The following is a 72,089-nucleotide window of genomic DNA, read 5'->3' on the forward strand; positions in this document are numbered from 1 at the left end:
CCAAAATGAAGATGTAGTTGAAGTCAATGCAACCGAATTAGTGGCCATTAAGCAACTCGATTAAATATTCCTTTAGTGACTTATGATGTGCATAAGAAAAGGTTTAGGCTGGAGAGGAGTTATTCTTTTGACATCTCTTAGGTTAATCAAATCTTTGATCATCTATTGGTGGATAAAGGTGACTTATGATGTGCATAAGAAAAGGTTTGGGTTGGAGAGGAGTTATTCTTTTGACATATCTAAGGTTAATCAAATCTTTGATCATCTACTAGTAGATAAGGTGATTGAATTACCAAAGAACCATATTATATCTCTAGCTGAGGAGTTACGGAATAAACTATATTGTAAGTGGCATAATTAATAGACTCATTTAACTACTAATTATGAGATATTTTGCAATGCCATATAAGACTTGATTAAGAAAAAAACATTTGAGTTTTCTAAGAAAGGTAAGGAGATGATAGACGATGATCCATTCCTAATAGTTGGTGTGAATATGACCATGGTGGATATATCGAAATCTACCCAACCTTTGGTCAAGGTAGACTTAGGCCGAACATTAATTGGAAAAATGTTATAAATATAGGCCTAGGGAAATTAAATGAAGTTCATCGAAAAAGGTTAAGTCTCATTCTAAGCCTTTATGTGCAAGGTTCAAGCATGAGATCAATGTTGAGAAAAAAAAGTTCATCTTAAAGAGACAAAGAGGAAAAACTTAGTTATTTTGAAGTCTCCATTAGAAAATTATGGGCCACATAATCCAAGATCAGTATTTCAAAGGCTTTGTTGGTCCAAAAGTTGGAAATACATGGCCAATGAAGCAATATCAAAATAATAATGTCAATTCCAACATTTGAGTGATTGTTTCAGGAGATGGACAAATGAGGATAGTTTATCAAAATAATGAAAAACAAAGAAGTCCCAAGCCACTAGTAACTGAAGTGAGTGGATGTTATCAGATCAAGATAAGGCTTATCAGCCTCTTACATGAACACAAAAGAGAAGATTGCAAAGACAGATTGTTGAAACTAAGAGGTTGGCTGAGGAAAAGAAAGTAAGAGGAGGAAGGAAAGGAAATTTTAGCTTTCGTTCAAAATTAAATGAACAAAGATAATGAAATCCATGACAAACCAAAATTTGGAGCTATTGAGATAAAGAAACAAATAAAAGAATGATCAAGGATGAATCTTCCAATAAAAGGAAAGTGGAATGGTGTATTAAAGAAAAGAAAAGATAATTAAGAATAGTAAACCAAGTGGAAAAATGGTTCAAGTTGATAAACATATTGAAAGGGATGATAAGGATGAAGATAGTTTAATTGTCACCTCAACTGATAAAAAATTGACAATTAAATTTGGATATCTAGATCAAAATAATGTAATATAACACCATTTCTCCTATTCTTCTTTGAAGCATGTCTCAACCAACCAAATGTGATTGTGGGGAATGTAATTGAGATTGGGGGCTAGAATGTTGAGGTTATTGTTAAAGAAGAAATTGTATAGAGTTAAGAAGGGTGAGGACAATTAAAAAATATAATATTTGAAAAACCGATTGAGAAGATGGCTCAACATATTAAGCCATTTTATATCAATGCACACTTTTATGGTAAACTAGTGAGCAGAATGATGATCGATAATAGGACTATGGTGAACATCTTACCAACATCCATGCTTTCAAAGTTGAAAAAGGATTATCAAAACCTTATTCCTACTAAAGTGACTATGAGTAATTTTGTGGGTGGGATGACCAAGACTGCATGAGTTCTTCCTATTGAACTTACTATGGGTTGCAAGTACATTATGATTGCTTTCTTTGTGATTGACTTCAAATCTAATTACAATGCCTTGTTAGGTTAAGATTGGATTCATGGAAGTTTATGTGTGCCTTCTACTTTATAGCAAGCTTTGTGGTTTTGGAATGAAGAAGAAGTTGAGGTGATACAAGCTGATAATAAGCCTTTCTTAGTGATTGATATGCAAATGAGGCATGATATTATGAAAATGATACTGGCCTAATTTAGTTCTATAGAAATATTAAGTTCCATGTCCTATAAGGGTTGAAAGATACAAAAGACACTTCATATGTTTGTAGAAGAGACTTGTGAAAAGATGGCTCGTCCAACGGCTACACAAGTATATAAGCTAAGTATAAATGGCCCAAGACATTCAAATCTTATCAATAGTCATTTCTTGAAGAAGTTGAATCCTTCAAGTTGGGAATTTATTAGGCCGATGAATTAAAAGGAATATGATTAGTAAGTGAGGCTGAACCTCAATATGATTAAGCCTAATAATAGCATAAAAAAATAAAAATAAAGGAAAAAAAGACTTCTTTAAGCTTAGCTTTTAGGCCACTATTATATAATTATAAGGTGAGCGCTTTAAACAGTCGAATGGGAACTTTAATCAATCTTGAAGTGGCTATAGAAGATAAGTTAGATTTAAAAGCTAAAATTCAATTTTAAATTTCAACTTTAGTACTCAAGTTAAAGCTTTAAATTAGGGGGCAATGTTTATATCACTATTTTCACCCAAATGAAAGAAACAAGTAGTTTGGGTTTTAGGCTTAAAAAATGGATTCTAGGGACAATCATTATGGGAACAATGATTCTATGGACAACGACTTTTCTTGGGATAAGGATTTTTGTTGGGCCAAAGAATGTTTGGCTTAAACTTTTATATTGATTGCTAAAGTTTATTTGTATGGTCAAAATTCATGGATGGAGATATAGAAGAACAATTCTTGTTGGGATATGAGTTGTTTGACCCAATTAATATTTTTGGTCTTATGATGGTAGAAGGCTGAACCTAAATTTAATATTTTTGGCTCTTGAAATCAACAGATTAAGATCAACATTTTGAGATCAACACTTTGAGAACAACATTTTGAGGAGTGTTAAGCCTAAATGTTGGGCCTAGAACCTATTCTTCTCAAATGCGATAACAACATTTTTACCTTATAGGATGTTGAGTCTAAAAACTTATTTTTCTTGAGTTAGGAATAACTTTTTGGGACAAAATATTGATCCTAATTTTTAAAAATATTTTTTTGGCAGAGATGGAGGATGAATATATTAGAGATAAAGTGTTAGGCCAAAGGAATTATTTCTTACAAAAGTCCCAATTGAAATGAAAGTCTAATCAAATTGGGTCTTTAATGGAGAAATATTATTGGATTAGGATTTTTAGAGATAAAAATTCTAGTTTCATTGGGTTTACATGTGGAAAAGTTCTAGTTCCGTTAGCCGTTAGAATTAAAGATCATTAAAGACGTTATAAAGGAACCATATTTTAGATTTCAACTCTTTCTCTGCACACAGATACTCAGACAAACACACATTCTCTCAACAGAAATCATTATTCAAGGTTTTAGAATTTCTAGATTTTTCTAGATTTTTTTCAATTTATTCATCATTGTTTCATTTGAATTTTGCTTGTAAATTCGTTTTGATTGCTTGTCATAAGTTAGATTTATTTGCACAATATTATTTTTCTTTTGAATTTATTTGCACAATTTATTTTTCTTTTGAATTCACTACAATTCATCTTATGTAGTTAGGGACACTGATTGTTGACTAAATAATCAACACATGAATTAGATTTATTTGATTGAATAGGACTACTTTTGGACTCAATTGGTCTATTAAGTTTAGTCGAATACAGTCCATTTTAATTTAGTTCTGTATTTTGAAAGTAGACTTGAGAACAGTCGCATTAGCTAACTCTGAATATTTATGGCTTGGGGTTTTACAGGCCAATGTTGCAGAAGGCAGCAACTTCAACTTCCAGAAATTCCTTACCAGAGCTTATGACGATGATTTTGAGCAGGTGATGGGAATTAGGTAATTACCACTTCCTGAATTTTAATATAATTAATCAAACAAACTCATTAAGCAAGATGGATTAAAAGTAAATTTTCTCAGTTGCAATATAACGACTCTGTTGCTCATTACCTGCAGATTCTGGATCTGGATCTTCTCCGTTCTTTTCATATTCTTGAGCGCAGACGGTGAGATAGATATGGCATGCATCTATGTTTTTTAGTAACTAATTTGTAGGAAACTGAATTATTTTAGAAAGGTTAACACTTTTTCATTCTTGCTTTAAGCGCAGTGTTTTATAACTACTACTGGCTACCTTTCATTCCTCTAGTGGTATGACCATAACTCCTCCACATGTACAATTTCTTTTTTTTCTTTTTTTTTCTGTTTTTTTTTTCCTAGTCATGTTTACTTGAAGAACATAATTTAAGACCTTTGATTCGTCTAAGTGCCTTAATTTGTTTTGTATTGAAGATTGTTCTTGTTGTGGGCGCTAAGCTGGAAGTCATAATAAGCAAAATGTGTATAGAGAGTTTCAAGGACAATCCTGTTATCAGAGGAAGTTTTATAGTGAAGCCCAAAGATGATCTTTTCTGGTTTGGCCGGCCTAATTGGCTTCTTAATCTCCTCCAATTCGTCCTAATCCAGGTAGTTAAACTCATAAATTTGATTTTTTGGAAACTATATCTTAGTTTTTACTTAGAGATATGCTGATGTGGCTTCTTTAAGTACTTGACTACGTGTCACAAATAGCACTTGTTTGGTCAGCATATCTTCCAACGTAACGCAAGCTAGAAGATGGTTCCAGTATATCAGTTCCAGTTAATTCATCATGGATACTTTTGCATTTATCTAGATTTTCATGTTGTCAAAAATAAATCTAATAATTTGGGTATTTTGTTTGATTGCAGAACTCCTTTCAACTTGCATTCTTCACATGGACATGGGTAGGTATCTTAAGTTGGTAAGCTCAATAAATTTTTATAACATCTTATAAAAACTGATCCCCATTTGAAAACAGTTTGAGTATGGCCAAAGATCTTGCTTCCACCGTACAAAAGAGGACATTGCCATTACAATTACAATGGGAGTCGTTGTGCAGTTCCTCTGTGGTTATGTCACCTTACCGCTTTATGCACTTGTTACGCAGGTATTTAACCATATGTCCTCAATTGAAGAATTACAATTTCAAATGTAAGTAGTTAGGCTGAAGCTAGGCTTGGAATCAATAGTGCTGGCTTTCATTGGGTTGGTCTAAAGATTTAAATCAATCTAATTGGAGTCCTCAAGACCAATTCAACCCATAAAATTCTAACAAGTGGATTTATCCAAGTTCTTCGGATGCTTTTGAATCCATAAAATGCTTGTGCTGATGGGCAGATTTAGTGCGTAGGCAATTGGGGAAGTTGCTCGTACTAATTTTCATAATTTTCAAAATACCATTAAAAAAAATTAATGCTTCAAAAACACCGTATATTTTACCAATATATTTACCATATATATGTCAATATTTAATTAGATAATATTTTAATATAACTTTAAAATTTATAAGTAAATTCAAATTGATAAGTGAATCTTTGAAACATTAAATGTTATTAAATATAAACTAATTTAGCAAAGATTAAGAACGTAATTTGATTAAATTACTGTAATTTTTTCCTTCAGTTCTCGCCTACAATGAAGGAAAATAAAGGGTTGGATATTTTGTCCCCTCTTCTTTGTCTCCAACTCTATCCTACCACTAACCCCTCATTTAAAATTTTTTACTCTCTTTCTTAGTTAAGTCTTCTTCAGTTTCATTTTTGTTTCTATGTCTTTTCCCTCTATTTCTTTTGTTTTTCTTTTTGTTTATTTCTCCCGGTCTCAATCAACTACTCATGCTAAAGGGTGTATCGATGGAAATCTTATGTATGTTTAAGACTGAGAAACCTCCACACTAATAGACACATAGACGACACTAGAAATGGCAAAAAAAATTGGATCCCAAATAAGAGTTTCATTGGACAATTGAAAAGGAATTAAATACTGGGTTCTTGAAGGAATGAAAAGTTTGATAAGCCAAACGAGAAAAGATAGGCAAAATAGAATGAGAAGAAAGCAAACAAATGGAAGATGGAAATTGAACAGCTAAAAGGTTCCACTACAATACAAGTGCACTAACTAAATTTATTTTTCTTTTCTTATTTAACCCAAAAAAAAAAAAATTTAAGAAACACCAGATTTTAATTTTTCTTGTTTTCTTACTGTGTTTCTCTCTCTCTCTCTCTCTCTCTCTCTCTTTTCTCTTTTTTTCTCTCCTTTTATTTATTTTTTATTTTTTTATTTTTTGGTGGATATCTCTTGAAGAACTAATGCTAGGGCACCAAATAACAAAAATGTTTACACACGATATGGAGGAAGGAGAAGTAGAAGTAGAGAAGTAGAAACCGCAACAAGTAACACAACAGCATTTCTTTTTTTTTTTTTTTTTTTTTTAGTAGAAATTACAGTTTAACTTAACTACATAGAAAAATAAAATTTTATATGAGGTGTTATCAATTAAGTACTGGGGTAGAGTTGGGGACATGGAAGAAGGAATAGAACACCTAAGTTCGAAAATAAATACAATAATATTATAGGTATTAAAATATTCATATATTGTTGGTTGTAATATTCATAAAACTTAAATATGGATAAATAAATTTAAAAAAAAATTAATTAAATATTATCACGTTACTTATTATATTATTACTTATTATATTATTTGGTCAATAAGCTTAGTAAATATTTATGTAACTCTAAATTATTGAAATAAATATAATTAGCATTTGTTAAGTAATTATCTTTTCTTTCCAGTATCTACTAAGCAATTATCTTCTCTTAACCAAAGTCTTTCTCACCTTTTTAAAAAAAAAAAAAAAAAAAAAAAAAAAAACCATTTTCTTCCATTCCGTTATGTAAAAAATAAACTCTTCTTCTACAATATTTTTTTTTTGGCTTTTTTTGCAATATCCTTTAGTAATCTTCCAAAAATGAAGATAGATTATTCTTTGTCAAAAACCATAACAAAGAATTTACACCCATTTGTTATTTAAAAAAAAAAAAGTATCCTCCATTAAATTTTTGAAGTTATTTAGTTTAGCTAATTGTATCCCTTTTTTAATCTTAAATAATTTTTTATTTCATACTTAAATTGCATTATAACTCTTCCTATAAAAAAAAATTGTTATTATAATTTTGATTATATACGTGTATTTTGAAAATCAAAATGTTAGATATTGATAATAAAATACATATTGAACAAAAATAGATGCACTTCCTTTTTTCCTATTATTTCTTTGTTTAAACACCTTTTTCGAAAGAAGTTATTTGATTTTGTTAACTAAATTCATAAAAAATATTTTTCAGATCATTAAAACTTTGCATTATAAATTTACTTTTGCTGTCGTTATATTTCTTGGTAATTACTTTTTATTAATTGTATAGAAAAAATTGTTTATCTTTACATTTGGCTTCACTCTCTAGAATTTCTAGCTTTGCCCCTACTTATGCTAAGTATGAACCCTGTAGACCCGTTGATAAAATGAGCATCCGAGGAAGGCTATCAAATGCTTAAATGGTAAAAAGGGCATAAATGGTAAAAAGAAAAAAAAAAGTATAAAAGGTTGGAAGCAAAAAAAAAAAAAAAAAAGTAGGTATTAAATGGTTTTTACTTTTTAGCATAAAATAAAAAAACAAAGATATAATTGGTTTTTCAGACCCGGAGGAAAAAGAAAAACAAAAAGAAAAAAAAAAGAAAAAAGAAAAAGAAATGGCAAAAAAGTCAATTAAAGCTTTTGATAGCAATGCTTGTAAGTGGTAGAGATCATTCTCGTGAGCCCACCCCTTTAATTTCAAATAGACCCTTTCCGCTATGGAAATATATATATATATATATATATATATTTTTTTTTTTTGGAAATACGCTATGAAAATGTTAATTATATACTTCTTTTTGTAGAGTTGTGAGTGATGAAAAGATATCCTAGCATCCATGTCTATGTCTACAAGTTGTTCGAGACACCAAAATAAAAGAAGGTTTAGATAGTTCATAAAATTAAGTAATGTGACACCAAAAAAAAAAAAAAAAAAAAAAGAAGGATAAAATAGAATAAAAAACCAAGAACAAAAAACAAATAGGAGAGATTATAATATTTTTGAAACTAGACCAGTCCAGTGAATTTAAATGAGATTCTAAAGGAGCTAAATGACATCAACCCTCACTGTATCCTCAAACATTGATATGTAAAATAACCAGTAAACAACCATTACTTAGGTCGATATATAAGTTGAAAAATTAAATTATTGATCATATACATAATTCCAAATCAACCACTCTCAAATGTTTCTTTTTGAAATGATGAGGTCGGTCATGTTTTATCACAGATGGGTTCTGGCATGAAGCAAGCAGTATTTACAGAGACTGTAGTTAAAGGCCTAAACAACTGGCACAGGAATGCTAGACGAAGTCTATCAAGGAATAGATCTACTTCAACACGGCGCTCTTCTAATTCATCACTGTCTGACATCAGAGACTTTGCAATTGATTCAGACCAACAAACTAAAAACATTGTAGAGTACGAACACCTTCCTAAAACTCCAACAATTACTCGCACCAGTGATGACAGTACTAGTACCACTAGCCCTGAAATAGTAGAAGATCAGGAAGTCCCAAAAAATCCCATTAAAGATCAAAACCACCCAGATAGAGTCAGTTTATCAAATAATCAAGAAGTGAAAATGGTGGAAGGGAATCGCAAGATCGGAACTGTTGCCTATGATGGTGAGATCTCTTTCGGTAGCAGCTGGAAAAAGTTGGGAAATGGTAAGGAAATTGGAGAAGTTAATTCAATTATTGAAGAAGATGCATCGACTATATTGACCAACGTTGATTTGTAAGATATATATGTATATCTTGTAATTTCCTTCTCTCTTATAATGATAAATATGACTTTATTAATCAAATCAAACTGAAGGATATATTTGTGCATTTGAGTGGTATATACAGAGCATTTTCTTGAAAGTCACATGCACTAGATGGGGCGGTGTGGGTACAGCCTATAGCTTTACCAATATTTTCTCCTGTTGGACGGCCTAAGTGGCAATTTAATTAATTGATCAAAAGGTTTCTTTCTTTCATATTATATGCTAGTATAAAAACGTAAAGACATGATGAAATGCATACAATTATTCTTTGTCATCTCAGTAATGCATTCTATTAATATTCATAATCAAAAAGGACAACTACAAAATTCAAAATAACAATCACTATTCATTGTTAGATCCTGAATTTGACCTATATATATATATATGTCTTTTTTCAATTTGACATGTGTTAAAAAAAAAGAAGAAAAAAAAAAAAAGAAGAAGCTATCTAAGAGTTCGAAGAGTACAAATCTCCCAATTTCATGACTAGAAAGTAAAATAAAAATTAAAAATTAAAAGATGATGTAAACATTATTCATAAGCGGAAAAAAATAATCATAAATTTGAGGAAATTAAAAAATGAATAAGCCATTACCACTATTCCATAAAATAAAACATAAATAAATAAATTAAATTATTATTATTAGTAGTAGTAGTAGAAAACAGAGGGGGTGTTGGATCCATGGAATAAATCCGCACGAGATTATATATGAATTTTAATTAATTGAAGCGACTATTTCTTGTAACCGTACAGAAAACGATAGACCAACCACATAATATGCTAATCCATTTTGGTTGTTGATTGGTCCTCGATCCTTGGCATAACAAACAAGAAATTTGACCCCAGAGAGTTGGTACAGAACTACAAATTAATGAAGTAAATAAAAACCCCAAATAGAGCTTTCAACACTATAGGTTTGCACATGTATCTAGTAATATATGTAAGGCTATTAATTGGTTTAATAAATCGGAAGGGCTAAAAGATTAAATTGACTAGCGGCCCCACGTGGATGAACTAGGCCATACAAACACTTTGTTCCTATAACACAATGATGCATAAGTTTAAATATTATCTTCATCATTGCCATTATTTATATTGTACAAGCATATACATTTGAAAAGAGTATCCCCCAAGCCATGTTAATGCCAGCCTGCCAATTAGCTCGCAACAATAATGCCTTCTGTGGGACCCCCCACAAAAAAAAATAAATAATAATAATAATAATAATACCTTATTTTATCTAATAAGATTAAATTATATTTAAGGATAAAAAATTTGCTTGCTACAAATTGGACTAGAGAAATGGATTGAATGAGGGGTCCTACTAGTTCTCAGACCTATGTGAATAGTAATTTCAAGTACTAACTACTACAAACCTAAAAAGAATCGATAAATAAAAATATTATATATATATATATAGAAAACTAATCCCAATTAGTTGCATTTGATCGTTTTATTATTATAAATTTTTGAATTTGTTTGAGGAGTTAAATTTAAAATTATATTTGTATATGGTTTCATTAATATTATAAGGCTCACTTTGCCCTAACAAAAATTTAATATATTACCAATTCATATTTGAGTACTATTTGTTTTTTGAATCTCACCTACTAAAGTAATTCAAATGCTAATAAAAGCTTGATCTACTTTGATATTGATTCTTATATAAATTTGTGTATATACATATATAATGATTTCCCCATTGATGTTGTTGACGTTCCTCGGGCAAAGTTTCATTGAGATGGCAAAAATACTATACTTTATTGATGGCATTGCAAAAAGCATTTCCTACCTTGAACAGCTACTAATTAATATTTGAGTAAATTTATGTTTTGTTTTCTTTTTTTTGGGTAATAAATGCATTTCTATTTTAAAACATTCCGCTATAAGCTATACATATTCGTGTTCCAAAAATAGAAAATAAAAAATAAAAAATATTTATATGTTCATTTTTACATGAAACAAAATGAAAGGAGGCTAAAGTGAAACAAAATTAAAAATAAAATGGTGAAGTGAAACAAAAATGAAACATGTGGGGCTATAGTGAAATTTTTCAACAAAGAGTTGTATGGTTGAAGTTAACTCAAATCTTTTTCCAATTTTCTATTCGACTTAATGAAGTGCTCATGTTTTAACACGTAGAGCATCAACTTCTTACTCAAGACGTATAATAGCATCAACCTAGCTACAAACGGGTACATACATTTGGTAAGAAAATGTGAAGACGTGCAAAAAATCAAGCGGTTTAATATTATTTTCTCATTGACTAGAACCACCAATAATGTACTAGATAGACAGCAAAAATGTTAGTTGAGATGTTTGTTCAATTTAATATATATATATAATATCCAGTTTGGTTGCGTTGTCATTTTTTGCCCAACTATTTTCTCTTTTTGTACAGAATGTATAATTAAACAAATGCCAATAACAGGCTATATATACTTATATATTTCTATTAATAAATTTATAATATAAACCATGTTCGGCCTTCTTTACTTTAGTGGTACTCCAAAAAATAACAACAAATTGATTAATAAATTATATATTGAAGAAACTACCTACATATTGAACTTTTTGTTTTTAATGTAAATTTTTATAGGTATGTTGTATCGTATAATTCTTCTTCTTCTTCTTCTTCTTCTTATTATTATTATTATTTTGGTATATGGGTGTTTGTTTATTGTTTTATTATATAGGGCATCCAGCTCATTCCAACAAAGGGTTCACCCTCCACCTTATCCCATAAATCCCCAACACCCCCCATTCCACCACCTCAAGCTCCACTCCATCTTCTCCAATGGCTTCCAAACCTCTTTCTCTCCTTCTCCTAACTCTCACTCCCTGCCTCTTCTTCTTCCTCAATTCCAATGCCCAAACAGCACCTGCGCCTTCTCCCTCGGGCCCTCTCAATCTCACTGCCATTCTCGACAAAAATGGCCAATTCACCACCTTCATTCGATTTCTCACCGAGACCCAGGTGGCCAACCAGATCACAAACCAGCTAAAAGCTCCACAGAGGGCATGACTGTCTTTGCTCCGACCGACAATGCCTTCCAAATCCTCAAAGCCGGAACCCTCAACGGCCTCACTGAGCAAGAGAAGGTCCAACTTGTTCTCTACCATGTACTGCCCAAGTACTACAGCCTAGAGAATCTTCAAACCGTATCGAACCCCGTTCGAACACAGGCCACTGGACAAGACGGTGGTGCTTTCGGGCTCAACTTCACCGGAGAGGGAAACCAAGTCAATGTCTCCTCGGGGGTTGTTGTCACTCCCATCAACAATGCGTTGAGACAGCAGTTCCCATTGGCAGTCTACCAGGTTGACAAGGTTTTGTTGCCGGAGGAACTGTTTGGAGCTAAGCCTCCGGCGTCAGCTCCTGCACCGGAAAAGACCCCTGCTGGAACCCCGAAGACTAAGGACACAAAGGCCGCAGAGCCTTCGCCGGCGGATAACAGTACCGGCGGTTCGGGCAAAACGAGTGTGGGAATGGGGTTAGTCGTTGGGCTCGGGTTGATTTGCATGGTTACTCTGTCGTGAGCACAGAGTGAGCTCCCCTGATGATTTGGGTTTGTGCAATTTGTACTGGTTTGTGTCATAACTACTTCCATTAATTCTTGTTGTTGATAAATTTGTATTCATTCTTTCCTAATCTGTATTTTGGTCGTTTTACTTTTGTATGGAATTGTTATAAATTTTATTTTTCATGAGTTTTTATACATTATTTTGACCGACTCAACTATGGAACTGTTAAATTAATTGATGGTTAGCATTTGATGAACGAAAAGGAGATAACCAAAAGGAAAAATTAATCATCCCAAAATAGAGAAACAGGCTGAGCCAAATGTGATAATTTCTTATTTCCTTGCATCCTATAAATATCAAGAGAGGAAGAGGAAGTCTTCCTGTACTACCAAAAAAATCAGAGAGCGAGAAAGTCTGCATTACTTCTGCTCAGAATGTACATCTAACCTACTGTGGTTGTGAGTTAGACGTGAAATATATGTGCTATCATTTTAGCATGTTGTTTATCAACCATAATAAAAATTAAAATGGTATGCCCATTTAGTTTCCTAGCAGATAATTATTAGTATTATTAATTATTATTGTTATAACTATTATTATTATTATTTTCTTATGTCAAGACTATAATATGTTTCTAAACAAAAACGGAAGGCTCTTTCACCCAGACCTATTCTCAATGAGTTTTAGCACCTCATCAAGCCTAACCATGCTTCCTAGCAAAGAATTTAACAAAAAAATTCAGCACCTTATCATGCAACAGTTCTACCGACGTGGCAAAATAAATGATTTAATTTATTATTCAATTAAAAAACTGTAACATTAAGTAAAAAATCAGTTCTTTTTGTTAATGGTGCTTGAAGAACTTTGTATATTTCTGTATATTTGTAAAGAGGATGATCAAAGTTTGTGAGAGAAAAGTTAGAGGAGAGAAAAATGTGAGCTCAACTTGTATTTCTTATTTTTCAATGTAACACTATATATTCATTCTTACATCATAAAAGCCATGATTACAATTCTATTATAAAGCATAATTTTCAATTCCTCCCTCTCACACTGTCACGCACTCACACACACATTCTTCCAGCTGTTTCTATGATACCTGGCATGTAAGCTAACGTGGGATACAGAATGTCAACGGGACGGGACGGGGCCGATTTTTAAAATCTCATCCCTTTTCCCACGGGAAATTTTTCATTCCATTCTCGTAGTTTTCCCCACTTCTTTAGAAGTGGAATGAAGACCCCCCCAATCGGTGGCAGTACAGGGCAGTTTTTCCTTCTTCTTTTTTTTATATATATAATTGATATAATTTTTTTAATAAATTTATAATAAATTATTTTTTTATGAATACAATGTAAAGAAAGTGACCAAAAATATAATAAAAATACAATAAAATACACCCAAGTTCAAATTTACAATTATAATAAAATACATCCTAAAAAAATACAATATAATATAATTCAAATACATAAACATAAAATTTATAAAAATACACATGCACTCATAATAAAGTTTTACTTCTCATTTCCTTAAGTGTCCATGGAAGAATGTTCGGTAAGAGTTGATTGCTACAAAAATAAATAAAAATATTAAATAATATCAAAAAATTTTAAACAATTTAATATAAACATTTTTTGTAATAAATAAATTCAATTTACCTCCTCATCAATTTCTATGTCATTCATAGTAGAAGAACAAGCTCCAACATATGGTGAAGAAGATCAAGCTAACAAAAATGAAATTAATTAGATAACAATAAATACAAAAAATATTTAATATAAAATTTAATTTTTCATACCATTAATTTTAGCCCATAACCAATCTTGTGCACATATCAAAGCTTCCAAAGTTTTAGGATGAAGTCTACTTTGATATGGACTCACAAATTTTTCACTAGTACTGAATGCAGAGTCAGATACAACAGTCGATATTGGAATGACTAAAATATCTTTTGCAATATTATGCAAAGTAGGATACTTTATTGTATTTACTTTCCACCATGCCAATATGTCAAAGTTATTAGTTCTAGGCATAACCGGCTCCTCCAAGTAATGATCAAGTTCAGATTTTACATTATCAACATTAGTAGTGCTAGAAACAAATAAATCAAATTTTGCTAAACGATCTTTTTTTTCCAGATGGAAGCACATTGGAGTGGGAAGATGAAACATTTGGAACATTTGCACTCAAATTGCGCTTTGATTGATACTCCTTCACTAAATCATAGCAAATTTGACGTACAATAGCTATCTTATGCACACCTTCATCCCCATAAATCAAAGGAAAATAATACTCTATCACTTTCATTTTATACTTTGGATCTAAAAGAGTTGCTACAGCCATTATTCCATGTGTTTCACTCCAATATTTTTCAAATTTAGATATCATTTCCGAGACCATCAATCTAATTCCTTACAAGAAGATGCTAGCCAATCACAAATTGACATCCTAATTTCACAAATGTGTGGAAAAAAATAAGATTAGCTGTAGGAAACTTTGTTCCTGAAAATATTTCAGTCACTTTATAAAACAACTCTAGCCTTTCACAAATCTCTTTGGCTAAATCCCAATCTTGATCACTAGGCAAACATTTATATAGTGACTCTCGTTGTTTCAAATGAGGAAAAACAATCCTATATTTCAAAGAAATAGCAAGCATCAAATATGTAGAATTTTACCTAGTTTTATAATCAAGAACCAACTTCTTATCACAAGAAATTTTCAACTGACGAACACATTCTAAGAATTTTTCCTCTCTTTTTTGTGTTGATGTCCAAAAATAAACACTTTCACGAATTTTTTCAATACTTCCACAAATTATTTCCAAACCATCTTTCATAATCAAATTCAATATATGTGCATCACACTGCATATAAAAAAAATTGACCATTTAATAAAAACTAAAGAATTAGGAAGCTTATCTAAAAGAAGATTGACCAAAGCATCATTTGTGCTACAATTGTCTAAGGTCAAAGTAGAAAGCTTACCATCTATATTCCAATCCAATATGCAATCCATAAAAACATTACAAAGAACCTCAGAAGTATGTGGAGAAGGCACATATACAAAACTACAAAAAATAATAATAAAAAGTTATAATAAACTAAACTAATTTGACTTAAATACATAAAATAATCCAATAAATATGAAATTTAATATATAAACTTATAAAGTACCTTATAATTCGACTTTGAAGTGTCCAATTATTATCAATGAAATGTGCCGTAATAGCCATGAAGCCTTTATTTTGGTTAGATGTCCACATATCCATAGTAATCACAACTCTACCATAATTCTTCTCTAACAACTCCATTGTTTTAGATTTCTCGTAATCATATAATTTAAAGATATCATTTCTAATTATATTACGAGAAACCACTTTAAACAATGGTTGAACCGTATTCATAAACCTCCTAACCCATAATGCTCAACTATTGAAAGAGGGTATTTATGCAAAACAATCATGTTTGCAAGTTTCTTTCTAGCACTCTCTTGGTCAAACGTGTATGTACCAACTTTAATTTTCCCACAAGCATATTTAGTAGGATTCAAAATTGCTTGCTTAATATTCTTTTGTGTTCGAAGAGGACACCTTTTAAAATGATCATGCAAATGTCTTGTTCCATGTCTACTCCCTCCTCCTAGTTTCTTACTACAATAATTACATACGGCCTTAACAACCCCATCTATCTTTACCTTTTTAAAATGATTCCACACAACCAAAATCAATTTTTTTTTCCAATTATTTGACCACTATCCTTGTCACATACCTCTATCGAAATTTGGTTTATATCTTCTTGACTAGGTATTTCTTGAGGAGTACTAATTGGAGTTGAATTGTTGCTAAAAAGTGTTGATGATGCTTGATCCTTGTCATGTGGAGTGCTTCCAATTGAAGGTGGATTAACATTTGCCGAACCACTAGCTTCAGCCATAATTTACCTCAAAAAGAAATTGAAAGACAATTAGACATGATCATTACTCACAAATACAATTGTAATGAGGATGTAAAGGTTATAATTAGAAATTCAAGCCTAAAAATAGAATTAGAAATTCCTCCTGTCAAAACTATAATATTTTTTTTCCAATGTCTCATGTCAAGACATGTTGATATACTATCACTGAAAAAAAAAAAAAAAAACATGATATACCAATATCTTTGCTGCCCTAAATAATGTAAATTCTTTGTTCCCACATAAGTTGCCTGTTATGTTATCACGGCTGGCATGTAAGGCAAATACAAGAAGGTTGTTTTTATTTTTTATTATTATTATTCTTTCTTCTTCTTTTTTTTTTTTTGTTTTTTTTTTGTTTTTGGTTTACATACAAATACAATTTATCAATATATATATATATATATATAGAGAGAGAGAGAGAGAGAGAGAGTTCATTCATAGAAATATATATATATATATATAATAAGCTAATACCTCTAAATTAAAGTTATGATGTTATACATAAAAGATTTTGGATAGAAGTTTGGCCCGGAATGGTTTGGAAAAGAGGCAAATAATTACAGAAACGTGTATGACTGGGACGAAATTTAAAATTAGACATAACCAAAAAAAAAAAAAAAGGTTTCATAAGAAGTAACTTTGTAATCGTCGAAATAGCATCTAGAACTGAAAGGAAATAAAAATGAAAATGAGGATGTGCGTTAAAGACTTGTAAATTTAGCTAGCTTTTTCCTTCCTATTTGGTCGTTTCCAGCTCATATATCGCATCAATTAATATTTGAATTTGCAAAGAAATAGTCTTGTAAAGTTAAGAAATCTCAGGGCAAATATATGAGTCCAATAAAAGATCACAGTTGGTTTTTGACACATTGGTGGTCCAATTCATGATTCCATTCTATCCATCAGAATTTGTACATCTTTTATTACGAGCCTGAATTTAAACATGGAACATCATTCCAATACTAACCCAAATGGATGCAACTTTGCTCTATGAAATATAAAATCTTTGTCATAATGATTGATTCGGCAGTACAAGTACAACTACTTAACTAAGAAGAACAAAATCAGAAAGAGAACAAAAACAGAGAGATACTATAGTGATTTTAGGACCGACCAAGGCTGACCTGAGGGCTGACGCAGGGAGGTGATGCTTGGTGGTGGTGGCGGCGGCTGTGAAGAAGAATCAGCAACAACAAGGTTGAGTTGAGCTGAGGGAGCTGGTCTAATGGCTGCGACAGGCACTCCTGGTTGAGTTAAATGTTAAAGCAATAGAGCAAGGGAGCTGAGGGAGAATGGGAGAAGATGGTGGCGGTGGAGTGTTTTAACTTAGGGCCGGCTGGGCTTGTAAGTTAGCTTCAGTTGTGATTTTGAAAATATTAAAAAAAATTAAGTAAATATATACGAGCCGGGTTCGGGCCGGGGTTTTTAATCCCCCGGCCCACCCTGGCCCCGATTTAGGCCTAAAGAGTTAAGCCCGACCCCGCCTCGCAGCCCCATTTTTTGGGGGAAAAACCACCTCGTTAGGGGCGATGCACCGCTATTTTCGGGGTGGATGGGACAAATTGACATTCCTAGATACACCTATGTAGCTCTGCTTATCCATGTCAGCACCAGTCTCCACGTCAGCAACCTCTGTGATGAAACAACTTGAAGCTTTTCCCTCAAGTAATTAAATCTGTCCTTTGGCAAATGCTTAGTAAATATGTCTGCAATCTATTCTTTAGAAACACAGTATGTCAAGTCAATAATTCCATCTTGTAAAGCTTCTTTGATGAAGTGGTACCTTCTCTATCAATATGCTTAGTTTTCTTATAAAAAGCTGGATTCTTAGTGATGGCAATAGCTGAAGTATTATCACAATGCAGAGGAGTAGCTTCAACTTGCATTTCACCAAAATCCTCAAGTACAAACTGAAGCCAAATTGCTTGTGCAGTTGCTTTTGAGGCACTAATGTATTCTGCCTCAGCAGTAGAAAGTGCAACACAGTTTTGCTTTACTGAAGCCCATGAAAACACTCCACTTCCAAAACTAAAAGCATATCCAGATGTACTCCTCATTTCATCCATAGACCCACTCCAATCACTATCACAATATCCCACTAACACAGACTGTTTTCCCTTGACATATTCTAAGCCATAGTCTAAAGTACCTTTGATGTATCTTAGTACTCTCTTCGCTATGCCAAGATGTTTGTTTGTAGGACAATGCATAAATCTTGCTAAAAGACTTGCTGCATAAATGATATCTGGTCTTGTAGCTGTAAGATACAAGAGACTTCCAACAATTTTTCGATAAAACTCTTCATCTGCAGTTCCACTACCATCTTCTTTGCTAAACTTCTCATTTTCAATTAGTGGTGTAAGAATTGGATTGCAATTTGTCAAACCAAATTTATTTAATAATGTTTGTATTACTCAAATACCAAGGAAATGATGCAATAATCCCAAATCTATCATTTCGTACTTTTTTATCATATCTTCCTTAAACCAGTGAAGCATTTCTCCATCATTCCCTGTGTACACTATGTCATCAACATGTATAGCCACAATCAGTATTCCTTTTTCTCCCTTAATCTTTGTATAAAAAGTGGCTTCACTTTGACTTTTCTGAAAACTACTCTCACAGAAATAATAATTTCACTATACCAGACTTGAGGAGCCTGTTTCAATCCATACAATGCCATGTATAACTTGTACACTTTATCTTCATGCCCTTTAATTACAAATCCATCTGGTTGTTCTACATAAACCTCCTTTTACAGTACACCATTTAAGAATGCTGATTTAACATCAAGCTGGTACAATTTTCAGCTTTCATGAGCTGCTAGAGCAATTAATGTTCTAATGGTATCGAGTATCGCAATAGGAGCAAAGGTCTCATTGAAGTCCACTCCTGGTTTCTGTGCATGTCCTTTAGCCATTAACCTTGCTTTATTCTTTTGAACTGAACCATCAAGATTGAGTTCAATCTTATATACCCATTTAACATCAATTACAGGCTTATCTGTTGGCCTGTTCACCAACCTCTAGGTTTTGTTTTTCTCAATCATCTTCAACTCATCTATCATTACATTGATCCAGGACTGATCTTGTGCTGCCTCTTTCTAGTCTTCATGCTCAATGATGCAATTGTTGCATTTTGCCAAAATATCAGTAAGACTTCTCCATTTCACTGGTGTATCATCAAATTCAGCATGCATTCCACTAGTTTTAGAGTGAGCAAAATCCATATCTAGGCTTCTATGTATATTCGAAATGCCACTTCTACTGCTTGTAGCCTCTTTTGAATTAAAAACTCATTGTTCTGACTTCTCTGGTGTTTGATAAACATTTTCAAACATTGAATGTCCTCGTGTAAACTTACTATTATCTGTTGTTGCATAAATGAAATTTTCATTTCCATTACTTACACCTTTATTCTAATCCCATGAATTTGCTTCATCAAATACAATGTCCCTTGATAAAATTAGCCTTTTAGTTATAAGATCAAATACCTTATAACCCTTCTCACAAGTTCCATATCCAACAAGGACCTTTTTTTTTACTTTTAGGATCCAACTTCTGCCTTGTCTCTGTTGGAACATGAACATAACAAACAGATCTAAAAATTTTTAAGTGTGCAACACCAGGTTTTCTTCCATTATAAGCTTCAAAAGGAGTTACACCATCTAGAGCTTTAGTGGGGCACTGTTTAGCAAATACACAGCTATATGAACAACTTCTCCCCGCAAATAATAAGGCATTTGTTTATTATATAGTATGGCCTTAGCCATTTCAACAACCACTCCATTCTTTCTCTTAACTACCCCATTTTGTTGAGGAGTGTTGGCCACTGACATTTGCCTTTGAATTCCCTCAAGTTCACAGAATTTTACAAACTCAGCAGATAGAAACTCTCCTCCTTTATCATTCCTTAAGCATTTGATTTTAAATCCACTTTGTAGCTCAACCATTGCTTTGAATTTTTTAAAGCAGATAAAAGCTTCAGATTTATTTCGTAGAAAATACACCCAAACCATGCATGTACAATCATCCATAAATAGCATAAAATACCTGTTTCCAGTAACTGTTTCTGTCTGCATTGGGCCATATATATCAGTATGAACTAGGTGTAGTGGCTGATTTGCTGTCCATGCATTATTCTTTTGGAAAACCTCTCTATGCTCCTTTCCAAACTAATATCCTTCACAAACCTTCATAATTTCTCTAAGTTTTGGTAATCCCAAAACCATATATACTTCTTCAATTCCAGCAATGCATTCAAATGAAGATGTCCCATTCTTTTGTGCCAAGTTTCCACACTAATTTCAATTTAAACCCTTAGAGCAAGCTATTTACTCGATGTCATAGTTAATAGATAGCATCGATTTGTCTTTGCTTTAACCTTCACAACTAGGTATTCTAATGTAGATCCATCATAAACATGACACATTCCTCCACCAAACATTAGATAGTAACCATGCTCATCCATTTGACCAACACTCAACAAATTTTCTTTCAAACTAGGTAGATACATTACCTTTTTCATATGTCTTTTACCCTTGTAAGTATCAATCACTAGTGTGCCTTTCCCATCTATACTCTCTAGTGTGCCATTAGGCATTTGAACTCTTCCATAGTTATTTCTCTTAACATCAACTAATAGATTCATATTCCCTGTCATGTGATTACTACAACCAATGTCTATATACCACTCACTACTCTTACTTGAACTATCAGTTTCACTAGCAGCATAGAACATGTTACCTGTTAGTTCCATTTGATTTGTACAATTAGCTTTCTGCACATTCTTTCCATTTGAACACTTTCTTACCCAATGTCCAAATCTATCACAGATATAGCACTTCGGTTTACGTTTGAATTTACACTCTCCAAAATGGTATTTAGCACAAGTTCTACACTGTGGTTTTGAGTTTTCTTGATTACCTCTAGCTTGCCATCTGTTTCCACTGTGAACAGTGTTCACAGAATGAGTGTTCACAATTTGATTTCCATGAAATCTTTGTTGAAACCTCTGCTTTTCTCTCTTGGAGTCCAAGTCTTCTAGAATTTAGCTGCATTGGATTGTATTACTCCTTTGTTCTATGTTTTAGAGTTTTTAGATAAGGTAGAGAAGGCTTATTCTGTGGAATTAGTGAATTGCAAGTCAAGTCTTTACTCTTGACTCTTAAAAATTGCAACTATTTCTTGAAATTCCACTGATACTAAATCATTAGTATTCTCTATCACCAAACATATAGGCTCATATGCTTTAGTCAAACTGATTAAAACCTTTTGAACCAATCTCTCATTAGACAAACTCTCTCTAAATGTTTAGACAAACTCTCTCTAAATGTTTTCATCTGATTTATTAAATCATTCAGCCTAGTAAGATAACTAGACAATGTTTTATCATGCTTTACCTTAGTATATTCGAATTCTCTTCTTAAACTCTATAATTTCACAGATCTTTCCTGGTTTCCATCATGAAATTCTTTGTACAGGAGCTCCCAAGCTTCTTTTGAGGTCTCTGCATTTGCTATCCTTGGGAAAATCTTATATGAAATAGCACGTTGAATAATTCCCAAAACATTTGCATCCTTCATGTAGAACTCCATTGTTTGTTCATCATCTTCCATTGCTAAACTTCCTTCAGCTTCTCCACTCTTTCCCTTTTTCTTTTCATCAAATTTGGAATTCCTCTTTCCACGGGATTTGAAAATGGTCACCATCTTGATTCTCCAGAACTCATAATTCTCACCTGAGAATATTGGAGCTATTACTTCAGATCCATCCATTAATTATGCAGATCTGAATTTCTAACTTGTACTCTCCAGTCGAGCTCATATTTGCTTTATTTTTTTTAAACACAGTGTTTACTCCTAACTCAAATTCAACAAGCTTTGATATCATGTTAATGGTGCTTGAAAAACTTTGTATATTTCTGTATATTTGTAAAGAGGATGATGAAAGTTTGTGTGAGAAAAGTTAGAGGAGAGAAAAACGTGAGCTTAGCACCCACACACATTCTTCTAGTTGTTTCTATGACGCTTGGCATGTAAGCCAGTGTGGGATACATCTACATAGCTCCACTTATCCACGTCAGCACCAGTCTCCATGTCAGCACAGTAGGTTATACTTCAACACTTTTGGACACAACGTGAAAAATGAAGTTGAAACCTGTATATAAAATGTGTCTTCCAAAAGCAAATAACGATGCTATGATGGAGCATCCCTGTTACATAACAAATAAACCACGCTTTTAAAAATAAAGCATCACTCTAGGCGCACAAAGCATTGGATCCCACTTTTTAGTCAAAAGCATCCTTAGAAATCAACAAATAGATGACGCTTCAAGCGTAGTATGTTTTGCTATAAAGGAGCATCGTCCAATAATTGAAAAAAAAATAATTTTATGTTAATTTTTTTAAACCATTATTTAGTGTTGATTTCAATAATTGTTTTTAGACATAATTTTGTAAAACTAATATTAGTTATAAAATTTCATTCTATAAATAAATATTTGCATAAATAAATTAATTTTAAAATAATGAAAGATGAATTCTTTTAATGTTTTTATAATAAGTAAAATTATAATTTTGATCATATTAAAATATTATTAAATTAATCAAAAATTGGTTGGGCAACACTTTTTTTTATAAAGCTTTGTCTGATATTATTATAACAAATTTTATAATAAGAATAATATTTAAATTGAACAAATAAATATATAAAAAGAGTTTTTATTTTTGGTAAGTATTTGGTTGGACGATACTTTTTAACTATAAAAGCATGGTCCCAACCAAGGTTTAAAGTATAGAAAATATCCTCAAAATTTCTTTGATATATCCATTTTACGAAACTTAAGTTCCAAATGGAAACAGATAAAATTTTCATAATATCCAACGAAATTTCTGAAATTTCCTTATAATTTTCATGGAAATTTCCGTTAAAATATCCACATCAAATCTTTAACAATTTTGCAAAATCTATAATTTTCATAGAAATGTCCAAAATTTCCATGAAATTTCAATCGAAATGTCGAAAATATCTATGGAATTTTTTAAAGTTTTTTGAATTTAAATAAAAAATTCATAAATATTATTGATATTTAGTAAATTTTTTTTATCAAATTAACTTCATTGATAATTTTTTTAACTCTTTAATTGCCTTCTAAACATTTAGTGATATAAGTAAAATAGAATGAATTGAATTGAATAATATTAATAAGTTCTATTTATTGAATATTGATAAAGTAAAATATAAAGATTTTAGATTATATTTTTTTTAACTTGAAGAAGAAAATCATCAAGACTTGGCTCCAACAATAATATTTGAAATTATAATGAAAGATGATGATAAAGAGGTCAACCAAATATACCAATAGATTAGAGATGTTCATTTAGATGATCATGAAGGAAATCCTCATCCAAAGATTGTTCAAAAGCTGAAAAAGAGGAAATAAATGTTCAAAAAGTGATTGCTGAAAAAGTAAATTCTAGTAGTGGTTATTCATTTTGGAGGTTTATAAGAAAGCCAACTAGAACTATGAGTACTTCAGCTCCCTCAGGCGGTACACATTCACAAGTTGAGACTCTTAATAGTCATTTTAGCTCAAGTGGTGATGAAGATAACTTTAATAAATTATCTGAATTAGAAGTTAGAAGAGGTAATGGCTAAAGGGTAATCACCAAGTAGAGAAGTTGGATTAAACCCATTTACTGATGAAAAGTATTACACACATGCAACACAAGATGAAGATCATGGGAGTAGAGATGCCAGTCAAGGAATGGGTGCTATTGGAAAAGACTATATATGTAAAGAGAAATCTATAATGGAGATGTCACAACAAGAAGATGATTCAATTTCAATGAATTTTGGATCAATGAGGGTTGGAAGTCATTTTCATAACCCTTATTCAATGGATATGTATGAAATGTCATCAAGTAGCAATTAATGGGTACCATCTCAAACTCAATCATCAGAGAGTAGTAGTTACATATACATGTAATAAACTAATAATACAAGATTCATATGGTGCCAAATAAATAATTATATGCAAAACTATTAGGGAGATATATCTTTTCTTAACTACTTGTCAAATTTCACATGTCAAAATCAAAATAAGAAAGAAACCAATGATTTACAATTATCCAGAAGTTGTATGTGGAATTAAGATAACATTTATGTAATATAATATAATTGTAATAATCTTTTTATATATTTTAATTAATAAATAACTTTATCAAATATGTATTTTTGACATGTTTTTATTAATAATAATTTATCTATGGTCATTAATGCTTATTATAAATCAATTGATTTGGAAGAATATAATATTCATTTAATATTTTAACAAGCTTTATAATCAATTTGATAATTGATGGATTAAATAAGCTAATTCTAAAGTTTCAATAAAAATTTCTATTTTTTAAAATAAATTTCTATCATTTTTTATAATTTTTTTTTATCGATATTCGATATTTTCCGATATTTCCACGGAAATTTTCATATTTTGAATTTTTGATATTTCCGTTAATATTGATTTTTTGAACATTGGTCCCAACTATGTTATTAAAATATAAAACGAAATAAATGAGTTTGGCGACAATTACCAATCATATAGCATGATTCCATATTTTTATAAAAATATTTAAATTAAATTAATAAGTACATAAAAAGGGGTTTGGCGGCACTTTTCATCTATAAAAGCATCATTTGTAAAAACCGGCTTTTCCAAATTGAACCAACTATCACCAAAACAAGCAGAACCATACAAAAATTACAAGTTTAAATATAAATATTTACAAATTTAGTCCAAATGCATAAGTTACACTCCATTCGAACCTAACTTAATCTTCAACTCTACAGTCCCTAATGTCAAATTTAGCCTTTGAATATTTTGACAATTTAAGTGAAGCCTTTGTCGTAAGTTTGATTGCCAATATTGTTCACACATTTCTACCATTTATAAAGAGTAATTTATTTATAGCTTCCAAGAGGTCATCCATTCTAGAATGACTATCACCTGAGCACGCTTAACTTCAAAGTTTTTTGAATACTAAGATTAACCGCTCTGAAAAGGCATCGACATTATAAGAGTGACTATTAGTTCATTTGAACCATGCTCTAATCTACATCCATGAAATGTGGGACTGGACACCAGATAGTATGTCAATGCCTCGCACCCGCCCACGTTGGTCCTCATAAATTGCATATTATTCCAATTACAAACATAATAATAAAATAAGATAAATCATATTATATTGTTTTGGAAAAGAAGAAAATACGTTATCTTCTTCTTCTTCTTTTTTGTTCCTAATATGATATTTCTAAATTCAGATCTAAAATTCAAATATGAATATTAAAATTTCAATGCACACCTATTTCCATCCTTCTCTTTTGGCTTTCCTAAATTCTTCTATTTGTCTAGTTTGATTTTTATGATCTTATTTGTTTTATTCTTTTCTGGGTTTGATTTTGTTTTGTTGCTCTTTGTGGATTTTTGTTCCTTTTCTCAGACTCTGATAAATTTATTTAAAATCCTTCACAAGCTATGTGGCTATGAAGATTGATTTAAGAAAATGCAAAAAAAAAAAAAAAAAAAAGGATTAGGATTACATTGCAATTGGAGTATCCTGGCAATTTTAAAAAGGATTATTGTTTACAATAAGTTTATGAGAAATGGGTTGTCGAAGAAAGGCAAATTTGGATTGACTTTAAAGGTTTTGTTTTTCATATTTCAAACTTAAGTCTTTTTTTTTTGCAATAATTTTTTTTTTGTCATTTCTTATTTTCTCTCTTTTTCTAAGCTCTTTCAAGTTGAGTCAAAAATCAATTAGAATTGTTGGGTTAGCTTGTTTGTGCTCTAGTGGAGGGTTAGTTAGGTGGGGCTAGGTTTGATGTGTTTGAGAAAGAACCAGAGGTTCCTGAAAAAAGTTGGGTTTCACTTTGGTCTTTTGTTTATTATTAGGATACTGACACTGGCACCCTAAACTATATGAGAACTTGCACATTGCACCCGAAATAATTTTTCTAGTATTTTGCACCTTAGAATTATTAAAACCTTCACTATTGGTCTTTTTTGTATTTTCTATCAAGATACTTAACAGATTTAACACATGCCTGGTGTCATAGTCCTACATTTTATGCAACGGAAATAGACCGTGCAACGCTAAGACTCTCCAGTCAAAGCTAGCTTTTCACTATCTGAGTTCATATATAGACCTATCTAATACCAATTACATGCCCTTGAGGGTCATCGACGAGAACGACTATCACGAGTCTCACACATAGGCAACTATGATTGCTTCTCGGCATCAAAGCTATGCTAAGACACTTATCCCATCTATAGTTTCTCATAGTCATCAAGGCTCATGCTCCTCGACAAGCTACGCTGATGGCCTCATGCCCACTCGGTAGCTTGAAGCTCAACCTTATGCCAAGATCTAACCAGCAACTCAGCTCTCCATTCGGGCCTTGATCCATGCATATCCCGAATAGAACATGACCTTGAGACATGCATGCTAGTATAGAGCCAACATACCTCCCAAGGTAGCAACACAAGATCCGAAACCCACATATGAATGCCACATGATGGCACGGTGTCGCTCCATCTGTACCCACTTGCTTTTAACCTTCTTCAGCAAAGAAGAACCCGAAACCTTGCTCTATGGCACCTTTGCCACAACCTTATAACAAAGGCCATGTGCATTTTACAGATAACCAATAGGAAACGGCATAGCGGATGCTACATTGAACCTCTAGCATAGGAGTGACGTACAATACCAACTCACAACACCTAACGGTATTGTCATCGGGGACTCTCTGTCCATCAGAGATATAAGACCACCTTCATGGCACTTTATGCCCATCCCATAGCTTGCCATTGCTCGTGGGAAGCTCACTTAGCCCTTGCTTAAAGCCGAGGCCGGGGGCCATGGAGAGCTAGATATGGACCACCCTTTAAAAAGCTTATTTAACCATTTCCTTTCAGGCAGTTGTAAATATCACTTTGTACAAGGAATTATATTAGGATTTTCTCTAGCAAACCTTCATATCTTAGCCCACCATAAAATTTCACCGAAATTTCCATCAAAATATTCACATTAAATCCTTAACAATTTGGTTTAAAAAATCCATAATTTCCATCAAAATTTTCAAAATTTCCGTGGAAATTTTAAAAATATCTATGAAATTTGTTTTTTTTTTTTTGGTCAAAAAATTCATAAATTATTGATGTTTAGTAATTTTTTTTTGCCAAATTAACTTTAACGATAGGTTTTTTTACCTCTTAATTGCTTTTCAAATATTTTATGATATAAGTAAAACATAGTGAATTGAATTGAACAACCTTGATACGTTCCATTCATTTATAAAGTATATATACACTTTGCTACACATTTTGTATGGAGAGGATTCATTAGAATGCCATTATTACAAGTTAATTTTATAAGAATGAAAAATAACAACATAAAATAATATAATGTAAAAAACAATATTATGAAGAATTAGTATTGATAATATTTAAATTAATAACAGTACGCAAATAAAAATAAAAAGATGATGGAATATATTATACTAAACATCAAGAGCAACTGCATTTAATATAAGATCCATACAATTAGCATATTAATAATTATATGGAAAATTATCAAGGAGATACATATTTTAATAATTATTTCTTACATTTCACATGCCAAAATGAAAATAAAAAAGGGACCAACAATTTCAAACCATACAAGATTTATATGTGGTATTGAAATTATATTTATGAAATATAATATAATTGTAATAATTGTTTCATATATATTAAGTTATAAATAATTTTATCAAATATGTATTTTTTTGCATATTTTTATTAATAATGGTTTATTTATAACCATTACCGCTTACTATAAATCGAGTGATAAAGAGAAAAATAATTTCAAATTTGATAATTGATTTATTAAGTAAACTAATATTAAAGTTTCAATAAAAAATTTCACTTTTTAAAAATAAATTTCATCAACTTCCATCATTTTTATGAGTTTTTATCGATATTCGTTATTTTTCAATAGTTTTGTAGAAATTTTCATATTTTAAACCCTCGATACTAGTTATAAAAGTTATTTTAGGATATTGGTATGCACTAATATCTTTGATTTAAATTTGGAAGCTTGAGAAATATTGTATTATTATTTTAGGCACAAAAATTGATACTAGAGGTGACTCAACAGAGAAGCTGATTTTAGCTATAATTTGTAAGTGAACTTTTATTTTTGAAATAGTTTTGGGAATTATATGCTGATTATATAGATCTTATTATTATTATTGTTATAATTTTGGAATTATTCAAGTTACATGTTTTATTGCTTACTATGATTATTTGACTTATCATTTTTTGATATATTAAAAGGAATGGTTTGACATAAATAAGTTTTGGTATATGCCTATGTATAAATTATTTATGGTTGTACTTATGAAAATATTTTGATATGATAATTATGGATATTATTTGATAAATTATATAAATATATTGGGTATGATACTGATTTATGCATTATTGTCTACCAAATTGTACCATGATTATAAATTTGTTGCATTATGATTACGCATGCTTATTTAACCATCCTCTACTTGCTCGCATAATTTTTTAGGTTGGATGGAAAATCACAGCCTACAATGCCTTTAGGACAATAAAGGGTCACATTATACATTTTTTCTTCCCTAATAGTTGATGACACACTAGAACGCTAGTTATGTGACAAGTTATAGTAATAATTATGCTACACAAAAATATTATTGAGTGCACTAAGGATACAATATATATATACATTTTTATGATTATTGATATTTAAGGATTATGGTTCATAAAAGTGTCTATTTATTTATGAAGTGATGGATAGTATCTGATTTTAAGTTCTTTACCCTATGAATTATGAAATTGTTATGTTTTAAGGATAATTATGAGGTTTATGGAAATTGTATTTTAAAATAGAAGAACATTCAAAGAGTTGAAGTGAGATTTTGAGATAAAGTATTTTTAATAATAAAATTGATTTTTATAATATTTGACATGTTCACTCACTAAGCATTGTTTTGTATTTTCAAATTGTTCCACTATGCCTCAGCTAACAGTTGGTGTATACAACATATGGGTACCATTCAACATCACCTTCTTATGTTTCTTCATTCTTGCACCTTCATCTTCATTATATTTTCGCTGCAGATATACTTTCCCTTTTCTGCACATTTATAAGACTAATTTTTATGTTACTTTATTTTTTATTCTAATGGATTAATCTAATATTTATACATTATTTCTATTTTTCTTTCTCTTGGGTTTTAGGTTAGAACCTTGATAGGTATTGACTATGTTTTACAAAAATTATACTAAGATTGTTTATGTTTATCTATTTTTACTATAGGGTTATATACGATTTGTGGGGAGGTCCCACTAAAGTTTCGATATTGTTTCAATGAGATTCCATTAGGCGAGATCCTCACCTGTGTCCAGAAAGGGCCCCCCGAAGCAATCTTGTCAGTTATGCTAGCTTTATCAACCATCCTCTGTTTAATAACATGATTCTTAAGCATGGATAGGACGTCCTAGCCTGTGACACCTCTAGGTCACCAATGGTCATATTGATAGTTTCCCCTTCACTCAGTTGCCTATGACACACTAGATGTGGTTGTATGATAGGTTATGGTAATGGTTATGGTACAAAATAATGTTATGTGGTATGCTAGAATACAGTACAATATATATAGGTTTTGAGACTTTATGAACTATTAATTATAAAACTGTTCTTTACATATGAAATTATGGACCTTTTTATTATTATTTTATTTTAATTTTCATAATATTTTACTTGTTTAGTCACTGAGTTTAATAGTTTTATGTCTTTAAACTATTCTTATGTTCCTCAGCTAACAGATGGTGCATATTACATCTGATGACTTTTCATCGTCAATTTCATGTATTCATTGTTCTCGTTTCTTCATCTTCATTGTATTTCTGCTACTAGCATGCCTTCTCATTTTTGCATAATTATTTATCTTGATTGCTCTAGAGGATTAACCTAATATATATGCTCTTATTTTGTTTGTCTTTCTCTTGGATCTTGGGTTTAGAACACTTAACATTTATGATAATGAATTTATGAAAATTCTAATGTACCATTTATGATATTTTATTTATATTATTATGTTAGATCCAATTTACAGGAAGGATCCTATTGATTTTCGGTACTAATGGAATGAGCATCCTATAGGTGAGACCATCTCAGGCATTGTGGAAGAACCTAGGGAACAATCCTATTAGTATCATGTATTGCTCATCATAATGAATAGTTTTATGGAAATTGTTTTCGAAGTTGATTTTGAAAAATATGCATTGGCTTTTGGTTTGAAAATAAGCCTTTAAATGGTTTTGAAAATATGGTGTTTGACTTGGAAAATTATGGATATGTATATGGATGGGCTAGGAGTTTACTTGGCTAGTATGATTGCTTATGATTTGGTTATTTATGATTAATAGTGGATTGAGTATGATCTTTAAACTTAATTTGACCTGCATAAGCACTATATCTTGTGGACCGAAATTGATTAGCTAGGGAGACAAGCAAGGTTGTTCTGTGGCCTTGGAATTGATCACTGATTAAAAATAGACAATGCTAATATCATAATTTAGTTTGGTCACTAAAGGTTGAAATCGGGATTATGATAATAAATATGGATATGGTTACAGTTGTTTAGACGCCTGTGTACTTTGACATGTTCTTTGTATGCATAGAGACATAAGATTTTCTTTAATATATCTTCCTTGGCATCTGTTAGTTATGTGATTGACAGATGACTAGCATACACTTATTTATTTTTTTAAGTGTTACCTACATTTTAGTTTAGGATTTCGATGGTTTTGTGGAACCTTGACCCCATAACATCTACATTGCATCTCATATCGTGTACATGCAATTTTATACTATTTTGATTTATTGAGATTATGATCATTTTGGTGTGAGTTTTTAAAACCAACCCATTGAAATTATGATTATTTGATTGTGAGGCCAAATAATAACCTTCCAAGTAGTAGTATAGTTACTGTGTTTGCCTGAGGTGAGGGTGGATTTTCAAATCAAGGATTTGAGGTTAACTTAGATTTTTACGGAATGAAATCAATTTTTAGACTTTTTTTTTTTTGAAATATACGTAATATTTTTGTATGTATACTTCTAATTTAAAGGTGCTCTAAATGTTTGAAGATGATATTGTATTATTTGGTTGAATATGAATTTAAGGGATATGACATATTATATTATCCATATTTGTTCTCATACATATTAGATATGTTATATATCTATATAAATTAAATAATTTTATATATAAAATGATAAATATTATTTATATCATTTTATATGTTTATTTCCAAAATTTTTCAAATTAATATAAAACATGTTTTTTTTTATATTTTCTAAATTCATCGATATTTCAGAGAATGCTTTCAATTTTTATTAAATTTTAAATTTCCAAATAAAGGTATGGAGTATATTTTTTGTCACTTTTCAATTTATAAAATAAAAAAATTGTTTTGTAAACCAATACACAACCAGCCCTTAACTTTTAAGGGTATTCTGAAATATTTAAAACTTTTGAGTATAATCTAGGGAGGGGTAAAACTGATAGGGTGTCTGTCTAATGATATCAATAAAAAATAATTTGATTTAATTTTATTATTTTTTGGATATTTTTAATAATACTTGGATAAAAAAACCACGATAATAATAAAATAAATAAATAAATAAATCCCACCAAACGGTGCGGAGCGTGGTATTAGGTTACAAATCTCATTAGGTTCGACACGCAGACTTGACGCCGAACCACTATTCTTTCTTTCGACTCTCAGCAGCTTAGCTCTTCTTTGATCATCATCTTTATTTATTTGTTCAATCTTCCACAGTCGCTGCGAGGTTCTTGAAGCGGAGGCCTTCAATCTTGAAGTGGTCAGGTTTTTCGCTTTTTCTGGTATCAAGTTTCCCTCATGTTCCCATTCGTTTCGTCTTTCAAGCTTTTGTATTTGCTACATCATTTATTCTGTTGAATGGTTGAAATGAGAAATGGGTCTGATTTTCCGAATTGTGATTCAACTAAATAGACTCAATAGATTTGACATTTTTGTTTGTATATTCTTAGGAATTGACAAAATGAACTTGAAAAACGTCAAAGTCCCCAAGGTTCCAGGCGGTGCATCTTCTGCATTGCTGAAGTTGGGAATTATTGGTGGTATCGGTTTGTATGCGGCTGCTAACAGTCTTTACAATGTCGAGGGAGGGCATCGAGCCATCATGTTCAACCGCTTAGTTGGTATCAAAGATAAGGTTTGTTGTTTTGCCATGAATTTTTCTACTTTAAATGTAAATAATTTCTAAGTAGATTACTTAATTGCAGTTATTATAGAACTATTTATTTTACTTTTGATACGTTGGACTTCAGTTTTATTCTATTTAAGGGTCTTGATATTGTTATTCTTTTATTATTTTGTAATCTAGGTTGGTTCTCATTGTGTGTTTCAATAACTCTTACCATTTCACGAACATGATGTTCCATCTTGCCCTTTTGAAGATTTTCTTTCCTTTGTCTTCTTTTTTATAAATATTCTGCCGTACAAACTTCGATTGATTTTTCTAGAGAACTTTTGTATGGTTTTCTTAAGGACTGGTCAACATGTCTCTGTAATTTTTATACGAACTTAATATACTTTTGAGTTTATACACTTGTATGTGCACGCTTGGGTTGGCTCGCAACTTGTGTATCTCCCTTATTGTGTGTAATCGGCGGTTCCTTTTTTTCCTCACAAATTTTTCCTTTTCTTATTCTTATTGGGTTGTCTTGGATATTTTTCAATTTTTTTTTTTTCTATTTTAAGTTGAATGCCACTGTAGTATGAACTTTGTTTATTTCCAGGTGATATGCCTTTTATGTATCAGTGCCAAATGATAAGAATCAATCAACATTAAGTGGTTAACTTTATTGTTGTTGCATTTTATAGATGATCATGTTAGCATTTCTCATCAATATTTTAAAGAGAAATGGTGGTGGAAGGAATGATATGGAGTAATTTCCCTTCTTACCAATTGTTAATCACCTATTGCATTCTTGCTTAAATGAAGAGAATTGCGATCTCATAAATAACAGACTTCTAGTTAACTAGTTTAACATTCTCATCTAATCCAAATTTCCACTGACACTGATGGACAAATTTATGCTAGCTGTGGTATTTACATCAATTGAATCCTTGAGATTCTTTGTCATAGGCTTCCAGACAAGTAATTGTCAATGTACATGAATTGGTCTTCTAATTTTTTTCCCCACTTATATGCGTCGTTTTCCCAAGTTGTAACCAACTGTAAGCTACATGTAGTTTGTAACAGCATGGCATGAAGGCACCTTCCGTTTCTAAATTTGTAGACCTTTCATCAGTATATACCAATATTTTGTTCCTCATTTTTTGTTTTTTTTGTTTTTTTTGGTTTAATCTTTCTTGTGGTACTTTCTGTTCTAACAATTTGGTTTAACTCTATTGAGTATGCAGGTATATCCAGAAGGAACACACCTTATGATTCCATGGTTTGAGAGGCCAGTCATTTATGATGTGCGAGCACGACCTCATTTGGTGGAAAGTACTTCAGGGAGCCGCGATCTCCAGATGGTTAGTCAATTTTTATGTTTCTTTTACTGACTGCTGCTGAGATTTGGTTATCGGTGAGATATGTTCATGTAGTTTGCTGATACTAATACAGTGAATTATTGTAAAATGTTGGCATGTATGACTAATTGTCATGTCATATGCAGCCACAAGCCTAATGATCAGTAAATAACGGACACTGAAGTTTCTTGTACTTCAATTCATGGCAGCAATGTTTAATACCATTTTGAAACACTCATTGTAAAATTTTTGAAATGCTTAGAATTTTTTCGGGGGGTTACTTGTAATTAACTGTACCACATGAGGCAAATTTGTTTAGCAGAAAGTGTCTTCAACGTTGGGATTCGACACTTGCATTAATGAATAAGTTGACTTTTTTCTAGTTTGAGTTTTCCAAGTTAAATTTGATACATGATTTTATTTGTTCTATGAAATTGTCCTCTATTCCATTGCATAATTGAGAGGGTGACCCATTTTGCTGAATTTTAAAGAAACCCTGTGCATCATGTCATCATCATCTGGATTTGAAGTAGTCAAGTGTTTAGGGGGGAGTTTCAGTGATGTAGCACCTAGTTTCAAATATTTCTTTGCTGCTAATGTGTTATCTTTTACAACTCTTGGTAAGCATTGCCACTGCCAAATTTCATTTCTCAAAAGCTCCAAAAATTCAAGTATAACCTCCTGTGATGTTTCATATTGGGTGCTATTTATGTTCACATTGTAGTTATGTTGTGAGTTTCAGTTTGTGAGTGTTCCCATCTAAATCTTCTCTACTTGTAATTTTTCTTCATTTTTTAAATACAATTTTTACTTTTATTCTAAGGTTTATGGTTATTGTAGATGTTTAACATTACCTCACATATTCTAAACTTGACCTAGTAACTGCCAAGAACTTTACATCTCTTTTGTAATATAAAAGCTGAGGCTTCGCTCTTTTTTCTTAATTTGCAATGCTGGTTTAACACTTTTTTCATTTTTTGAATAATTTCTATTAGGGGGTTGTGTTTTCCTTTGCAGGTTAAAATTGGACTTCGAGTTCTTACTCGCCCTGTTGCGGATCAGTTACCAACAGTTTATCGAACACTCGGAGAAAATTTTAATGAGAGAGTCCTTCCTTCAATCATTCATGAAACGTTGAAAGCTGTTGTTGCACAGTACAATGCTAGCCAGCTAATTACTCAGAGAGAGGTAGTAAAATGCTTACATAGAAAGCAAATCTGTTTTGAGTACTAAAAATTATTAAGCGATGCTTATGAGCTTATTAGTTGGAAACTGATAGCAGTTCCAGCATTTGGGTTATTAGTAGTAAAACTTATATACTTATGGAGATAAAGGTTGATGTTCAAGTGTAATGGTACTGATTTGACCTTGTTCATTATAGAATGTTAGTAGAGAAATACGGAAGGTTTTGACTGAAAGGGCAGCCTATTTCAACATTGCACTGGATGATGTGTCTATTACCAGCCTAACCTTTGGGAGGGAGTTCACTGCAGCAATTGAAGCCAAACAGATAGCTGCACAAGAAGCTGAAAGGGCTAAATTTGTTGTTGAAAAAGCTGAGCAAGACAAAAAAAGTGCTATTATCAGGGCAGAAGTGAGTTCAAAAAATCCTTCATCTTTTACCGATATCAATATATGTTTCTAGAATGTTGTTAGTTTTTACCCATTTTATAGGAACTATTTTGGATTATGAACAATGCCATTACTGATTTCTTCATGTTCAAAGTGCTAAGCTAACCTATTGGTGTAGTTCCATTTTGTACAACCCGTTATAACCAGGGCATGCTTCTTAAAGTGAACTACCACTGCCTATATTTCATTCATTATTGAAATTTTTGTTGGTTATAGATGTTGCATGGAGGGTGGTATTTCGCAAAGTCAAATTTAACATATTCTATATAAAAGTGGATTAAAACAATTTTTTACATAATAATTTGGAATAAATGACTTCGTTGATAATTTTATGCTCTTGAGAATACTTAATGCAATTAGGACTTTACTCTTCAAGGAATTCGCTTTGTTAAATATTTATCCTCTCTAAAGCATTGTGTGTCTTAACCTTTTTGCTCCTCAATTTTCCAGGGTGAGGCCACAAGTGCCAAGCTGATCGGTCAAGCTATTGCCCAAAATCCAGCTTTTACGGCGCTAAGGAAGATTGAGGCTGCGAGAGAGATTGCACAGACCATCTCAAACTCATCTAACAAAGTTTACTTGAATTCCGATGATCTGTTGTTGAATCTCCAGGACATGAATTTGGAGGTCAGTGGGAAGAAATAGAGATACCTGATTGAACCTATAATATTTTGATTTTCAGGTTCTTCATGGTAAATTTCAGCTAAATTTGGAGCAGTGTACATTTCATTTTGACCTCTAATGGACCATTGTGAAACAAGGGGATTTAGTTTTCATGGCACTGTACTCTAGGTGGAGAAGCATTTAAATCCTGGAACCTCATCAAATTGTTCTATTAGGATGTAGTTTTTGTTGTGGTTATGTTGCAGAAATTTTGAATATGACATCATATATCTCTTCATAGATTGCTACAGTTCAATCTGAGTTTCAGGTTGGGGCTCTGAATTTTAATGTTTAATTTAATAAAAATGGAGCTAATTGATAGTTTCGTTAAACCGTCTGGTATATAATAAAGGTAGTGTGATATGTGAAAAGGGCTATGTTATTCAATTTGGATGCAGTTTTTGTTGTGGTTATGTTTCAGAAATTTTGAATATGACATCGTATCGCTCTTGATAGATTGCTACGGTTCATCATGAGATTCAGATTGGGCCCTGAATTAGTGTCTACTTAATAAAAAAGGAGCTAACTGATAATTTCGTGAACCCGTGTGGAAAATGTGAGTCATTAATGGGATATATATATATATATATATATATATATTAACAATTTAATAAATTATTTAGGTCACTTTCATCTTTGGCTGGTTATTTAGAGTTAGGATTGTTAAATTATAAATTGCAATATTAATTTAAATTATGTTTTATATTTATATTTTTAATATTAAAAACCTAGAACGGAAAGGAAAGTGAGCGGAAAGTAATATTTTATTTACATCTTTTTAAGTTTCGTATAAATATAAAACACCCCTTAAGTATTTAATAATATCATTACACCTATTAAAGGAGTTTAAATTACCATTATACCTTTATTTAAATTAAATTATTTTCAAAATTATTTTTATTTCTTTTTTTTTTTGGCAATAATTAATTTGAAAATTTGAAACTTTTGTTGACATATATTTTAATTAATTTTAAACTGTGTTACATTTTCATTTTGGAAAAAAAAAATTGTATGTGGTGATTTTAATAAGATAAGTTTTTTAACCAACTGATGATTTATCATATATATTTTACTAAATGTATTGTAATCATTATTAAGTATTTTACTAAATGTATTATAATTTATCAAATAATCAACTATATAGTTAAATATATTTATCAAATATATAACTTTATCAGACAGTTTTTATTTATATAAAGCATGGAAGAATTATCAAATAATTTAAATTAAAACTAATTAAAAATATAAAAGAAAACTTTGAAAATTTCAAATTAACTATTCCAAAGAAAAAAAAAAAACGTATTTTGAAAGTAATTCAACTTAAGTAAGGCTATAAAAATAATTTAGATTCTTTTAGAAGATATAGATGATATTATTATAAAATGAGATATGTTTTTGTATTTATCCCAAATTTTAAGGGGTTCAAATGAAATATGATATATTGTATATATAGTCATGTTCAAATCGCACAATCTAATTCTTTTAACATTAAATATTTCTCTTTTAACTTTTGAATTACATTAAAAATTAAGATTAAAAATTTTAAAGATTATCAAATATGAGTTTAGTAACGTATATACAATGTTTTATGGAACAGATATCCCCAAGTTAACGGATGTCAATATTAGGTAATATGATATAAGGTAATATGCATCCTTGTGGATATTTGTACCATATAAAGTGTATATATATACAACATAGTAGGTCACCTAACTCAGTTAATTGTTAGCTATGTAGAGTACAATTGGCAAATTATAAATGACTATATTAATTTATAGTATTTTTTTATTTTTATTTTGATGGGAGATAATTATATTATCATAGGATGTGTAAATCACATTTAATTTTTTTATTTAGAAAAATATAACAATCATGGATTTGATTTTTTGCCACTACGTAGTATTGTGCCAGTAAATCAAAATTGACATGCAGCTGTGGTCTATAGTAGGCTACTTGACCAACATTATATTTGGCTATGCAAGATTATATTGGAAAAACATAGATGACCATATTAATTTACAACATTTGTTTATTTCTATTCTTTAATACTAAAAGCTTAGTAAGAAAAGGTAAAAAACTTTTTAATGACGGTCATTTAAATCATAAAGCTTATAGATCATACTGAATTTTTCTTATTATGTATGTATGGATTTTCTTTTTGTCATTATTTATTATTGTACCACATCACTATCATGTACCAAAATAAAAGAGATAGTTCATTGGATTAAAATTGTATATATAAGACATATTGTCCATCTTCAAGTGAGGATATTTTCAAGTTTAAAATTTGCGGATATGTAGGTTTGATCATTTAAAATTGTTGGATTTATGAGATTACATGTAATATTATATATCACATCAAATACTTGCAATCCAACAATTATAAATGATTGCATGTCCTTACAAGGAACTAACTATATCAAAAATACATAAAGATATATATATATATATATATATACGAAAATGCTATTGTGGGAAAAATCATTCACCACTTAATGGACAATAATCATTCACAATCATCAAATTGCGTAGATCATATAGATCTAATCGCTATGGATGGCTATCGCACACCATGTAATGCCCAACTTTGCCTACAATAGCAGCTCAGTATGTATATATATATATATATATATATATATATGTGTGTGTGTGTGTGTGTGTATAGAATTGCTCTCCTGGGAAATATTTCTCATTTTATCATAGAAGATATGATGATGTGGACAACAAAACTAGGACCCATATTGATCAATCCATTTTGTTTTATATGTTAATTTTATTTTTAAAAAATATTTTTTAACATTAAAAATCTAAAATGGGAAAATGAACCTTTGAAGGTAAGCATTTAAATTTTTTATAAGATCATGGAGGTCCCATTTTTAGTCTCCATATGAGCAGGTCTTGCAGGAAATGCTTGATATAGTTCTCAGGAGAATATTTTTGTACATATGTATATATGATCAGACTAAATCAAATCTTTAATATCAAGGCTAATGTTAGAGCATCATTTTTTTCAACTCTTAGATTGTATCAAAGGTTTAGATTTAAAATTATATTTATTAATCATCTAGACCCAATAGAGTTAATTTTCACTAAATGATATTTAATTATGTTACTAAATCTATATTTAACTATTTTTATATTTTAAATCTTAGCCTTTGATATGACCCAAGGGCTTGTAAAAAAATATCTGATATTAAAACTATCAAGTCGTTATGATATGAACCTTACTATATATATACAACCAATTTCAAATAAGAACACTTTAATTTATTAAACTAAGGTCCACCTTTGATAACTATTGGATTACATCAAGAGCTATATTGAAATGATTAGGGCAAGGTTAAACTAAACAGAACAAGGTTTTATGGTTGGAAAATTGATTTTGGAGTTTAGGTGTTCTCGGCTTGCTTTGGTTAAGCTATTGGAAAATTTTCAATTTTGGCCGGTTTGTGTTTCTCTTGGTTTCAAAATGGAAACTAAGGTATTTTCTCCAAAATTCAACTCTATTATTCATTTAGATGTAATACATACTTATAGTATACAAAATAGGTGTGCAAGCACACCATTGCTAGTTCTAAACACCAATACAAAACAAGTCCTTCATGCTGAAGCAAAACACATGTGTAAAGTAACTTTGCCACATGCATCATTGTTTGTTGACAAGTGTTGCTGCCTCATTAAGTACTTCATGTTGAAGTAGTCCTCATGCATGATCACACATGTCCTTCCATGCATTGGATGAGAAAGAGGCCAAATGGTTTGTTTCCATGTCACCAAGTAGCTTCCATGTCACCATCTTGATCACCAAGGTGCTTTCCATGTCATCAAGGTGCTTCATTTCCCTAAGCTTTCTAATTCTCTAATTTAGCTAATACATCTTAACAAGCTTAGAAAACATCACAAAAGGACTTACTTAACTACAAAATGGAAATACAAACCACACTAGGAAGTTGCTTCTCGGCCAAGGTATTAGGCTTGGTCTCAGGTTTGGTTTGTTTATGGCTAGCAATTGCCATGATTCTCTAACATATGTAACACTTAGTCTTAGTAAATACCCAAAATTTTGAAATTTTGTTTGAATTTTACCAACTACACTATTAATGGGTCTCAAATTTGAGTTTTTGAGTGGTCGAGATTTGATTTGACCAATACACCATAGTTTAGAGCTTCTTGATACAAGTTCATAGACTGGTGAAATACCCAATTTGAAGTTATGATAAGAAAGTTATGATTCTGAAAAGTTTTTACACATCAATATCATATAAGTGTTCGTACCCAAAATTTTTATCTCTTAGTGATCCAAGGGATTATATATATATATAGAATCGTGTCTTCATTAAACAAGTCAGAAAATACAAAAAATATCCCCAAAATCCTAAGAAATTCAAGAAGACTCTCTGATTGAACTAGATCGACTTGTTTCCAACACCCTTTCGATTGAATCTTCACTTATTGATGTGATTTCCATCCATGAAACATTACACATGCCATACATGCTTGTTATGAAAAGTCTAGCGACCGAAACACCCGATTTTCCAACTAATCCTTCGCCAGATGCATTGGGATCGACAGTTCAAAGATGATGGTGGTGATTGGTCAAGTTTCTAGTGGGTTGTCCATTTTTCTGGCATTTTAGCTTGACCTATACCTCTTTTCCCCCTACTTTAGTCCCTTTGAATCCATTGGCACCCTTTGTTTGTTGAAATTCTTCAAGGTTTGAGAGATCCATCAATATTAAATTTGCCTAAATTTTTTGATGTATTTTCCAATCTATAGTAACATTTTTGAATCAAGGTGAGCTTAAATTCTTACTACGACTTTTGAATGTCGTTTCATAATTTTTTTCATTTTTGGGTTAATTAGCTTAATTCTAGATAAAATTAGAATGTATTTTGACAAAGTTGGACAAATTTGACAAAATTAAAATTAGATTAATGTAATTAGGTATTAATAGGATGCAATAGAAGGTTTAATTTCATTAAATTGGCCTTCAGGTAAAAATCACAATTTTAGGTATCGAGTCCTAAAGGGTCACATTATAATTAGACCCTTCAATGTCGAACTTATATTATCCGAGAGTTGTATAAAGTAATTTATGGCAACTTGGTATGGATCAATGCCTTGGGTTTGATTCTTGAAGCCTAAGAAACATATAGGACTGTATACTTTACTTATATATGTTATTATTTCATGTGACTTTTAACAAGTTCTTAAATTTTAGTGAGTTCATAATGAACTTATGAATCTGGATATTTAAACATCATAGTATTTGAGTTGATGTTTTAATATTTTTGGTACATAATTGGTTTTAAGAATGAAAATTGGAAATTGTATATTTTGAAGTATATTTAAGTATTTTGTTTTTCAAGATGTTTGAAATGATTTATAGTGTTATAAATTTGACTGTTGTATTTTTATTTTAGGATAAAATGATAGTTTGAAATATTTAAATAATTGTCAGATTTGAACATTAAATTCTAGATTATGGCATTGTATTTGTTTGGAAAAAATAGAAGGTATGATTTTGAAAAGGTTGTTATGAGTGTTCTTAACGGGTGTACCATATAGTACTAATAGTTCTATTATATGTTATTAACTGCATGTAGGCTTAGTCATTTTATATGTAGGCACAATTTGAGAGAATGATGATAAATTATGTGCGATTCTTTCAGATTAACGATAAGTTGTGTACCACTTCATTGTGATCATATGATGATAAGCTGTCATGATATGAGAGAATGATAATTGAGTTGTGTATTATTCTCTCGGAGTTATGATGAGTTGTTTGCTACTCTTCATGACTTTAGTTTCTTTGTATCTCTTTATTGTCCAATGATATTTGGGGACTCCTTACACCAACTAACAATCCTAGGCATATCATATGATATATTACATGATTTTCTATAAGATATACATATATTGGTAGTTTTACTATGTTTTCATTATCGCTTCTTGAATATGATTATATTTTACTATGTTTTCATTATCGCTTCTGTGAATATGATTATATTGTTTATTATTCGACATTAAAATTATGTTTTTGTTAGTTATTAATATTTAATTTTTTTTAATTATGTAATGCTTAATTTATAATTTTGATTTGGAGTGTAAGTTGGGTTTTGTAAAGTGGTTTTATAAAGAGAAAATTTTCCAAAGTGTGTAGGTGAGATCTTAAGTGAAAGGTTTCGAAATTAAATGACTATTTTCATATTATTATTTTTTTCCACTTATTGAACTCGTCTCATAGTTTTTTATTTTAAACTGTTTTTAGCCTCAACTGATAGTTGGTTCATACTATGTTTGGGCATTGTATATCATCACTTTCATACATTTCATTATTCTCATATGATCTTCCTTACATTTATGCTGCTGATCTACTCTTTCTTTTTCATCCTCTTATAAGACTATTGTTATGTTGTTTTATTTATTTCGGACTCATACTTCCTATAGTATAATCAGGTGGATTAACTTAAAATGTATGTTTTACTTTTATATTTTTATGTCTCTTAAGTTTGAACCTTCGGTTGTTATGATTATGAATTACAGAAATTCCATTAAAATTATTTATTGTTCTCTATTTACTATTAAGTTATATCCTATCTACAAGGAAGTCCCATTGAACTTTTAGTATCGACTCAGTGGGGTTTCCCTAAGTGATACCCATCTCGAGCTTCTAGATAGGACTCCAAACACAATCTTGTTAATTTGGTATTAGAGCATTAGATTTATTGATATTGTTTCCTTGCACTTATATGTGCATCCTTTGTTTTGTTTTTCTCGATATTCTGCCAGTCTTCTAGACTTTGCTTTCTTACCTTATTGCATCGATTGCATATCGTATTGAGTTGAACTTTTCTTTAATATCTAGATTTGAAGATGCATTCCAAACGTAGTAGACCTAGATGTCAGCAGAAGCCAGTAAATGATGTGGGTAAGGCCTTTCTTGGTGTTAAGCATATAGAGTGGTTGGCTAAGGTTGTAGCGAGGGGTATGTGTATCAACCCTTCAAGCCCCACAGTTAAGTAGGTTAAGGAGTTAGGTACCATGACATTTTAGAGTACCACTGACTCTATAACAACCTTGTCTTGGTTGACCGACATTGAGAAGTTCATCGAGGAAAGCATGCAGTATCCTAATGAGGATAAGGTTAGGATTGCTTGTTTTCTCTTTGAAGGTGGTGCTTGCACTTGGTAGGTTAGCGACCAAGAGTATGGGAGCACATTTTGGATCAATTTATAGAGGCTTTTGATGCAAAATATTGTCCTCTAACTTATAAGGAGCCTAAAAGAGTGGAGTTTGAGAAGTTGACCCAAAAACCCATGTCTATTATTGAATATGAGAAGTTCAGGGAGCTATTATAGTTTGGTATTTTTATAATTCTAGATGACAAAGCGAAGAAGTAGAGGTTCTTGAATGGATTGAGTGAGCATATCACTACAAATATTTTAGGAGCTCATCATCCTATTTATTAGGCTCTACGGGAGGTAGCCTTATAGCTTGAGTCTCAGATGGAGATGCATAGGCTAGATGACAACCTTTGGAAGGTACATCTTTAGGCACTCATAGTTAAGGTTCATCCAGGAAAGATAGTTACAGTTTAGGAAAATCAATTAATAGAGAATTCAGAGGATGTAGCTATAGTTCCAGAGCTAGTATATTTTAGAGAGGTGGTCACAGTTAGGGCTCCAGACAGCAAATAGTGGGCAATGGAAGTGATCATTATCAAAGAAGCAGTCACACTTAGAGCTTTGGACAATAGATAATGGATAGTGACAGTGGCCATTTCTAGAGACCTTTGGACCAAGATAGTTTTTGTACCGATCGCAGACTTTGTGATCGATATCATGTTGGGCATTGTCAGTGGGTGAGGAGTATGTTTTCCCTATGCACAACTAGGACACTTTGTGAAGGGTTGTCTCTATCTAGGACAGCGTGAGGTAGGAGCCTCTGGATTTGGTACTTAGCCTTAATAGGTTGACGGTTGTAGGGGTAGAGTGCACAGGAAGGCTAAACTATCGCATAGCTAGGCTAGACTATAGGAGAATACACTTGCATTGGATAGTAGTCCACAACTATAGCTAGGGGTAGCGGTCATAGGGGACGTCCAACAAGCAGAGGTAAAGCGTTCACTAGAATCCAACAAGAGGCTTGAGCCACCCCTAACATTGTGGTAGGAATGTACGAATTTTGAGGATGACATTTCTTTAAAAGGGTAGATTGTAACACTTCATCTAGTAAATATTGAAATTATGAAATTTTGATCGGATTTGACCAATTAAACTATTAGTAGGTCACAAGTTTGAACTTTAGAATGGTCAAGAATTTTGGTTTGACCAATACACCATAGTGCAGAGCTCTTTAATACGAGATTATAGACTGGTGACAATTTGAGTTATAATTAGGAAGTTATGATTTTAAGAAATTTTTAAATATTAGCATTATATCAGTGTCCAAACCAGTTTTGAATTTTTTGTCTTTTAGTGACCAAGGATCTATAAATACATGGGAAACCATGCATTCATTAAAAAATCTAGAAAATACCAAAAACATCCTCAAAACCCTAGGAAATTCAAGTAAACTCGCCAACCGAATTGGGTTGACCCATATCCTACACTCCCTTTGGTTAAATCTTCATCAATTGATATGATTTCTGGCTATGAAACATTACACGCACCATACCTCCTATGACTCAAAGTCCAACATCCAAAACTCCTAATTTTCCAGCTAATTTACCATTAGACGTACCGAGACGTTCCAGCCTGTTGGTTGCTTTTCGACCTTTTAACTCTACCCATACCTTTTTCCCTTTTATTGTGGACCCTCTGAATCCACTGGCACCCTCCATTTGTCGAAATTCTTCGCAGTTTGAGAGATTCATCAACATCAAGTTTGTTCAAATTTTTTGATGTGTTTTCCAACCACAAATGAAGTTCTTGAACCAAGTTAAGTTTAGATTGTTGTTACCCATTCCCAAAATTTCCATTGATGCCGTTTGATAATTTTTTTTTTATTTTATTTTTGGGTTAATTAGTTTGATACAAGGTAAAATTAGACTATGTTTAGAAAAAGTTGGTAAAATTGGACAAAATTGAAGTTGGATTAGTGTAATTAGGTGTTAATAGGATCTAATAAAAGAATTAATTCCATTAACTTGTTCTTCGGGTTAAAAGCCCCAATTTTTGATATCGGATCTTAAAAGGTTACATTATAATTGGACACTTCAATGTCTAATTTATATGATCTGAGAGTTGTATAAAGTATTTTATGACATTTGGTATGCATTAATGCCTTAGGCTTGATTTCTAGAGCCTGAGAAATATTTATATTATATTATAGGCACTCGTATTGAAACTGGAGGCAATCCTCTGGAGAAGTAGGAGTAAACATGAGCGATATTTGTGAGTGAATAAGTTTTTAAATGATTTTGGATATATTATGGTTTGAATATTTCATATTTATGGTTTGATATAAATACTTTTTGTCTACATATAGGAATATATGCTTTTACATATATATATATATATATATATATGTTATCATTTCATGTAACTTTTGACAAATTTTTGAATGATTTTAAATTCTAATGAGTTCATAGTGAACTTGGAAATCTTGATATTTAAATATCATAGTATTTGAATTGATGTTTTAATATTTTTGGGAAATAATTGGTTTTAAGAAAGAAAATTGGAAATGGTTTATTTTGAAGTATATATTGTTAGAAAATCATGGTATTGTTAGCCATGAACAAGACAAACTCGAGACCAAGCAAGGTGCCTTGGCTGAGGGTCACTTTCATACTTTGTTTTGTATTTTGTTTTGTACTTTGTTAAAGCCATTTTGTGTAATCTAGGCTTGTTAAGTTGGTGCACAAAGACACTAAGATGTGTTAATTAAAGTGTATTAGCCAAATTAGGGTTTTAGGAAGTTTAAGAAATTTAAGCATCTTGATGACATGGAAAGTACCTTGGTGACAAGGATGGTGACATGGAGCTCAACCATTCAGCCTCTCATCCAATGCATTTGAGGACATGTGTTATCATGCATGAGGACTACTTTAACATGAAGCACTCAATGAGGCAGTAACACTTGTCAACAAACTAAGGACCATGTGATGAAATGACTTTACACATGTGTTTTGCTTCACCATGAAGTACTTGTAAAACATTGGTCTATATGAATGACCATGGTGTGCTTTCACACCATTTTTGTATGCTTTAAATAGGTACAATATTTCAATGAAATAGTGTGTTGATTTTGGAAGAAAATACCTTAGATTCCTTATTGAAACCAAGAGAAAAACCAAACCGGCTTTGCTGGAAAATTTTCCAGCAGCTTAATCAAAAGAAGCCAAGTACAACATCACCCAAAATCAATTTCCAGCAACTTATAAACTTTGTTCTCTTTAGTTGAACCTTGCCTTAACCTCACATATATAAGTGTTTTGTATTTTAAGGTGTTTGAAGTGGTTTTATGGTGCTATACATGTTGTTGTTAGTATTTATGCTTTGGCATAAAATGATTATTTTGAATATTTTAATGATAAATGGATTCGAATATTAAATTTGGAATAATGGTACTATATTAGTTTGGGAAAAATAGATAAAATATGATTTTCAGAGGGTTGTTAAGAGTACTATACTGTTGTTTTTAAAAGGTGTAATGTATAGTACCAATAGTTCTGTTATATGTTGTTAGCTATCGCAGGCTTAGTCATCCTATATGTAATCATGATATTGGAGAATTATGATGAGTTGTATATCATTCTTTCAAAATGATGATGAGTTGTGTAATATTCTCTCATGACCATTGGATAACAGACTGTCATGGTATGACAGAATATTGATTGAGTTATGTGCCGATCCTTTATAATGTTAATTTCTTTGTACCGCTTTATTTTCTTATGGTGTTTTGAGATGCCTTACACCAACTGGCAATGCTAGATCTATCGTATGACATATTATATGATTTTCTATTAGACATACATATATTTGTGGTTTTATTACATTTTCCTTATCGCTTAAATAAATATAATTATATTGTTTATTGTCCAGTATTAAAGTTGTGTTTTAATTTGTTATTAATATTTTAAATTCTTCAATTATGTAATGCTTATTTTATGATATTGATTTGGGATGGAAGTTGGTTTTGTGAAATGGTTTTAAAAAGGGAAACTTTTTTAAAAGTGTGAAGCTGAGGTCTTAAGTGAAAGGTTTTGAGATTAAATGACAATTTTCATATTATTATTTTATTCCACTTATTGAACTTGTCTTATTGTTTTGTATTTTAAATTGTTCCCTTTAGACCTTAGTTAATAGTTGATGCATACTACATTTAGGCACTGTTTATCATTTACCATCGTACATTTTGCTGTTCTTGAATCTTCATCTTCCCTACATTTCTGCTATTGATATACTATTTCTTTTCTGCACTCTTATATTACTAGCATTATGTTGTTTTATTTTATTTTTGGACTCGTATACTTTCTTTAGTATGCTCTAGTGGATTAACCTAAAATGTATTTTTTGTTTTTATATTTTTCATTAAGTTGGGACCATTGATGGATAATTATAAATTACAGAAATTCGATTAAAATTGTTTATTTTGCTTTACTCAATCATTGGGTTATATCCTGTTTAAGAGGAGGTCCCATTGAACTTTTAGTACCAGTTCAATGGAGTTTCCTTAAGCGAAACACATCTTGGGCATCTAGAAAGGGCTCTAGGAGTGGTTTTGTTAGGTTAAGATTTAAAATTTAAAAAGTGATCAAATATAAATTTAATAACATATTAAAACCCTATTTAAGGAAAGTGTACTCTATGAGGACCCAATAATCAATAAATGTAATTTTAAATCTTAGCCTTTAACGGAATTTAATGGCTAAAAAATAAATTCATATTAATTTTCATATTAATGACCTTATTTGAACGTGACTATACATATATATTCATATTCTGTTAGGTTGTCTTGTAAGCAATTAAAAATTATAGTAATTATGTGTTTTGTATAATAATTGTAAACAGCAGTAAACATATGTAAGGAATTATTTTTTTTAAAAGTTTTTTAGTTATTATTATTTGCAAAAATTACAAAATATTCAACTTTTACCTACATTTCAATTTTGCCCTCTAAACAATTTCTACCGCTAAACTATTGTATAAGGTCAATTCTCATTTCTAAAAAATTTATTAATAATTTAATGAAATTAACTCTATATGAGCCACATTAATTACTTAAGTGTCTAAATGTTAACCTTTTGTTTTTAACAAACTTGGGGAAAAAAAATATGTCAACCGAATTAATTTTTATCTATGCTAGTTCAATTTTCATCAATTGTGATTCAATAGTTTGTATAAATAGTTAATTTTTCATTTCTTTTCTTTCGGTAAAATACAAGTACGTAATTTGAATATTAGATAATCAATTTTATCAATACTCTAATAAAAAAAAAGTTTAGAGATCGAGCAATTTGACATGAGGAATAATTAAGGAAAGGAAATCAGCTTCTAAAATATGAGTAAGGGGTAAATTTTATAAATTGATTAAAAAAATTGAAGTAGATATTTTGTAATTGGTTTTATAATTTTTGTTTTCGTTTTCTTGTTTTTGTTTTTCTTTGGTAGACTCCGTACTCTGTTCATCTTGAATGGTTGTTTTCCTTATGGCCATGTGAATCATTTTTCAATCAAGTGGACATTAAAATAGATAAATATATAAGAAAAACTGGACTACGAAAAATTCATGCATTTCTCTCGATGAGACTTACACAATTAAAATCCTTCATCCTCATTCATTCCAGACCAAAAAATTGAAGGAAGCATAAGAGGATCAATTTGAGTGACAAAATAAAAACTCCTTGCCAAAATGTAAACAAGATTCATCCTTTCAGTTGGCTTGTATGTTAGTACTACCATAATATAAACAATTTAACACGTATAAACTACACCACTATAATCCCAAGATCTTCATACATATTACAAAAAAAGTGTATTTAATTAAATTACCAACCTTTAAATGCAACCATTGATTTATCAGATTTACCTGTAAAACAGAGCATATGAGTAACAGAAGTAGTGCTTAATGGACACACTACTTTCCAATCTTTCTCTCTCGGGGTTTCATCAAATAGGTATCGTAGACACCTTAAAACTGTAATAACTCAAAATGTGTTTTGTATATGTAACTAGTGACTCATTCCTAATTTATTTATATATATACAAAATAATTAATAAATAATAATAGTAATAATATAATATAATATAATAATAATAAAACATGGAATAAGTCAATTGGGATTCTAGAAAGAATATATTTTTCAGTCCCATGGGTCAACTGAAGTATTATAGAGAGTGTATAGCCAACGACTTTACTGTATAAACAAGCCCTATAAGTGAGTTACATGATTATGGCTAATCCACACAAAATATCTACAATCTTTCACTTGGACTGCATAATCATCACAAACAAAAACAAACTCACTTACTACAGAATCTTCCAAATCAAAAATACCATTTCATCTAAGTATATAGTATGCTGGTAGGGCACAAAAATATATCAGACTAGATAGTAGAGATTTTTCAGTAAATCTTAAAAAAAAAAAAAAAAAAACTAGATATCACTTCAACTGACATGAGCACTTTGCATGCCATAAACTCAGTCTATGTTATAGAGATTTACCTGACCACATGCAATCCTCCAACACATGATACCATTTTATTCAAGTATATTGCATACCAACATGGTACAACAACATACTCAAGCTAGGTAGTAGGGACTCACCATGGTATCTGTAGTTCAACATACATATATACACAGAAACTAAAATCTCAAACAAGTGTGCTAGCATAACGAGCTATGATATGTATAACAAACATCACATTATAATGATCTACATACATACATGTATTACTCACAAGGCAATACTTAATTATATATTACATACAATATGGACATTACTGTAGATTACAAAACTCCCACTAAGTTATAGCAGTGTCAACTGCTACACACCTATACAAAGACATATGCTCCTTAAACAAGTTTATAGGCTAGACTTTGTTAGTGGGTTTTCCACTATATTGTAATAGGCATGTACACAATAAAATGATACCTCAACCAAAATGATACAGCTGCGGAATTATCACAACAATATTATTGGCTATATTATAAAAGTGCACCCAAAAGCATGTATCATGGTTTCAAAATACGCCATATACCATATCTCAACAATCAATGAAGTTATAAGTAGCTGTCCAACACTAATTTATAAAATAGCTTCCACTGTCATGATAAATAACATTCCTTGTGTTAAACGTTTAAACATCTGTATATATAGCCATTATAATCAGCTCAAAATACCCACTGCATCAAAGTAGTGGTGTGCTAATCTTAAAAACAAAAATGGCCATTTCATAGTACCAATAATCGGGACTACTTAAGCATTAACAAGAACACACCCATAATATAAACAATATTCAATGATGCAATGATGTGCAATATTAAGTGAACAACAAACTAATAAGTGCAAAAGAATATTGAACTATTATAATTTGTCCATTTTATCACTTTCTCATTCTTGGAATACAGATCCCTAGAAAGTTTATCATCAATACCAACGATACTATATTAGGAGAATATCGTGCATATTATAACTTAACACAACCTTATTGACGTAGGCTTTAACCAAGACAATTACAATACACAATTAGCCTTACCTCAAATAATCTTTATTTCTAATACCAATGAAACCACTTAAAAACCCTTCATATTAAAAGGGCTACATAACAACAAATTTATCTTAGTTAATAGGTCAGTGTTATTGAAACTAACAGTATGTAAGAAAGTGAAATTCAGATCCTTTGGGTGTGGACATGTGATCCTAAATGAGAAGCAACCAATTGTTGTCACCAGAAGGATAAAATGAAATTTTGAGCCAAAGTGGGAAGGACCTCATATTGTTACTCTTTCAAAAGGAGACATATGAGCTTTCCAATGCCAAGGAAAATGTATTGTCAATGGGAAGTTCATCAAGAAATTTTATGCCCGAATAGTTTATATATGTACATCTCATAAAAAAGTTGTACCAAAAAAGGGCTTCAAAAAAGAATTATAGAAGCTTTTAAAAATGGATGTTGAACTATGAATGACTTTATCAATTTTTGAAAAATGGTATATAGGCAACCTAGTCTTTTCTAGGTGCAACTCAAATTTACAAAAAAAAAAAAAAAAAAAAACAAGAAGGAGAAAAATCAATATGCCACATTATGAATGGCTTAGTCCTGTGAAGGGTACGTAGACAGTCTAAGATCATCTGGATGCAGCCATAAAAAAAATAATAATAATAATTTCCTCTTATTTGATGAAGAATCCATTATATAAAGAGAAATGCAAAGGAAAATAAATTTCTAATATGAGTTTTGAAATGTGAAAGGAACAAAAACAAAAAATAATAGCGAGAGCCTATAAATATTCATCAGTGTAGGAATGCAATCAATAATCCCATAAGCTTTTGGGATTCCTTGGTTCAAAGGTGTTCAGCTTCTTGATCTTGAACTACGGATAGCTCAACGCTGCAAAGCTTACATAGGTAGTCTAGAGATCATTCTGATGCAGCCATAAAAACATATAATAATTTTCTCTTATTTGATGAAGAATCCATTTCGTAGAGGAAAATGCAGAGGAAAGTAGATTTACTAGATTTTACAAAAAGTTTTAAAATGGACATGGAACTAAAACAATAAATAAGAGTGAAAGCTTATTAATATTCATCAATGCAGTATAGAAGTCAATAATCCTAGAAGTTTTTGGGATTCTTGGTTCCAAAAGGAGTTCATCTTCTTCATCTCTTCAATCTCTTTAGACTTCTCTTCATTAACTTCAATCTTAATTGTTAAAGTTTTTTTTTTTATCAAGGTTGTGATGATCTTGCCATCTATTTTATGGGATATTGATCTATTTCTCAAAGGATTTCTTTTAGTCCTCAAAATGTTGTTGAATCTACTAAGCTTTTAACTCTATCTCAATTACTCTTGCTTCAATTAATTTGTGGGTATCTAATTCCATCTTGGTTTCTTTTATTTTGTATGATAAGGAACTTTTGTTAGATTAGCGCTCTTCATGCTTATGGATTAGACTTCTGATATGATCTGTATCAAAATCTATCGCAGAATCAGTAATAAACTTTTTAGTCAACTAAAAAATCTAATTGACTCCGTTGGCAGACTAATTAATCTCAAATTTCCCAAAATTTATGGCACCACTCAGAATTTCCACTAAATTCAGCAAAGGTGAAATTTCAATCTTAAGGCTAAGAATATCTTGAAATGATCAAGAGGCAGAAAGCTTTTCTAAGATATTCATCATCTGATCTATCAAATACTTTGTGATAAAAAATGCTTGAAGCTGATTTTGAAGCAATAGTTGTTGAAGTTGAAATATTATATGAAAGGTGTAGTGTTGGAAGATTGGCATAAAGATCATCAGTTAATTCTTCATCAGTTCTGTAGTCAACCAATTCTTTATCCTTATTAGCTTTAGTTAGCTTTGAACTACTCTCAGCAACTGTAGTATAGGAAATTGTAGCTCCACTATCAACAATTCTAGGAGCAACGATGATGCGAATCCACCCGAGACTGTTCGCCCGACAACCCGCTGGGGTGCTGACCCAATACAAATGAAGGTGGGACCGATCACCAGGGCCCATGCCAAGAAGTTCAAGGACAATCTTGCTGTATTCATACAAGGAATAAGTCATAGTCAAGAGGGGTTGGCCACATCTAAAGAACCAAGGCCTGTTTTACTCATACAAGCAATAGAAGCCAAAACAGGGTCGGGTGACGTTTTTGGTGATGATAAGAAGGCCGGGTTGTATGAATTGGAACCCCATCCTTATGGGTTCAATTCATATGGAGGATGAGTCATAGAAACCAGCTAAAGCAGCTTCAAAGCCGACCAACAAGGTGGTTTACGCACAAGGAGAAGGAAAGGCCGGATTTGCTGTATTCCTTGCTGGCTTTACTGTATTTTACTGTATTAGCCTTTTTTCATACTTCCAAGCAAGGGCAACGTGAGGAACTTCACAACAAGCTTATTTGGCATCCTACAAAGCATATTGAAGCTGATTTCGAGCTCAATTTGGTCAAAGATTGGTCAAAGTCAAATTAGTCAAAAAGTTAGTATTATAGTTTCCTAATTTTATTCTACTTTTTGTTTTAGGAAACTACCATTACTTTTTAGTTTTTTTTTTTTATTTTCTGGAAAAATAACTTTAGGAATGTTTTTATTTTATTATTTCCATTGTAAATTAATTAATTCCTAATTCAAAATAAAGGAATTAATTAATCAAATTTAGTTTAGGAAACTTAGTTTAGGACATATTAGAATTCGGTCAAGTTTCCTAATTCCTATAGGAGTCTGGTTTTGAATTAAATTTTTAGGGTTTATTTTGTTTCTTTCAAGCCTATTTAAAGGCTTATTTTTCAATAAGAATACAACTTTGATTTGATTAAGAAAATACTTGTGAGATTAATTATCTCTTTGTTCTTTGAGAACACCTAAAACACCATTAGAGAATTGGTTGTTTTAGGTTGACTTATCAATAGGTTTTCCATCCCCTATTGTGGCGTCTACATTATACCAAGGTTTCTAACCACAGGTTGGTTAGGGGTTGAGGTCCATTCCATTAGAACTTGAACTTAATTAAAGATCCGGGCTAATATAATACAGGTTTAGGAGCAGGTCGTCCTAGGTTCGTATTAAACGACTTCAATGTTTGGGTAGTAAGGTTTAGAATACAAATCAGACCCTATTCATACAAACAGAACACTAGATCATATTAAAACAAGCATTTCAAATCATTCATAGAAAAGTTCCTCATTGTCCAAGTAATATGTGATGAGAAACAACCAACAACCCGCTAGGGTGCTGATCCGATACAGATGAAGAGCGAGTCAATCATTAGAGTTCAAGCCAAGAGATTTAAAGACAAGCTGGCTGCCTTTATACATGGAGTAATTAATTCTCAAAAAGGCTTGTCAATACCCAAAGATACAAAGCCTGTTTTAAGCATTTGAGTGGTGGACGCTAATACGGACACGGGTAGCTGTTTTCGTGCAAATATGGACTCCGGACAGCAAGAAATGGTTCCAACACTTCATGGATTCAATGAATATAATTAAGAGGATATGGAATCTAGCCAAGTCATAATCAAAAGCATCTAAAATTGGCTTGTACGGACAGCAAGTAAATTTGGCCGAAAAAGTGATGTCTAGTCATTGACTTTGATTAATCTTCTTGTTCAAGCATGTTTGACCTATTCCAATCAAGGGGAAATGTGTGGGAATCATTATTAATCATATTTGGCATCCTACATGGCATATGGAAGCTGATTTGGAGTACAAACAGGGTGGAGATTTGTCAAAGTTAGCTTACTTAGAAAGATAGTCAATTTGTTTCCTAATTTGATTTTGACTTTTTGTTTAAGGAAATTAGCCTTTTATTTGGTTTCTATTCATTTATTTACTGGAAAAATCAACTTAGGAAAGTTATTATTTTATTATTTTCTTTGTAAAATTAATTAATTCCTATTTCAAAATTAAGCAATTAATTAATCCAAATTAGATTAGGGAAGGAGGTGATTTTCGGCGATCATTAGGTTTTCTATTCTATTTTATAACTTTTTAGCCTATTCAAGGGCTTGTTTTATCAATAATATTCAGTACCTTATTCATACAAAAAATTATTTGTGAGATTGAATTCTCTTTATTCTCTTTGAACACCTAAAACACCATTAGTGAATGAGTGTGTTAGTTTGACTTATCAATAGGAAGTCCATCACCTATTGTGGTGTCTTCAGTATACCAAGGTTTTTAACCACATGTTGGTTAGGGTTCAAGGTGACCATTAGAACTTGAATATAATTAGATTCGAGCCAATATAATACGGGTTTAGGCGCAGGTCGTCCTAGGTTCATATCATTTGGTATTAGAGCCGAATTTTGTTTCGATTTGATCTATCTTTATTTGCCTTCTTTGTTTTGTGTTAATCTACAATTTTAGCATTGGGTTAAGGTTACTTCTATCATCATACATGTTCTGCATATTAAAAAAAAAAAAAACTCATTCCTAGTTAAATTAGGTTTTCCTTGTTCTACCTTATTTTTGTTTCCTAGCTTATTGGTTGTCTTTCATTATTGTTCTTGGTAATTTAGTTTATTGTTGATTTTTCTTTGCTCTTTTTGGTCTTAATTATTTTCATTCAGACCTTCAAAAAAAAAAAAAAAAGAAAAAAGAAGAGAGTTGTTTGCAGAATAAAAAATAAAAAAAATTACAAAATTTGGAAGTTGAATTTTGGTGGCCACGAGTTTGTTGAGTTTTGGGTGTTTGAATTGCAATTTGATTGTTAATTCTTGCTACTTCAGTTAAGATTATATTTTGAATAAAAAAAAAAGAAGAAGAAAAGCTGAATTAAAAAAAAAAAATCGCCGGTGTTGTTGAATTAGGTATTGAAATTTGTTTGCTGGAAATTTTTTTGAACTGCTGAATTGTTGACTATTTATTTAATATTTGGAGTTGCTAAAGATTTATTTTTGCTGCTGGATATTTGAATTTTGTGTGCTAAAAATATTGGATTAAAATTAGTTAAAGGATTTGATATAAAAACTTGAATTACAGAGGACAAAAACCAACAACTGTTGTTTATTTTTGTCCAAATTGATTCTTGTTCATGTTTGAATTTCTTTTTCTAAATTTTTATTATTGAGTTCTTAATTTCTTACCATATGGTCCAGGTCTTATTCATTCTGAAATTTTCTTTGCTAAATTGCCTTATTTTTGTTTAGAAAAAGCCGAGGATTAGGTGTTTAAAAATTCACTCAGTATTGTTTGCTTTTTGCTACTGTTTTTATTAATAAGTTTAAATTTGGAACACTTGTGATCTAGTTGCTGTTTAAGTGTGTTTAATTATAACTTTAAGATAATTTATTAAGTATAAAAAGGAAAGAGCGTGTGAGGTTAAAAGAGTGTAAAAGCTGAACTAGTGTGCAAACACGAGTGTCGAGTCCTTATTTAAGTGAAACACATGAGGTAATGAATTTGGTGAGTTCCTATATTATTTTTGTGTTATTATACTAACATGGCAGATTCAAGGATGAGAAGAGGAGATCCACTATTAAGAATTAATGAAGAATAATCCATAGGATTCAAAGGGGATTCCCGAGCTTCGAGGAATGGAGATGAGCACACAGATATGAGGGCTGTCTTGGACCAATTACTGTGGATGAATGCCCAATTTGATCACATAAATCAAAGGATGGATAGGTTAGAAACATCACAAGGAGGGCCAAATACAAGGTTTGAAGCTCATGGAGGCTAAGGTTGAGGTCGAGGAGGCCAAGGGCGACTTAGAGAAGAATTCGGGGAAGACAATTTTGGAGATGACTTGGATGAGGGATATGATGAAATTTTTTAACCTCAAGGAAGGCCAATGTGGGAGACCAGTAAGGAATTAAGATGATGATGATGTTGGGAATATCAAGGTAAACATACCACCTTTCATAGGGAAAAGTGATACGAATGCTTACTTGGAATGGAAGAAGCATATGGAGATGATTTTTGATTGTCACAATTATTCAAAGGCCAAGAAAGTCAAATTGGCAGCAAGGGGGTTTGGACATTATGCACTCCAATAATGGACTAATGAGCAAAGTACCCAAAGGAGAGTTAGTGATGAATTGATTACTACTTGGCGACAAATGAAAAGAGCCATGAGAAAGCGATTTGTATCGACTCATTACCATAGGTTCCTGCATCAAAGACTCCAATCTTTGACACAAGAAAGTAGATTCATGGAAGATTACTACAAGGAGATGGAGATGCTCATGATGAGGTTGAGCATAAATGAGGACCATGAGGCAACCATGGCAAGGTTTTTTGGTGGATTGAATAGAGAGATAGTGATGAGAATCCACCCGAGCTCGCACAACCAACAACCCGTGGAGGTGCTAACCTGATACAGATGAAGACCGGGCCAACCACTAAAGCTCAAGCCAAGAGGTTTAAGGGAAAAATAGGAGCATTTGTACAGGGAGTAGTTAGTTATCAAAATAGCTTGTCCATACCTGAAGATACAAAGCATGTTCTAAGCATCCGAGTGGTGGAAGCCGATATGGATCTGAGTAGCTGTTTTCTTGCACATTTGGACTCCGGGAAGCATAGAATGGTTCCAACACTTCATTAACTCAATGAATATCAATAAGATGACATAGAATCCAGCCAAGACAGAATCAAAAGAATCTAAAAATGAGTTGTACACATAGCATCTCAATTTGGCCGAAAATGTGCTGTTTAGTGGCTGACTTTGAATTTTCTTCTTGTTTGACTTATTCCAATCGAGGGGAAACATGTGGGAATCATTGTTAATCACATTTAGCATCATAAATGGCATATGGAAGCTGATTTGGAGCCCAAAAAAGCTAGAGATTGCTCAAAGATACCTTAGTAGTCAAACTAGTCAACTAGTTTCCTAATTTTATTTTTACTTTTTGTTTTAGGATATTAGTCTTTTATTTGGTTTCTGTTTATTTATTTTCTGGATAAATCAACTTAGAAAGTTATTATTTTATTATTTTAATTGTAAATTAATTAATTTCTAATTCAAAATTAAGGAATTAATTAATCCAAATTAGATTAGGGAAGGAGGTGAATTTCAGCCAAGCTAGGTTTCCTATTCTTTCGTGGCTGGTTTTACCTAGATAATAAGGGTTTTATTTTGTAACTTTTTAGCCTATTTAAGGGCTTGTTTTATCAATAAAATTCAGTACATTATTCATATAGAAAATTATTTGTGAGATTGAATTCTTTTTGTTCTCCTTGAACACCTAAAACACCATTAGTGAATGAGTGTTTAAGTTTTGACTTATCAATAGGATATCCATCACCTAGTGTGGTGTCTTCATCATATACCAATGCTTCTAATCATATGTTGGTTAGGGGTTAAGGTGACCGTTAGAACTTGAACATAATTAGAACCGGGCTAATATAATAAGGGTTTCGGCGTAGGTCGTCCTAGGTGCGTATCATTTGGTATCAGAGCTAAATTTTGTTCAGGTTTGATCTATCTTTATTTGCTTTATTTTGTTTTGTGTTAATCTACAATTTTAGCATTAGGTTAAGGTTGCTTCTATCATCACACATGTTCTGCGTTAAGAAAAAAAAAAAAAACTAATTCCTAGTTAAATTAGGTTTTCCCAATTTTACCGTATTTTTTGTTTCCTAATTTGTTAGTTGTTTTTCATATTTGTTCTTAGTAATTTAGTTTATTGTTGATTTTTCTTTTCTTTTTTAATCTTAAGTATTTTCATTCATATATTAAAAAAAAAAAAGAAAAAAAGAAGTGTGTTTGCGGCAACATATATAAATTTACAAAAAAAATTGCAAATTTGTATTTTGTTGTTGTAGGTCATGGGTTTGGTGGATTTTTGGTGTGGAATTTCTATCTTTGGTGTTGATCTTTGCTATTGGAGTTGGTTACGTTCGTGAGTGAATATTTAAAAAAAAAAAAAACTACAGTTTGTTGAATTTGGGGTTTGATTTGTTTGCTGGAACTTTAGGTTTGCTGCTAGATATTTGAGTTTGAGTGCTAAAATTATTAGGGTTAAAATTAGCTAAAGGATTTGATACAAAAACTTGAATTTCAAGAACAACAACCAACAACTATCTTGTATTTTTGTTCAATTTGATTCTTGTTTGTGTTTGAAATCTTTCTCCATATTTTATCCTTGAATTATTGCTTCCTTCATATTTTGGAGAGCTTTTATTTCATTCCAAAAATTTTTTTGTTGACTTACCTTATTTTGCTTAGAAAATTCGAAAGCAAGGTTTTGTTAATGCATTCGGTATTGCTTACTTTTTGCTCCTGTTTTGTTGATAAGTTTAATTAAAATATACTTGTGATCTAGTTGCTGTTTAAGTGTGTTTAATTAGAACTTTGAATTAATTCATTGAGTGCAAAAAGGCAAGAGAGCGTGTGAGCTTAAAAGAGGGTAAAAGTCGAAACTAGTGTGCAAACACGAGTGATGAGACTTTATTTGAGTGAAACACGTAAGTGAGTGAATTTGGTGATGTCTTATTTTATTTTTGTGTTATTCATACTAACATGGAAGATTCAGGGGTGAGAAGAGGAGATCCACCATTAGGAATTAATGAAGAAGAATTTGTAGGATTCAAAGGAGAATCCCAAGCTATGGGGAGTGAAGATGAGCAAACCAACATGAGAGTGGTTTTGGAGCAATTACAGCGGATGAATGCTCAATACAAGGATTGATACTCATGGAGGCTGAAGTCGAGGAGGCTGAGGGCGACCTAGAGAGGAATTTTGGGAAGGTAACTTCGTAGATGACTTGGAGGAGGAGTTTGATGAAAATTTTTCACTCCAAGGAAGGCCAAACCGTGGGAGACTAGCAAAGAATGAAGATGATGATCTTGGGAATATCAAGGTAAACATTCAACCTTTCATGGGAAAAAGCGATCCGAAAGCTTACGTGGAATGGGAAGAACGAGTGAAGATAATTTTTGTTGTCACAACTATATGCAGGACAAGAAAGTTAAATTGGCAGCAATGGAATTTGGACACCATGCACTTCAATGGTGGACTAATAAGCAAAACACCTGAAGAAGAGTTGGTGATGACTTGATTACTACATGGCGACAAATGAAAGGAGCCATAAGGAAGCGATTTGTACCATCACACTATCATAGATTGCTACATCAAAGACTTCAATCTTTATCTCAAGGAAATAGGTCCGTGGAGGATTATTATAAGGAGATGGAGATGCTTATGATGAGTTTAAGCATGAATGAAGATAAGGAAGCAACCATGGCAAGGTTTTTAGGTGTTTTGAATCATGAGATAGCCAATCAACTAGAATTGCAGCAATAGGTGGAATTGGAGGAGATGTTGCATGTGGCTATTAAACTTGAGTATCAATTCAAGAGGAGGGGGGGTACAAGCTCATGGTTTGGAGGAGTTTCAAGCAGCGGGAGGTCAACTCCAAGATCTTGGAGAAGTAATCCCAACTTTAAAGCAAGACAAAAGCCGAAACTTGGAGAAGAAAGCACCACTTGGCCAAAAAGGAAGTCCAAAACCGAATCTATCCAAGCACACAAAAATGAAGGTAATTCTGATCCTAAAATTTCTAGAACTCATGAAATTGTGTGTTTTAAGTGCCAAGAACAATGACATATTGCCAATCAATGCCGGAATAGGAGGATCATGGTGCTAAAAGGTAATGGTGAACTAGAATCTGAAAGTAAGGAAAGTGGGCGAGAGGCCAAATTAGATGATGAAGAACTTGGAGGGGATGAGCATGAGGAATTCGAAACACTCCAACCTTCAAAGATTGAATTGAGCTTAGTTGCAAGGAGGGTCCTTAGTGTATAAAAAGATGAGGATCAAATTTAAAGAGAAAACATCTTCCACACCCGATGCGAAATTCAAGGTAACATGTGTAGTATGATTATAGATAGTGGAAGTTGTGCAAATGTAATTAGTAGCATCATAGTTGATAAATTAGGCTTAACAACATCTAGAACCATATAGATTACAATGACTTAATGATAGTGGAGAGACTAAAGTAAATAAAAAAGTCAAAGTAAAATTCAGCATAGATAAATATGTGGATGTTATGTTGTGTGATGTTGTGCCTATGCATGCTGGTTATATATTGTTGGGGAGGCCATGTAAATTTGATAAAGATGTCATACATTATGGGAGAGAGAACTCCATTGTTTTTAAGTTTAAAAGCAAGAAGGTTAAGCTGGCGCCATTGACCCCGAAGGAGGTTTTTAGAGACCACTTACAAATACAACAAAGGAGGCAAACCGAGAGGCTCAAAGAAAAGACTAGTATGGCACTAATGGTTTCACCATTCATTCAAGAGGGAAAAGGTGAGCTTGCTATCCAAGGTAAGCCCTCTAGAACCCAGGTTGAGTGGAAAATTTATAATAAACCCGAGAGTGAGAAATTTGGTATAAAAGCTGAGAGTGATGTAAAACCCATTAAATCCGTGAGTGGGAAAGAAAGAGAAAAGAAAGAAAAGAATAAAAATAATTTTTATCTAAGCTTAGGTGAGGTTAAAAAAGCATTTTTTAATGATAAAACTTTGCTAGTTATGATTTATAAGGATTTGTATTTAAAGATGCTTTTGTTGTATAGAACTTTTTCTGCATTGTTGAGAGCTTTACGTAGTGGAAATTTGAAAATTTGGAAGAGATTAGTTCCTAACTTTAAAAAGTGTAATTTTTTCCATTATGGGTATGTATTTCTAGATTTTGTTGTGATAGTGTTTGACCTAGAAGATTTGGTTTGGTTGCACTTACGAAAGGAGAAGTTTCCAAAACAAAAAAAGTCAAAGCTTATGCCGCGTGTTGATGAACCTTTTCAAGTTTTGGAGCGGATCAACAAGAATGCCTACAAACTTGATTTAACAGGTGAGAACAATGTTAGTGCCATATTTAATGTTGCTGATTTATCTCCTTTTACTGTAGGTGATGATCTTGATTTGAGAATAAATTCATTTGAAGAAGAGGGGAATGATGAAAATCCGCCTGAGCCCGCATAATCGACAACCCGCTGGGGTGCTACCCTGATACGGATGAAGATCGGGCCAATCAGTAGAGCTCAAGCTAAGAGGTTTAAGAACAACCTGGGAGTATTTATACAGTGATTAGTTAATTCTCAAAACAGCTCGTCCATACCTGAAGATACAACGCCTGTTCTAAGCATCCGAGTGGTGGAAGCCGATACGGACCCGGGTAGCTGTTTTCATGCAAATTTGGACTTCGAGCAGCGTAGAATGGTTCCAACACTTCATGAACTAAATGAATATCATTAAGGTGACATGGAATCCAGCCAAGGTAGAATCAAAAGCATCTAAAAAGGACCTATATGGACAGCATCTCAATTTGGCTGAAAATGTGTTGTTTAGCTGCTGACTTTGACTTTTCTTCTTGTTTCACTTATTCCAATCAAGAGGAAATGTGTGGGAATCATTATTAATCATATTTGGCATCCTAAATGGCATATGGAAGCTGATTTGGAGCCCAAACAAGCTGGAGATTGGTAAAAAATACCTTAGTAGTCAAACTAGTCAACTAGTTTCCTAATTTGATTTTGACTATTTTTTTTTAGGAAATTTGTCATTTATTTGGTTTCTATTTATTCATTTTATATTCATATAGAAAATTATTTGTGAGATTGAATTCTCTTTGTTCTCTTTGAACACCTAAAATACCATTAGTGAATGACTGTTTTAGTTTTGACTTATCAATAGGATATCCATCACTTATTGTGGCTTTTTCATCATATACTAAGGTTTCCAATCACAGGTTGGTTAGAGGTTAATATGACCATTGGATCTTGAACATACTTAGATCTGAGCTAATATAATACGGGTTTAGGCATAAGTTATGATAGGTTTGTATCATATAGCCAATTAACTAGAAATGCAATGATATATGGAATTCAAAAAGATGTTGCATGTGGCTATTAAACTTGAGCATCAATTCAAAAGGAGCGATGTAAGCTCATGTTTGGGGGTGTTTCCAACAGCGGGAGATCAAATCCAAGTGGCTGGAGAAGCAATCCTATCTATGAAACTAAGTCAAAATCGAAAGTTGGAGAAGAAAGTTCAAATCGGCCAAAGAGAGAGGCTAGAACCGAATCTGTCCAAGCACACAAAAGTGAAGGTAAATATGATCCTAAACATTCTAGATCTTGTAATATTGTGTGTTTTAAGTTACAGGGATGAGGACACATTGCTATTCAATGCCCGAATATGAGGATCATGATGCTGAAAGGTAATGGTGACCTAGAACCCGAAAGTAAAGAAAGTGATGTTGAAACCAAATTTGTTGAAGATGAAATTGGAGATGATGGGCATGATGAATTTGAAACACTCAAGGCTTGAAAGGCTAAATTAAGTTTGGTGGCAAAAAGGGTCCTAACCGTGTACAAAGATGAGAGAATATCTTCCACACTCGATGTGAAATTCAAGGTAACATTTGTAGTATGATACTTGATAGTGGAAGTTATGCAAATGTAATTAGTAATGTTGTGGTTGATAAATTAGGCGTAGCAGCAATTAAACATCCAGAACCATATACATTACAATGGCTGAATGATAGTGATGAGATGAAATTAAATAAACAAGCCAAAGTAAAATTCAGCATTGATAAATATGTGAATGTTGTTCCTATGCATGCGGGTCATATATTGCTGGGGAAGCCATGGTAATTTGATAAAGATGCCATACATTATGGGAGAGAGAACTCCATTGTTTTTAAGTTTAAAGGCAAGAAGGTTAAGTTGGAGCCATTGACCCTGAAGGAGGTTTTTAGACACCAATTACAAATGCAACAAAGGAGGGAAGTCGAAAGGCTCAAAGAGAAGACTAGTATGGCACAAATGGTTTTACCACCAATTCAAGAGGGAAGAGATGAGCTTACTGTCCAAGGTAAGTCCTCTAAAACCCAGGCTGAGTGTAAAAGCCGAGAGTGATGTAAAACCCATTGAATCCATGTGTGAGAAAGGAAAAGAAAGAAAAGAGAGGAAAAATAAAAATTTTTATCTTAGTTTTGGGGATGTTAATAAAGCCATCTTGAGTAAGAAACCATTGCTGGTTAAAAATTATAAAGATGCTTATTTAAAAATTCCTTTGTTGCATAGAACTTTATATTCCCTATTAAGAGCTTTATTTTGTGGAAATTTAAAAATTTGGAAGAGATTATTTACTAACTTTAAAAACTGTAATTTTTGCTACAATGAACATGTATTCCTATATTTGTTGCGATAGTGTTTAACCCAGGAGATTTGGTTTGGTTGCACTTACAAAGGGAGGTTTCCAAAACAAAAAAAGTCAATGCTTATGCTGCGTGTGGATGGACCTTTTTAAGTTTTGGAGCGGATTAATGAGAACGCCTACAAACTTGATTTAACAGGTGAGTACAATGTTAGTACCACATTTAATGTTGCTAATTTATCTCTTTTTTCTGCAGGTGGTGATCTTGATTTGAGGACAAATCCTTTTCAAGAGTAGGGGAATGATGAGAATCAGCTCTAGCCCACACAACCAACAACTTGCTGAGGTGCTGACCCGATACAGATGAAGACAAGGCCAATCATTAGAGCTCAAGCCAAAAAATTTAAGGACAAACTAGCTGCCTTTATATAGGGAGTAATAAATTCTCAAAAGGGCTTGTCAATGCCTGAAGATACAAAGCCTGTTTTAAGTATCTGAGTGGTGAAAGCTGATACGGACCCGGGTAGCTATTTTCGTGCAAATATGGACTCCAGACAGAACGAAATGGTTCCAACACTTCATGGATTCAATGAATATCATTAAGAGGACATGTAATCCAGCCAAGGAAGAATCAAAAGCATCTAAAATGGGCTTGTATGGACAGCAAGTAAATTTGGCCGAAAATGTGATGTTTAGTAGCTAGCCTTGACTGTTCTTCTTGTTCAAGCAAGTTTGACTTATTCCAATCAAGAGGCAACATGTGGGAATCATTATTAATCATATTTGGCATCCTAAATGGCATATGGAAGCTGATTTGGAGCCCAAACAAGCTCGAGATTGGTCAAAGTTAGCTTACTTAGAGAGATAGTTAATTTGTTTCCTAATTTGATTTTGACTTTTTGTTTTAGGAAATTAGTCTTTTATTGATTTCTTTTTATTTATTTGCTGGACAAATCAACTTAGGAAATTTATTATTTTATTATTTTCTTTGTAAAATTAATTAATTTCTATTTTAAAATTAAGCAATTAATTAATCCAAATTAGATTAGGAAAGGAGGTGATTTTCGGCCATCATTAGGTTTCCTATTTTATGTGGCCGGTTTTACCTAGTTAATTAGGGTTTTATTTTGTAAATTTTTAGCCTATTTAAGGGCTTGTTTTATAAATAATATTCAGTACCTTATTCATACAGAAAATTATTTATGAGATTGAATTTCCTTTGTTCTCTTTGAACACCTAAAACACCATTAGTGAATGAGTGTTTTAGTTTGACTTATCAATAGGAAATCCATCACCTATTGTGGCATCTTCCTTATACCAAGGTTTCTAATCATAGGTTGGTTAGGTGTCAAGCTGACCATTAGAGCTTGAATATAATTAGATCTGGGCTAATATAATATGGGTTTAGGCGCAGGTCGTCATAGGTTCGTATCAATATGCATCATCCAACAAAGGGAAAGTGTATGGGCAGTAACACACGTACTGATCTTCTCTAAATATGCTCTCAACTTTAGTTGATGTCTTTTCCTGAGTAGGAGTCCTTGCATATTTACATAAAAGATGTGAGTCAGTAAGAGTCTCATCAGGAGCAAACCCATGGTAAAGTCTAGGAGAATACTCAGCTATCCACCCAATCATATAATGCATTGGAAAGAGAGTAATAGGGTAGCCAATCCTAATTTTGTCAGTGGTAGATACACTAAGCCCATGATGAATATGTCCTAAAGCTGATAGAGCAAAAGATACTCTAATTCCACTAGCCATTAAGGATGCCATGTAGAATGTCTCTAGCCTAATAGTTAATTTATCATGCGGAAGAACAAATTTATTGAGCCACAACATTAGAATTTAACAAAAACACCCTCTTTTGACACCTCAAGAGGAATGCAAGTAATAGCACGAGTTTTAGAGCTTCTGGTAGATTGCATATAGGGTTTTGAAAAAGATCCTCCTTTAGATAATCCAACCTTTGTACCCTCATAAAATATTTCCCCTTTGTAAAAGTATGGGATCCATTTGTCCCAATAAACCTTTAGGCGCTGGAGAAAATCACAAAGACATGCATGAATCCTCAAAGGTTTGCAATAGTCGAACAATACCCATATTTCCTGAATCAATCTTTCCAAATAGCGAATCTTTAGTGGGAATTAACTCCTTATAAGGAGCACCTAATATAGGTACTCCTCCTATGCATTTCATATCTTATAAAGAAGTTTCCATTTCGCCACTTATATGATGGAAGGTGTTTGACAGAGGCCCCAATAACTCAGCAAAAGCACTCCAAAGATTTGATCCAATGCAAAAGGATGTCGTGACATAACTTTGGCACCATGAATAGTGCTTGAAGGGGGCAACAATGACCAAAACAGAAAAAGAAAAAGTGTGCCTAAAATTTATAAGGTTTTAAAAGTGTAGTTAGCTACTTCTTTGTTATAGACTTAATCTAGTCAATTTCACCCAAAAAAAAAAGGCAAAAAAAAAAAAAAAGAGAGAGAGACAAAATTATTAGATCACATTAAATTGAAATTCAACTACAAAATTCAAATAAAAAGAATAAAGGAAGTCCTGGAGGCTTTTTATTTCGAATTAAATTTGAAAAGAAGTAAATTTCAAATTCAATTTTAAATATAAATTTCTTTCAAAAATCTATTATTTGATTTCCATCATCTGTAAATAAGGGTGAAATACAAAGTGAAAAATAAGATAAAGATACAGACAATCTGCCAAAAAAAAAAAAGTAAAAAAACTAAAAGAAAAGAAAAAGAAAGGAGAGTTCTAGAAACAAAATAGACATGTGATTGCTAATCTACTTCTACTCTATTAGTTTCTTCAGCTAAGCAAATATTATATGGATTTATTTTCCAATATTTTAGCTTGAGGGAAACCTTCAGGCATTCCTATACGGCATCATGAATATTGGCAAATAAATCTAATTTATTAGTACGTCTCAGGGAATTTCATGGGTATTCCTAACACTGGTAAATAAATGTCGGTATCTTGGTCCTAGAAAATCTCGAGGGTATTTCTAACAGGCATTATTGGTACTAATTTTAAAATTGGCTTAAAAATCCTGAAAATTTTAAATAAAGTTTATTTTGTTTATTGCCAATGTTCAAGGTCATGGGATGGTGTGCGGATATCTCCTAATCCTATGAGCGTTTTGTTCTTATATGCTAACATGTAAAAAAATTAATATTAATAACAAAAATAAATATAAAATGTGTACCTCGATAATGAAAGAATGAGGGCAAGGTTAATCAAAAGAAAACAAGGTATGAAGGATTGAAATTGATTTGGAGTGAAGGTGTATCTCGGCTTTGATGTAATAAGCTGCTGAAAAATTTGTAACAAGGCCGGTTTTAGTGTTCTCTTGGTTTCAAATGGAAACTAAGGTATATTTCTCCAAAATTCAATATATTCATTCATGGAACTGTAATACATATTTATAGCATACAAAATAGGTGTGAAAGCACACCATGACCGATTTTAAGGACCAATACAAACAAGTCCTTCATGGTGAAGCAAAACAACATGTGTAAAGTAACTTTGCCACATGCATCATGGTTGGTTGACAAGTGTTGCTGCCTCATTAATTGCTTCATGGTGAAGTAGTCCTTATGCATGATGACACATGTCCTTCCATGCATTGGTTGAGAGAGAGGCCGAATGGTGAAGCTCCATGTCACCATCCTTGTTACCAAGGTGCTTTCCATGTCATCTAGATGCTTGGTTTTTCTTAAACACTAATTTGGCTAGTATACTTTAAACAACATATTTTGGTGTCTTTGTGCACCAACTTATCTAGCCTAGATTGCACAATTTGCTAGAACTAAATACAAACCAAATATGAAACAAACTAGGTTAATGATTTCGGCCAAGGCATTTCAGCTTTTACCTTGCCTTAGTCTCGGTTTTGCATGTTTCATAGCTAACACTTGCCATGATTCTCTAACACTCCTCCTTGGCAATGTTATGTATGATGTGAAGAAGACTCCTAAGCATTTGAAGTCTTTCTTTTGGCAATGGTTTTGTAAGAATGTCGGCGAGCTGGTCTTGTGTTGAACAATGCATCAAACTAATTTCTTTGTTTCTTTCAGCCTCATGGATGGTATGGTACTTCACAGGGATATGCTTGGTTCTTCTGTGTTGTACAGGATTTTTGGTTATGGCTATGGCTGAAGTATTGTCACAGTACATGGTGGTTGCATTTGTTTGCTTGCAACCTAAGTCATCAAGCAATTTCCTTAGCCAAATTGCTTAGTTTGATGCAGCCGTTGTAGAGATGTATTCAGCTTCTGCTGTGGTTCCTTGCTTGTGTGAACTCCATGAAAATGGACATGAACCAAACATAAACAAGTATCCAGAGGTGCTCTTTATGTCTTCCAAGCTACCTGCCCAATCACTATCACAATAGCCAACCAACTCACACATGTTGCCATGCTTGTATAGAATTCCAAGGTTGGCCGTGCCCTTTACATACTGTAGGACTCTTTTTGCAGCTTGGTAATGGTTTTGAAATGGTGCATTCATAAACCTTGATAGCACACTTACAGCATACATAATATCAGGTCTTGAAGCACATAAATAAAGCAACCTTCCAATTAAGCTTCTATAAACCGAAGCATTCACTTTCTCACTTCCATCCTCATGTTCAAACTTGGCATTTTGTATCATTAGTGTATCAACAATCTTTGCATTTTCTAGTTGGAACTTATCAAGCAAATTCAAAGCATATTGTTCTTGAGATAAAATTATACCTTTACTTGTTTTCTTGATCTCCAATCCTAGAAAGTAATTCATCAAACCAAGGTTGGACATCTCGAAGGTTTCCTTCACTTTGTCTTTGAATTCTTGAATGCCTTCGGTATTGCAACCTATTATGAGCAAATCATCTACATAAAGAGAGATTACCATTGCATCTTCATGTGTGTTAGCTTTGATGTAGAGGGTAGGGTCATTATCACTTCTAGAGAAGCCTTCATGAGTGAGGTAGTCATCAATTCTTGCATACCAAACTTTTGGAGCTTGTTTGAGCCCGTACAAAGCTTTATGAAGCTTGTACACTTTCTCCTCCTCTCCTTCTATGATAAATCCTTCAGGTTGCTCAACATATATTTCTTCTTCTAATATACCATTGAGAAAAGCTGATTTTACATCCAAATGGTATATTTTCCAAGATTTGTTGGCTGCATATGCAAGTAGAAGCCAAATGGTTTCATGTCTTGCCACCGGTACAAAAGTCTCCATATAGTCTACACCATATTGTTGAACGTAGCCTTTAACAACCAGCCTTGCTTTGTGTTTGTTCAAGGTGCCATTAGGGTTTAGTTTGGTTTTAAAAACCCATTTAACACCTATCACATGTCCTTTCTTTGGTCTTGGCACCAAACTCCAAGTTTTGTTCTTGTCAATCATGTGAAGCTCCTCCTTCATTGCAGCTTGCCATTCTTTGTGTTGTGAAGCATCACTATATGTTGTAGGATCAAGTGTTGCCATCCTTACACTTGCATAAAGTTCTTCAATTGATTTTGTGCCTCTCTTGCCCACATAATCTTCATTGGCCGGGTCATCATCATCTTCATCATTATTTTCAACATCAAAATCACTTTGATTGGTGGAAGGAGTTCTTGATTGAATATAAGTGTTTGATTCCACTTTATGCTCCTTCCAACTCCAATATGAGTTCTCATCTATTATAACATCTCGAGAGATAACAACCTGCATCTTAGATACATCAAAGATTCTATAGCCTTTTGAAACTGACCTATAGCCTACAAGAACACCAATACTTGCTTTCTTATCAAGTTTGGTTCTTTTGGAGTCATGGACATGCATGTAACAAATACTTCCAAAGACTTTTAAGTGAGTAATTGAAGGTTTAAAGCCATACCATAATTCATGTGGTGTTTTGGATGCAATTGCCTTACTTGGAAGTCGGTTTAGGAAGCTGCTTCGGCCCAAAATTTCTTTGGCAAGCACTTCTCAAACAGTAAGCATCTTGACATCTCCATGATTGTTCTATTCTTCCCTTCACTCACTCCATTTTGTTGTGGTGTGTATGGAGTGGTGAGTTGATGTATGATGCCATTTGTCTTGCAAATATCTTAGAAAGTTTTGGATATGTACTCTCCACCATTGTCTATTCTAATTACCTTGATGGTTGTTTGTGCTTGATTTTCAACAAGTGTTTTGAACTCTTCAAATGTGGCTGCAACTTCTGACTTTTGTTTGAGGAAGTAGATCTAGCACTTCCTTAAATAATCATCAATAAAGATGATAAAATACTTCCTCCCAGCATGTGTTACTTCATTCATAGGTCCACACAAATCCGAATGCACCAGTTGTAATTTTTCCTTTGCCTTGCTGATTGTAGTCAAAGGAAATGGTTGTCTTTTGATTTTGCCAAGTTGACATGTTTCGCAAACAGCATTGATACGAACCTAGGACGACCTTCTCCTAAACCCGTATTATATTAGCCTGGATCTTAATTAAGTTCAAGTTCTAATGGAATTGACCTCAACCCCTAACCAACCTGTGGTTAGAAACCTTGGTATAATGTAGATGCCACAATAGGGGATGGAAAACCTATTGATAAGTCAAGCTAAAACAACCAATTCTCTAATGGTGTTTTAGGTGTTCTCAAAGAACAAAGAGATAATTAATCTCACAAGTATTTTCTTAATCAAATCAAAGTTGTATTATTATTGAAAAATAAGCCTTTAAATAGGCTTGAAAGAAACAAAATAAACCCTAAAAAATAATTCAAAACCGGACTCCTATAGGAATTAGGAAACTTGACCGAATTCTAATATGTCCTAAACTAAGTTTCCTAAACTAAATTTGATTAATTAATTCCTTTATTCTGAATTAGGAATTAATTAATTTACAATGAAAATAATAAAATAATAACTTTCCTAAACTTATTTGTCCAGAAAATAAATAAATAAAAACTAAAAAGTAATGGTAGTTTCCTAAAACAAAAAGTAGAATAAAATTAGGAAACTATAATACTAGCTTTTTTGACTAATTTGACTTTGACCAATCTTTGACCTCTTTTAGCTCCAAATCAGCTTCTAGATGCTTTTTAGGATGCGAAATAAGCTGAATATGAAGTCCCACACGTTGCCCATGCTTGGAAAAATAAGAAAAGGCTAATACAGTAAAATACAGTAAAGCCAGCAAGCAATACAGCAAATTCGGCCAAATTGTTGATGCTGTCCGTACAAGCCCTTTTTGATTGCATTTGAGGCTACTTTAACTTGATTCCATGACCTCTTAGGCATATGTATTGAACACATAAATCATTAGAACCATTTCATGCTTCCTGGACTCCAAAAATGTACCAAAACCGTCACCCGGGTCCGTATCGGGTTCTATTGCTTGTATGAGTAAAACAGGCCTTGGTTCTTTAGATATGGCCAAACCCTCTTGACTATGACTTATTTCTTGTATGAAGACAGCAAGATTGTCCTTGAACTTCTTGGCTTGAGCCCTAGTGATCGGTCCCACCTTCATTTGTATTGGGTCAGCACCCTAGCCGGTTGTCGGTCGAACAGTCTCGGGTGGATTCGCATCATTCCCCTCCTCTTGAAAAGGATTTGTCCTCAAATCGAAGTCATCACCTGCAGAAAAAGAAGATAAATCAGAAACATTAAAGGTGGCACTAACACTATACTCACCCGGTAGATCAAGTTTGTCGGCATTGTCGTTTATCCTCTCCAAAACTTGAAAAGGTCCATCACCCCTCGGCATGAGTTTTGATTTCCTTTGTTCGGGAAATCTTTCTTTCCTTAAATGCAGCCACACCCAATCTCTAGGTTCAAACACCATTGATTTTCGGCCTTGATTAGACACCCTTGCATATTGCTCGGTCCTCCTCTCAATGTTTGCGCGGGTCTTTTCATGAATCTGCTTTACAAAATCAGCTTTTTATTTTCCATCTAGATTAGCACGCTCACTTAAAGGCAAAGGTGTTAAATCTAATGGAGTCAAAGGATTAAAACCATAAACAATTTCAAATGGAGTAAATTTAGTTGCTGAATGTAAAGACCTATTATATGCAAATTCAACATGTGGCAAACATTCTTCCCAAGT

General features: G+C 32.2%; 3 protein-coding genes across 5 annotated transcripts in view; all 3 read left to right on the top strand.

Moving 5' to 3' along the window:
- LOC107434280 (MLO-like protein 12) overlaps positions 1 to 8,821 on the top strand; it is a 15,697-nt gene extending 6,876 nt beyond the window's left edge. The window contains exons 8-14 of the mRNA XM_025067417.3: positions 3,756 to 3,844; positions 3,962 to 4,011; positions 4,116 to 4,156; positions 4,298 to 4,471; positions 4,735 to 4,770; positions 4,845 to 4,973; positions 8,228 to 8,821. Coding sequence (XP_024923185.3) covers positions 3,756 to 3,844; positions 3,962 to 4,011; positions 4,116 to 4,156; positions 4,298 to 4,471; positions 4,735 to 4,770; positions 4,845 to 4,973; positions 8,228 to 8,740 — 1,032 coding nt within the window. The 3' untranslated portion in view covers positions 8,741 to 8,821. The remainder of the gene's footprint in view (positions 1 to 3,755; positions 3,845 to 3,961; positions 4,012 to 4,115; positions 4,157 to 4,297; positions 4,472 to 4,734; positions 4,771 to 4,844; positions 4,974 to 8,227) is intronic.
- A 2,635-nt stretch (positions 8,822 to 11,456) lies between these two features.
- LOC107434282 (fasciclin-like arabinogalactan protein 13) lies at positions 11,457 to 12,492 on the top strand. The gene is given in 2 exon segments (XM_016045736.4): positions 11,457 to 11,770; positions 11,773 to 12,492. Coding segments are annotated over 2 exon segments (741 nt in total). The 5' UTR covers positions 11,457 to 11,565; the 3' UTR covers positions 12,309 to 12,492.
- Positions 12,493 to 32,047: 19,555 nt separating this feature from the next.
- LOC107434281 (prohibitin-1, mitochondrial) lies at positions 32,048 to 36,540 on the top strand. 3 transcript variants are annotated; one of them, XM_025067418.3, is made up of 6 exons: positions 32,048 to 32,215; positions 32,401 to 32,585; positions 33,800 to 33,916; positions 34,931 to 35,101; positions 35,295 to 35,507; positions 35,996 to 36,540. In XM_025067418.3, exons 2-6 carry the CDS (start codon positions 32,412 to 32,414, stop codon positions 36,188 to 36,190), a joined length of 870 nt encoding a protein of 289 aa, XP_024923186.1. In that variant the 5' UTR covers positions 32,048 to 32,215; positions 32,401 to 32,411; the 3' UTR covers positions 36,191 to 36,540. The 3 variants fall into 3 exon arrangements, with proteins under 3 accessions (XP_024923186.1, XP_015901221.1, XP_015901220.1); XM_016045735.4 differs by having other exon boundaries at positions 32,048 to 32,210; XM_016045734.4 differs by having other exon boundaries at positions 32,049 to 32,232.
- The last annotated feature ends 35,549 nt before the right edge of the window (positions 36,541 to 72,089 follow it).

The sequence above is a fragment of the Ziziphus jujuba genome, chromosome 4 (assembly GCF_031755915.1).
Source record: "Ziziphus jujuba cultivar Dongzao chromosome 4, ASM3175591v1".
Lineage (NCBI taxonomy): Eukaryota > Viridiplantae > Streptophyta > Magnoliopsida > Rosales > Rhamnaceae > Ziziphus > Ziziphus jujuba.

Coding starts and splice junctions, on each gene's coding strand:
- LOC107434281 (XM_025067418.3), top strand. CDS start 32,412: ATGAACTTGAAAAACGTCAAAGTCCCCAAGGTTCCAGGCGGTGCATCT. Junction 33,917..34,930: donor GGAGCCGCGATCTCCAGATG/GTTAGTCAATTT, acceptor TTTCCTTTGCAG/GTTAAAATTGGACTTCGAGT. Junction 35,102..35,294: donor AGCTAATTACTCAGAGAGAG/GTAGTAAAATGC, acceptor TGTTCATTATAG/AATGTTAGTAGAGAAATACG.